At 28.0% G+C, this 72,089-nt stretch overlaps 2 protein-coding genes and 1 long non-coding RNA gene across 10 annotated transcripts; 2 read left to right on the top strand and 1 right to left on the bottom strand.

Annotated features, from left to right (window-relative positions):
• The first annotated feature begins 14,742 nt into the window (after positions 1 to 14,742).
• LOC122272322 (protein FAM200C-like) lies at positions 14,743 to 15,492 on the top strand. Its single transcript, XM_043055855.2, has one exon. It carries the CDS (start codon positions 14,743 to 14,745, stop codon positions 15,490 to 15,492), a length of 750 nt encoding a protein of 249 aa, XP_042911789.2.
• A 1,796-nt stretch (positions 15,493 to 17,288) lies between these two features.
• On the bottom strand, positions 17,289 to 51,707 carry LOC107454306 (uncharacterized). Of its 4 annotated transcripts, XM_087166052.1 has the most exons (5): positions 51,411 to 51,572; positions 48,549 to 48,596; positions 41,885 to 42,085; positions 38,859 to 39,050; positions 17,289 to 19,477 (listed from the first exon to the last, which is right to left on the bottom strand). In XM_087166052.1, the coding sequence occupies exons 2-5, from the start codon at positions 48,582 to 48,584 to the stop codon at positions 18,749 to 18,751; spliced, it is 1,158 nt and encodes a 385-aa protein (XP_087022178.1). In that variant the 5' UTR covers positions 48,585 to 48,596; positions 51,411 to 51,572; the 3' UTR covers positions 17,289 to 18,748. The 4 variants fall into 4 exon arrangements, with proteins under 4 accessions (XP_087022178.1, XP_087022180.1, XP_087022179.1 ...); XM_087166054.1 differs by lacking the exons at positions 48,549 to 48,596; positions 51,411 to 51,572 and adding an exon at positions 51,579 to 51,707; XM_087166053.1 differs by lacking the exons at positions 48,549 to 48,596; positions 51,411 to 51,572 and adding an exon at positions 45,453 to 45,588.
• On the top strand, positions 51,700 to 65,762 carry LOC147808128 (uncharacterized). 5 transcript variants are annotated; one of them, XR_015434737.1, is made up of 4 exons: positions 51,700 to 51,763; positions 54,146 to 54,247; positions 57,245 to 57,325; positions 65,291 to 65,762. It is a non-coding gene; the product is annotated as an uncharacterized LOC147808128 (long non-coding RNA). The 5 variants fall into 5 exon arrangements; XR_015434736.1 differs by having other exon boundaries at positions 51,753 to 51,876; XR_015434735.1 differs by lacking the exon at positions 51,700 to 51,763 and adding an exon at positions 51,764 to 51,897.
• The last annotated feature ends 6,327 nt before the right edge of the window (positions 65,763 to 72,089 follow it).

Here is a 72,089-nt window from a genome sequence, read left to right as displayed (position 1 = left end):
AATAACAAAGAGTAAATAATTTTACATACGCCGTTGGCGGTTTCCAGAAAAATTAGAGAATAATAATAATGGAAGTTGAAAATATTTTGGATAAAAAGACATCTGTAAGTAAAAGTGAAGTTGAATAAAGTTAGAAGATTGCAAAAATTCCGCCAATATCTAATTTCTTCTTGACAAATAGGGCTACTAAACCATTTGAACAATATTGCTTTGCTTTGTTTGTTTGAACAATATAATTGTTGTGCTTTCGAGAAACAGTTATTTAATAGAGAGATTTCACTCATTCCTGTACGTTCACTTTCGTGCAGGGACCGATCAAGACAAATTCGGGCCCAAGGGCCACCAAATTCTCCGGGCCCCTTACAAAATGTTTTGAAATTAAATTACTAAAGTTTACATAATATTTTGAGTAATTAGTCCTAACAATAGAAAGGAATCTATTGAACTGCGTGATTCCAGATAAGCATTCTAAGAAAATTTGAAAGCAGACAATTGAAGATTATTTTTCTAAGATAAAGTTTACGCATCCGTAAATTAAAGCAAAATATAAAACAACAAAACAACGTTATGTCAAAATGAAAATAGTTTGGTGACCACAAACAATTGGAATCAGTAATTTTTGCTAAAAGTCTCTGATTAGCTGAATTATTTTTTTTATTGTAAGCTGTAATTATTTTTTACTAGCCGCCTAAGGCGGCCAGCTGTCCGCCACGATAAAGGTTTCCACAAATAAAGCTTTTTGAAACATAGCAGGAAATCTGAAGATTAGTGGACAATTAAAGTGTTTCTGTCCTGCAATTTTGTCTTCATATCCAGTTCTGCTGCAGATGTGTTATAACTCTTGAGGATGTTTGAAGATGTAACTTTGCTATGGTAACCTAACCTATAATATAACTATCAGGTGGAGACTTGTTTTTTTTTTCTTAAAAAAAGGCCTCAGAAATTGTAAAAGCATACAAAAGTTGCTTTAAATACATGAAAAGAACACGAAAACGAATTAATTTTTTATGGTATCTATTTCTCTATAATTTTTTTATGGTATCAATTTCTATTTCTATATCGCTACAAAAATTAACGTCGGGTAGACTATATTTGAGGGTGCCCCTTGATTCTCGCCAAGTTGTGATCGCGGTTGAGCGCCAAGCTGGGCAATGTTGAAACCCAATCGTGATTCTCAACGGTTTAAATTTTAGCGTAATTAATGTTCAACGGTATACGTAATTTCAGAGGTCCATTAGTTCTTCGTTAGACACCGGCTGGTAAGGTTACTTTTACTTCTGGTCAATAAGATCGAAGGTATGTGGGCAGTCATAAAAAGGGACTTTATAAAAAAATGTCATCACCAGTTCGGTACCACAAACGCCATTTTCGATTCATATTTAGCCGAATTTATGTGACGATGGAGGTACACAGATTCTATTCACGATAAATTTAGACAGTATCTAACTGTTATTAGATAATTCTGTGCACCTAAATCTGAGTATATTCAAGCTTAATGAAGGAGTTGTTTTTTTTTCCTTTTCTTTCTGCACCTACTCCATTAATTTTTGTTTCGATTCAAAATCCTTTTTATTGGATTTATTAATTTTGCTTATATTGGGTTCATTGCAAGCTTTATCCGATGTTTTGTTGAAATTTTCCAATGTTTTTTGAAATATCATTATGTTTTGGCCGTTATTTCTGTTACCACGGTGTTCCGCGCAAACAGGAATAGCGCCAAACATAAGTGACCAATTTCGCCAAGGGGCATCCTCAAGTATAATTTTCCCTTATCGTCTTCGCTTAAGAAATAAGTTTTTCTTCTTCTTTCCACGCTCTTTTGAGCGTGGAAAGAAGAAGAAAAACTTATTATAACAATTATGAACAGCGATAAATATATCAAAGCGTAGCGTTCTATTTACGTATCTAATATGTTGCCACATTTTTAGTACAAAAGTTAAAGTTTTATCCACTTTGATAAATGTAAACTAATGCGAACCTTACAATTAAATTATTAATTCCTTCGTATATTATTGGTTTAAGTTGTCGAAAATTAATATTTCAATTGTAAGGTTCGCATTAGCATACATTTATAAGAGTGGAGAAAAGTATATGCATTTTTTAATAGTTTCTTGAATATGGCTCTTTGAAGACGAAAAAGCATAGATTTTCTTGCAAAATGACTGATAACTAAGAAACTAATCCAAATTTTTGAAAAAGAAAAAAAACACTTCTTCATTATGTCAAAACACAATTATGTGCCGAGTTTCGTGCCTGGGCGAGGCTTCTGGGGCGATATATTGTGATTACAGACACACACACACACACACAGCCGCGTTTATTATTATGTATAGATGTATAGATTTAGTACTTAAACCAACACAAAGCTATCCCAACTTTTTACTAATTTTTGAGGCCCCTCAGAAATTGGGAGGCCTAGGCCCATGCCTATTGGGCCCTAGCCGTAATCAGACCCTGCTATCTTGAGTTTATCGCAATAAAGTTACCATAGAAAAACCTCCTCTTCAGCGCTAGTGTAGAATCTGCATATGGATGGTGCTTAAAATGTATTAATAAAAATATTGTATTGTAAACAGGTATTTAGATGTATAAATGTAAACAACAACAATCTCGAGCGCTAGAACTGCTCGACTTGCAGGTAGAAAGTATACAGCTGATTACTACGGCTTATTCTACGAGGCGATATTTTCAAACAGGTAATTTTGTTTTTAATAGAACAAATAAATTATATAATTTCTGAGCTCAAATCTGATGTATTTTATAAGATATTAATTATTTAAGTAATTCTGGTGAGAAGTGAAAATTTGTTTTAGTTAATTAGAAATGTATTGTTAAAATAGGTGATGTGGTTGCTAGATTTAGAAAGAATTTGCTATTTGGCAGTTCTAGTTTGGCCTCTTTTGACTTGTTTATTACTGTTTGTTCTTCATGCAATCCGTGTACCATTATAAGTTAGTGTTAGCATATTGTTCCAGCAGCAAGATTAAATTCATTTTACATATTATGATTTAGGTTCAAATTTCGAAATTCAATACTTTTGTTTTGTACAACTTGGTAAACCTCTGACAGTAATATTTAATGTTCCTTCAAACATAAAAAAGTTCTACATAAAATTTTAGTAAAGTTGCGGCCCGCCATTTGATTTGTGTTTTTAATTGTGGCCCCCGGCCTCATGTAAGTTGGAAACCCCTGCTTTAGACATAGAACCACATTTTCTATCCATCTTTTAGCATATCAGAGAGCTGCAACCACGAATGTCTTTCAATATTGACTGTGTCGATATAGATTATTTGTAGAGGTAATATAGTTAACTCTTTAAAGACCCAAGCAGAAGAAAATTTACCACTGTAAACATCCTTAGTTTTTCATTCGCAAATGAACTCACCCATTTTGTTGGGGGCTATCTTTGGTCATTTGCTTCACAGCTGGCAAGAGTATCCCCCACGTCACTAATAAATCAAAGGCGTGCTCATCTTGACAGTGGAACTTCCTGGCATTCAAACTAACAATCGGCTTGTGAAGATCGCTTATTTTTCCCCCCATTGAACAATTTTCTCGTTAACTATTTTAAAGCGGGAATAAAGAGATTTTTATATATTTTTCCCAAATCTCCTTTTTAATTATTATTTATTTATTTTTCTTCATTTTTTTAAAAAAAGAGGCCTTACCTTAAAAAAGAGGATTTTCACAAAAAATCACTTTTTTATTTTATTGCTTTATAATAATGCCCAATTTTTCTAGTTTTAAAAACTGTTTTGTTTTTGAATGCACGTCAAGCAGAACTTTAGTTATAGCTATTTTAGTAACAGATGACAGCTGTCCAACTTACCGGAAATTACAAAAATGAAGCCGGTAGTAGGTAATAGTTTCGGATCCATTTCTATTTGTGTCTTTATTTTTCTTAGATATTTAATTTTTAAAAGCTCTTAAACTCACGGCTAATAATCTGAATTATATTTTAATTAGATTTTACGTTTCGTGGTTACTGTTTGTGGGTAACATGAAAAGTTAGCATATTTTCTGATAGTTTGTTTACATTTGAAGCGTACTTTCTATATCTTGATTTTGATTTGTTTTGAAGAAATTTATTGATTTCTTTCAAAAAAATTTGTTATTTATTTTGATGAATTTATTGAAATGGGTAAAGGACGTACTTCTCGATCTAAGAAACGTAAATATTACGGTAATCAACATGCCACCAAAAGCGATGATTTGAGTAAAGTTGATTATACCATTTATTCAAAATTGTGTAAAGCAGATGAATCTATTACTTCAAGCTCTTCAAAATTATCGATTTCTATGGATGTCAATAAAGAACTGATGCTTTTGGATAAAAACAATCTGTGTGGCAATCGAATAATTGATATTGAGATCCTAATGGTGATATTAGCTTCATTATGTTGTCCGGTTTGCTATGATAACAAATTGCATTTAGAAGAAAATTCTAGATTTGAGCTATTATAAATATTATAAAAAATATTTTTTACTTCTAATTATTAATAAAAACTATAGTTAGACATATATATTAAAGTGTGAAAATACAGTAAGATGGTTGTTTAATAAAAAATTGTTCCTGTGTTAAATGCTTTATAAGTAGTAGACTTTTGATGTTATTCACTAAATACTTTAAAATATCGCTAAATAATACGTTAAAATATCGCTACGTTAAATAAAACTAAGAAAATGTGTGAAGGAATGTGCCCCCTATAAAATATAATAACTTCCTACTGACAAACATTCATAGTTTTTAAAAAAAATGTAATTATAAACTTTAATTGTGTTTTTCTCAAAATGACAATTTTGCTGTTTTTTGTCTACGGAAAACAAGATAACTATACTAATTACAATAAATTTGTCTTCAAACTTTCAGAGATTGTTTCTTGTATTGGTGGTTATGTAACAGACCTCCAGAATTCAGATAACTGTATTATTTTTTGTTTTATGAGATATTTTGCAGTAGATAATGTGAAGAAAATGTGAAAAAAAAATGGAAAAATATGCTTAACACTCCATAAATTTTTTTAATTTCATGCTATCATCTAAGTTGAGGTTCATAACACTTCAGAGGGCTATACGAAACGGCTCAAAAAGTTTGATAGCTGCATGTACAATAGTTTTTTGTGTAGAGTGTTTTCCGCTAATGAGTTATTTTCATTAAAATTATCTAAAAAATACTCTTTAAACAAAAAATTTCCTGTACATTAAAATTTTCTCTATTAAATATGTTTATTTAAATTATTATACAATATAAATTGCAATAATGTTGTGAAAAATATTTATTTTTCAAAAGTTTTGTCCCGAAGGTAGTCTGATACTTTAAGTTTCTGTTTATTTTTTCTTAAAACTGATTATTTTGAATGGATATATCATACAAAAAAAAAGTTTTATTTTTAAAATGTGTTGAAAGATCAGCTTTCTAAAAGTAACAAAAACATTTACATTTTTTTTTTATGAGTTAATATTAACTGAACTAGCGTTCTTTTCAGTTTTAAGAATCAAATAAAGCTTCGATTATATTGAAGTTCGTTAATAGAAATGTTTTTGTAAAATATTTATTTGAACTATTTTCCTGATTTGAATACGTGGAAGAATAACAGAAATAACTTTCCAAATGCGTAGATATTTAGGTATAACTGTAGCAAGAGACGCTGAAACTGGAAATTACTGTTTATTAATTACTGTAAAAAGCCGATGACTACCCATAATATGAAAGTATGATTATCCATTACTGGAATTCGAACCTGGTTCCCCTCAGCGAAAGGCGGATGTTCTATAGCCTGAGCCGCAACGGCTTTACATCACATTTTTAGAACTAATGATATTATAACTACAATTTTGAGTAAGGAATATCATAACGAAAAACCAAGTTTTTTGCAGTAATTGGATTTTTTACCGCTTGTTAGTAAAGATTTAGAAATCAACTGAAAAAAGGAAATTGTAATACTTCTTTTTAATATTAATTATAGAATTTAAAAAAAAAAAAGCATTTAGCATTTTTTACAGAGTTCGTACTATTTTAAACGAAATATTTTTATTCATTGATCTATCAAATTAATCCTGCCGCCGAAACAAATAAAATTGTTTAACAAATAAAATTTACTTAAAATAATATCTTTTCTTACGTAATGTAATATAAGCTTTTTAAATAATAAATAATGAGTTCCTTCATTTATATTAATTTAGAAGTTTTTCCGTTTCGCGTAACGAAAATGGGTGCATGTCAGCTATTTCTCTTTTATGTCTATATATATATATATATATATATATATATATATATATATATATATATATATATATATATATATATATATATATATATATATATATATATATATATATATATATATATATTTCTTTCTTCTTTTTTTCTTAAAAGAAAATAATAAGGAAACCTAAATTTCTTGTAGGTGGTATCTTTGGTATTATTTATTAGTATATCTAAATAATGTTTTTTGAAATGCATATAAATGAAATATATGAATCAATCTGAATTATTTTGATTGATGTCTGGTTTTATCCATAACTATGCTACCTACACCTTTAAAGCCATATTTTACTCAACATAAAATATCTGAAATATCTTGAAACATGAAAATAGTTTACTTATACCGCTCTTTAAATTGTTAAATTCATTTATGGTGACAAAAAAATTATTTTCATAAACAAATAAATATCGGATAATTCAGCAATAATACTGTTTTTAGAATAATAACAAATCAGAGAAAAAAATTAACGATTAAATAAGGTATGGTACTTTTTAGCTGGTGGTTTTTTTTTTATTTTCTGAGATTAGAGATTATCTTTTAAAATTGCTATTAAATTAAATTATTTATTTATTTGAATGAACCATTGACTGGGTGAAATTTATCATTGCAAATGAGTGTATTGTCAATTCTATTTAACTACCTGCACTCAATTACACACTTTACCTACTAATCACATGAGAGTACTACCGGATGGTTGCAAATAATAGCGGCGTATAGTGCTTGGAAATAGATTCCTAGTATTTTTCAAACAAGATGAGTTGCTATTGTCAATGCCTATCTATTTACTTCACTTTTCGGCTTAGTCACAAAGGAACACAAATATGCCATCCTTTCGCCGTTCAGTGACCAAGGAAAATCGCTTTCTGCACTTCTCCTGACTGATGGTTTTTCTTTTCGAAATCTTCTATTTGTTGCATTCAAACTCGTTTTTAACAGCTAATGATTTAAGAGGCTCACTATCACCTAATTCTTTTTTCTAATAAATCAGTTAATTTTGAAATTTTCCATATATATATATATATATATATATATATATATATATATATATATATATATATATATATATATATATATATATATATATATATATATATATATATATATATATATATATATATATATATATATATATATATATATATATATATATATATATATATATTGAAATAATTTTGTTAAATTTGTTCAATTTTTAAGTCAACTAATGTATCTAGCAATTTGACTTAAGTAATCAAAAGAGTGACTAACAATTAAAATTACACCATTCAGAAAACTCCAGATAATAGATTATGTATCGTGATTTGAAGATAATTTTTTTACCTGGATGCTTTTTGCTGCTATCTGATCCAGGACTCAAATTTATTATATACAAAATTTATTTATTTATTACATAACTTACTATAAGATTATTCAATTAAATTAAATTCTTATCAGCAATGTCGATAAACAAAGCAATAAACTTATTTTTAAGCTGATTTGGAAATTGTAATTTGTAGTAAAAAAGTAAATTATAATTAACAGGCTCTGGTTTACAATTAGAATATATAACTTGTTTCCTAAAGAAAATGTATTCGAATTTAATAAGCTATTTTAATAACAATTAAATATTTACAAACATTACAGGTGAAATCTGAAAAACCATTTCATTCAGGAAGATCTACGATATTGTTTGACCATACCTAGTGAATTACTGATATACAATAACTGCATTATCAAAAATGCTTACATAAAAGTGAGATAACATTTAAAAAATTCCCTTACATGAAAGTAATTTCCTGTAAACAATAATTTTATATAATTTATTATCCTTAATAAATAATTCATCTTATTTTAAAGCATTTTAAGTATAAAATCACTGAAATTTAAGACTCGAAAGTAATAGGAAATCAATACCAAAAAGAACGAAATTACTACAACACAACGATGCAAATATAATAGAATAAAACGAAATTGAAAAAAAAAAAAGAAAAAATTATTATTTTTTTTAAATATTTGTATAGTATTTAAAATTATATAAAAAGGCATTTTAATGTATGCATTATATTACGTTAATCATAAATTTAGATAGAATTGAATTCAGTTTTCCTTAATTGAGCATTAAATGGAAATTTTTATAGGAATTTTAAGATTTAAAATTTTTTTCGCTGCAGTAAAACAAAGTCTAAAACAACTTTCCTCGTTCAAGTTTAAAAGATACATTATTAATATAATGTATTTTAAATTATTTTATCTATTCTCTAAAATTCACTAATAAAAAGCACACTGTAATAAAATTGATTACTGAGAAACACCAAACAGCATAATAGAGAACAAAACGGAAATAAATAAAATATTTAAAAAGAAAAACCTAAAGTTTATTAAATGATAGAAATATTAATCTTTTTTTTTTTTTTTTATTCAAGAATCAAAATTTCTATGAACTAATGATAACATTATCATTAAAATATCAGTGATTAACAGAAAGCATTATACAACGTTGGCTTTATCCAAATTTTTTTCAGTAATTTCGGTATTTATGATGGTGCACTTTTAATTACATAACAAATTTGCGTTTGGTAGTCAACAGTTAACACATTGCAATTTTATTAAAAAGATATTTGTTTTAGTGGACGCGGGGATTTCAAAAATAAATTCCCAAAAGCCCGCCATTCCCGAATTTTTAATAAATAAATGAAAAGGTCCATCTCAACAAATCTGTTACAAATTAAGAGGATTTTGTGTTTCTCTAAAACCACAGGAGGAAATGTTTCTAAATAAAGCGTGAAGTTCGCACACCTCTTTCCTTTTGACTGTCAATGAGTTCCTATGCATCACTGTCAAGCAGCTCACCCCCTCCCAATCACTACTACCCATTCACCCTTCAGAGTTCCCCACTTACCTCAGACGGTCGTTAAGTAGTCCGGACTTCTTCAGGCCACTTGGTCTTTAAAGAGTTAAAGAAAATAATTAGGCGTGATTTTGATATTTCAATAACTTTTTCATTTTAGACTGCCTCCCATTTTAATTATTCTCGTGTATGGATGGTAGTAGATGAGAAATGAGAGTTCTACGCCAGGGATCCGAGGAATCTGTAGGGGGCGTGGTCGAATGCGGGATCCGAAAGGGCTCGGTGGGGGGAGGGGAGAAGTCGCATACTTGGAACGGGGGTACAATTTTAAAAACGGAAGTTGCTCATTTCTGCCCGCCTACAACCGGATGCGGCTTATTTCTGCCCGACTATAAACCGGAAGTTCGTCTGCAACGTCATGGAGAGCTTATTTCTTTTTTTTCTTAAGCCTAATATATTTCTAGTTTCGGTTTCTGTTTTAAATTTCGTTTCGTTTTTAAATATTATTTTCATTTATTAGTTTTTTGAGGGTGGCAACACTTATTATTTTTAATATTAGTTTTTAAGGATGGCAACACTTAGAAACTTTGTTATTTGGGGAGATATTGTATATAATGAAGTTATGACGTCATCTCTTATTACATAATAAATAAATGATATCATACTTTTACTCTAGTGGTGCCATCTATGTGAGAATTTTAGAAATAAAATAACTTTAAATCTATTTTAATATTTAAATCTGTTTTAATATTATTTATTAAATATAATTAAGGCTGAGGATCGAACTCACGCCAATCAAAAAGCCTTCGTGGGTCAGTAGTTGGATATCATAACCACTGACCCACGAATGCTTGGTTAGATATGTGTAAATAAGTTAACTTTGGTATTTTGAACACGTGTATAAACAAAAAGGATTTGATTTCGATATCATCCTACGAAGTTGTTGTTAATTTACGTCGCACTAGAGCTGCACAATGGGCTATTGGCGACGGTCTGGGAAACATCCCGGAGGTTGATCCGAAGACATGCCATCACAACTTTGATCCTCTGTGGAGGGGATGGCACCCCCGCTTCGGTAGCTCGACGACCTACGCGCGAAGTCGAGCACTTTACGGTAGCACAGTTTAACGAGGACCAATACCGCACACCCTCGGTCCCTACGCAAACTGATCCAAGTGGACACCCACCCGCACACTGACCGCAGCCAGTGATGCTTGACTTCGGTGATCTGCTGGGTACCGTGTCTTAACGATCAGTCCACTGCGGGACCGATATCATCCTGCAGTTTCATCGATATATTTTCACTAAATCTTTGACAGTTATTAAATAATTATTTCTGCCCCTCTTAAGGATATTATAACTTTCTCTGGATGGCAACGGTACTGACCAGCACGTTTTAATTATTACATAATAAACATAACATTATTATAACATTAATTATATAATAAACATTATTACATAATGATATCATGCACACGATTTTTATTCTAATGGCTCCATCTACACTTAAATATTAAAACGAAAATATATTAATAACTCTTAATTTTAGCTATTTTTAATATAAATATAGTTGATATAATAGACTTTAATTATTATTAACCTAATCAATATTAATTAATACATTTTAAATAAATTGATTCAATATTAAAATAAAAATTATATTTATTAAGTACTGTAAATATTAAAAGTATTAGACTTAAAGACATATTAATTTTAAATCAATGAATATTATTTTATAAGATTAGATATTTAACAATTGTAGATTTGATTTTATCACCACGTACGGGATTTACGGTTATTAATGCAGTCTTGTCATTTTTGAACCCAGAAAACAAGGGAACTCCTAGATCTTGAGACAATGCATGTCTTCGAAGTGGACTTTGTGAGTACTCTTGCCATATGAAGAGGAAAACCTCCTACGCTTAGTCCGACGACAAGAAGTGGGCTTGGTTTCGTTAACCAGTATCCTGTGAATGTACAGAGGAAAAACTTAAGGTTTTAATAAAATAAATGTTATCATTTTATATATATTCTAATGGTGTCATCTATACTTAAAATGTTAGAAGTTTAGTTATTTTTTGATATATGTATAGTTGATATAAGTAACTGTAATTATTATAAAAAGACAAAATTTTTCGTAAAAACATGAATATTTTCTGATAAAATAGAAAATTTTGTTAAAAAGTTTGAAATATTTTTATAAAACTAGCAAATTTTTAACAAGAAGTTAAAATATTTTCTTAAAAGAGAAAATTTTTTGTAAGAAACATAAATATTTTATTAAAGGATAGAAAATTTTGTTAAAAAGTTAGAAATATTTTTATAAAGATTGCAAATTTTTAACAAAAAGTTAAAATATTTCCTTAAAAGAGAAAATTTTTTGCAAAAAACATACATATTTTCTGAAAAAAAATATAAAATTTTGTTAAAAAGAAATAAAAATGCTACATTATTTCTTAGCTCGTTAAGATTTTAACATGATTACTTTAGATTACGTTAGATCAATAAATATTTTCTATAAAATCATTTAAACATTAATTTTAAATCATAAAGGCAGGAGAATCCGTTGGTTCAATGAACTATTCAGAGTGCGGGACAAGGACCCATATTTAAATACTACTTTCTACAAAATTCATCCAGACTCCCACTTCTATGAATTAGCCGAAAAAACTTTTCAAAAAACTTGAGATATGTGGCTCTCGATTACAACTTCATAGTTTCCTAATTCTCGTTGTCTCTTTCTTAAACACTTCCAATGCATTTTCACACTATTTCTTCATCTTTTTATTGTTATTTGTGGAATGATCTTTCTTTTTTTTTCTTGAACAAGACGGTGTGTGAATGGATCGGACATGATTGAGTAAATCAGATTTTGATTTAAAAAATTCACTACACAAATTAAACTTATGCGAAACTAAATGAGTCAGTAAGTGCCTCTTTAAATTATCATTTCGAAAAAGGTCTTTTTACATTCTTCACATTCAAAAGTTTCTCGATTTTTCATGAGTTTTTAAATGTATACTCAAATTACACTTTCGATTAAACCCCTTATCACATAAACGATATTTAAAGTCTTTTTCATTTGAGTGAATTTACAAATGTTGAATCATATTCTTTTTATGCGTGTCTATTTTTCCACATATTTCACATATCTACAAAGTAAAATAAACGCTATTTGAATATCATACTACATTAACTCAATGAATTATTAAAAAAAGTTAAAGTATTCTACAGAAAAGGATTATTTTTTAAAATTGTTAAGTTCTTAAAGTTAATATCGTTTTTTTTTCTTTCGAAAATCAATTTTGTATCGCAAACAGTAACAATTTTAACTATATATGCACATTGAGATCATCATAAGTTTCGAAACGTAAATATTAAACAAGTAAATTAAAGTTATACAAAAATATTTTTATAAAACCGGAGTAATGTAAGTGTGATTCAAGTAAATATTAGAAAATAATGTTATAAATAACAGAAACAACTCACATTAGTTTTGTTATTCGTTTTAGAATTCGTATAGTTTTCCGAAACAAGCCAAGCAGAGGACTGATCGTTAAGACACGGTTCCCAGCAGATCAACGAAGTCAAGCATCAGTGGCTGTGTGCGGGTGGGTGACCACTTGGATCAGTCTACGTAGAGACCGAGAGTGTGCGGTATTGGTCCTTGTTAAACTGTTTTACCCTAAAGTGCTCGACTTCGCGCGCAGGTCATCGGGCTACCGAAGCGGGGGTGCCATCCCCTCTGCAGAAGATCAAAATTATGATGGCATGTCTTCAGATCATCCTCAAGGGTGTTTCCCAGACCGTTGCCAATAAACCATTGTGCAGCTCTATTGTGACGTAAGTAAAAATACCTACCTAAACAATGAAAACAAATTCTCAATTCAAACTTAATATAAAATTACTTAATATTTTATGAAATACAGCAGATTTGAGCTTAGAAATTAGATAATTTATTTCTTTGATTAAAAAAAATTATCAGTTTGAAAATATCTCAGAATAAGCTGTAGTAAGCAGATGTATACTTTCTAACAGGAAGTGAAGCAAGTCAAGAGTTCGAGATTGTTGTTACTAACATTTACACTGAAAACACCATTCATAATCAATATGTATCGGAATGAAATATATTCTTGCGCGGAAAAATCTGACTAATCAACGAAGCTTTCTCATTGCAATCATCACAATAATTTTTACCATTCTATTACCAACAACATAACTTCGGATTTCATGATCACTTGCTGTTACAGATGTGCATATTACGGTAAAATAGTTTTTTATCGTTTTTTTCTGCTTTTAAGCTGCATATTCAAATTCATATCGAGATCTTACAATTATAAAATTTTGATGTGTGGTATGTTATCTAAAAGTAATGAAGAGATAATCTATGCATATATTATTTGAAAATAAAATTTTCAAGAGAAGAACATTTCATTTGGAATTCTGCGGATTTATAAAACAGGTGAGTGTTATGATTTTTATAATAAAAAATTTGCTTGTAAATATTTTTTTTCTTATTTGTTGATAGTTTTCTACAGAATGGTTTTTTACGTCTGATTAAGAACTATAAGAATAAAAAAAGAAACAATATGAAAGTTTTTATTTCAATATAAAGAATTTTTAAAATCGTTTCTTTTTTCCCTGAGAATTTTTTATTTTACATTTTTTAGTTAATAATTTTTTGATAAAAATTGCTGTCAAAATACTTTTTTTGAAAAATTAAATGGTATAACATTATGTGTTTATGTATACTTCTTGTCTAAAGCAGAAAGCTCTGGAATCTAATGGACATTGCTACATTTGCCCACGTAATAACTGCATGCGTAACATATGAAAAATTTTTGTGCAAAGAAAACACACTTAGTATATGTCAAAACTTCAGGAATAAAGAATAGATAAGAGAAGGAAGACAGTATAGAGCAGTCTTTCTCAAAGTGGGCGATAACGCCCCCTTGGGGGCGTTTGAAACCTAGAGGGGGGCGTTAAGAGGCCCAGAAAAAATGGGGGGCGTCGATGTGGGTTAGGGGGGCGATGTCTAATTTGTAATTTCATTTACTTTATATGGTATTTTAAATTTCACTAAAGTTAAAACCCACCTACTACACAATAACGAATAATTAGTTTATATTTCTACCCTGTATGATGTTATAAAAACTTAAAATACTTAACATAGATTTCGTAGGATAGCCCGCACACCGTACGCAATCAAGTTGTAACAAGTTTCTGCGGATAGATAAAGGAACATGATCGATGATAGTTAAAAAATTAGAGCAATTTTACCTTAATTACATTGCACCAGAACGAAGCGATGAAGCCTTCAAGACTTCAAGATCATTTGAATAAAATGCATCCGGATAAGAATGACAAAAATGTAGCCTATTTTCAAGATCTGGAAAAGAAGCATAATGCTCAGCCAAGTGTATCGAAACTTCTTTCGATGGCTGCTAAGCAAGACGATGACGGACTTCGAGCTTCATACAGTATCTCTCTGTTAATTGCTCAAACAGGTAAACCACACACCATCGGAGAAACGTTAATTTTGCCGGCGATAAAAGAAGTTATACTTATACTGTGCTCCATAAACCGGCGGCAGATATAATTCGAAAAATTCCTTTGAGCAATAGTTCTGTCCAAAGACGAATTGATGAAATGGCTGAAAACATTGAAAAGTCATTGTGCAATCATCTGAAGACTAGTAAATTTTCAATTCAGTTGGATGAGTCCACTTTACCAACTAATAAAGCATTGTTGTTGTCTTACGTGAGATTTATTAAAGATGAAAAAATATGTCAAGAACTTTTATTTGCTAGAAATTTAGAGACAGACACGAAAGGAGAAACCGTATTTAAAACACTGGAAAAGTTTTGTGATGAAAAAGGAATTCTGTTGAAGAATAATATATCAGCTGTTACAGATGGTGCTTCAGCTATGACGGGGTGTCAAAAAGGCTTCATATCGTACTTAAAAAAGAAAATTCCTGATGTGCTTGCTGTACATTGCGTTATACATCGACAGCATTTAGTTTCTAGAAATTTAAGTGAACGACTATTTCAATCATTGCAACATGTCATCAGAGCAGTCAATAAAATCCGAAACAACTCCTTAAATGACAGATTATTTAATCAGCTTTGTGTTGATAATGATGAAGATTTCAACAGATTAATCTTTCACACAGAAGTGCGTTGGCTATCAAAAGGAAATTATCTGACTCGTTTTTACAATCTGTTTGACTCTGTCATAGAGTTCTTGGAAAACAAAGATGCAGAATTGCGCGAAAACCTCATCACATCAAAGAATGATATCGCATACCTGCCAGACCTTTATACATTGCTTAAGGATATGAATCACCAAATTCAAGGCGATGACTTGAACTTAATAAAAACAAAAAATGTTTCGTAGCCAAGCTGCTCCTACACAAAAAGAATATCGGCAGACGTGAGTTCCATAATTTTCCCAATTTATCAGTATCCTGCAACAACGACGACTTGCTCGTCTACTGCAAAACATTTGGAAAATCTTCACAGTGATTTCATTGAAATATTGCAGGACATTTTGAAATTGGAAATACCAGACTGGATGCTAGATCCTTTTTCAAATGTCAACATAGCAATATCACCCCAGTTGGAAGAAGAACTTATAGAACTGACAACGAACGAGGAAATAAAAATCAAATACAAAAATGGCTACCAACAATTTTGGCTACAAAAGTCAATTCCGCAGTTGTACCCTGGAGTGTGGTCTATCGTTGAACGATTTTTGATAGCATTCCCATCGTCATATTTGCGTGAACGTGGATTTAGCGCTGTGACAACGCTGCTTACTAAAAAGAGAAATCTTTTGCAAGTTATCAAACGCGGCAACTTACGACTGTTTTTGAGTAAAATCGAACCTGATATCAACAAACTTATTAAATATCATCAAATTCATCCATCTCATTAGATTAGTATAAAAACGAAAACTGATTACATATTTATATTGTTTCTTTCAATTTGATTAAAATATGTCATTAATATTATAAAGTTGGGTGTTTTATTTGCTCTCACTGGTAACAATTTCTAGCTCAGAATGCAAGTTTAAACATCAGAACCGACTAATACAGTGCAGAACCTCTTATCCGGAAATCAGAAAACCATGTAACCGGAATGAAATTTGGAACTGGAAATTAATTTTCTTCCATTAAAAAAAAATTTTTTTTCCTGCAAGATTTTGAGCCCATTTTGTTATTTAGAGCTTACGGCGTATCGAGTTGACGAAAGAACTGATTTAGAGGACGGATCAAAAGCCGTTTGTAGACGAATCTCACATAAGTACAAATAGCTTATATATGTTATTAATGTTAATAATAACATTAATAACATATATAAGCCTGTATATAATTTTTATTTCATAATTTCTTTCCTTATTTAAACTTAAGAGTATTATTGTTCATCATTTTTTATTATTTCTAAAACTATTTCAAAAAAATTTTTTAGTTTCGTTTTATAAACAATCTAAAAACGGCATTTTGTTGCGATTCAGAAAACCGGAAAAATCAGTTATCCGGAATCGCGATGGTCCCGATCGTTCCGGGTAATCGGTTCTCTACTGTGTAACTAAATTAATTAAAGTAATGAAATTGTGGTTTTTAAGTTTTAGGGGTGTATAAAAAAGGGGGGGGGCGCTGAAAAATAATTGATTTTCAAAGGGGGCGGTAAAAGAAATAAGTTTGATAATCACTGGTATAGAGTATTACGTCGAATAAATATGCTATTTTCTTGGATTATTGTGAGTATTTTAAAGATATCGTGTGTTACTAATTTTTGAAAAACTTAAATTTAATTATTATTATCATATTGTTGTCAAATATTACAGTGAAAAAAGCTTTAACCATAATTTAGGCTAGTGGGGTCCATAAGGACCCACGCGCGCTTTCGTGTAAGTAAGGGAGGCACGCGTCCTGGCGGGTTAATATATAGTTAGTTCTGAAAACTAAAAAAACCTTTTTTAAAAATTAAAATATGCCATAAAACGTTAAAATGAAATAGAGAAAACTAGCACTAATGCAACAATTTGTTCACAAACATTGCTGTTCAGCGACTGTAAAGAAATGTGTGATTGGTTAATTTGTCGAGAAAAAATAATTTACAGATTTTTTTGAATGGAAGTACAAAAGCTTTCAGAAAAAGAGTGCAATATATTATTAAATTATAACCAACTAATTTTTGGAGAATTTTATTAAGATTAAAATACAAAAACATTTTGACAAAATAGAAAAAAATTACCACCAAAGCATCGAAACAAACTCGAGCCATTAATGGATTCAGCCCATTGACAGAATTTTAATACAGAAGCAAATATCCTAATCCCTTCTTCCAAGTCTAGCACAATCTTGTCTAGCACAATCTTTGCCTTTCCTAAATTGTACAGTCCCATAGATGAAAGGTTTCTACATTTGTTCAGCAACCATGAGAGAATTTTATATGGCATTCTAGTTTAACAGGTTATAATGTAGCAAATTTTGATGCAAGCAAAGTATAGCTAAGTTGCTGACATTTTAACTGTTTGGAGATACATTTCCGTCCAAAAAATGCGGGTATAATGGATGAAATAATTTAAATTAAGAAAATTAGTAAATAATATAAATTAGTGAAATTGAAAAAATATCTAATGAAAAATTTCCAGTTTTTTTTTAAAATTCCCTGATAATTCCAGTGGGTATATACACGTTCGTTGATTTAAATCAGCTTGATTTAAATCATGATTAAACACAAAAAACTTCTTTAAAAAAACAATGATTTAAATCAACTGATATATATATATATATATTATATTGATTTTAAAAGTTAAAAAACAGTGCTTTAAATTATTGATACTTTTATTATTTTCTTTTCTTAGTTTCAAAATTTATTTTAAATAAATTGCTGCATTAATTAATTTTAGTAAACGAAATTACTTTCTTTCTTGGTGTGTGTTAAACACATTTGAAATTACAGGTTAAAAAATTTTTTGATTCTTAACATTGAAAGTACAGATTAAAGTAAATATTTAATGCTGTCTTAATAGACTTGCATAGCTGTAGAAATTAAATAAACCTGATTTTTTTTCAAAAAGAAAAAAAGCAAATGTTAATTAAAATTCTACCTTTTGATTAAAAAAGCATGGAATTCGAATCTACATTATAGTTTATAGATGGAAATTTCTATATTTCTAAAGCTTGAGGTTATATAAAAAAGAAATTACCTTAATATGCCAAAAATAGAAAGGAAAAAAAAAAAAAAAAAAAAAAAAAAGGCTGTGTTCAGATATAGTGTCATTCTTCCCTTTCAAAGTAGTATTCTTTAAATTATCTATTTTATCTTGTCTTTTAATTTCAATCATGCCTTTGTATCAAAATGGTTGCTATGCATTATAATGAAAAATTATTTTAGTGAGTTAGAGCTTCTAAAATATTGTTATAATATAGTTTTAATATTAATTTAATTTTGATTAAACATTTATGAAGTTTTTTTAATAATAAATTAAAGTTCTTATAGTGAATTTGAATAAAAAAAAATCTGATTTAAATAAAAAAAAAATCCGATTTAAATAAAAAAAAAATCAGATTTAAATCAAAATAATCTGATGTTTTTGATTTAAAAAAAAAAAAAAAAAAAAAAAAAAAATCATGAACTATAACTTATTTGGTCCACCATGAATGACTGCGTGGCATTAGAGTTGAACCTGCTTCTTCCAAGTCGGTATCTGAATCTTCTGATGATAAATCACGATACTCTTCGATTAGGTTATCTAGTATTTCAATGGATTCTTTTAGGCTTACTTTCTCCAAATCGTTTGCTAAAATTTTTCCATCTAGAGGAAACCGAGAGTATTCCTCAGCTATAAATTGTAAAGCCGACCTTCTTTGCCGAATATAGCAGTCGAGTCTTGTTCTTGGTGTTCTATAAATTGATTCAATGCATACTTTTAACGGTTGAAGGCAGGGAACAATTAAGGCAGCAATTTCTCTTTTTTCTTCCAATGTGTAGTCTCTGCAATTTTGCCCTATTAAAAAAATTTTATCTAGAATATATCCAACCTTGGCTGTATATGAAGGAAATTTCTTAAATTCTTCATATTCTTCGATTAGTTCCTTTAAAGGTTTAACAAATTCAGAAAGATCATTAGATTTAATGTAATTGAATAATTTTTTCCATTGTTCTATTTTACTAGAATGTATAACATCACGGATGCTTCTTAGCTTTATCAGGTGTTCTAAATCAGGTAAGCCTTTAGAGGCGTAACCGTTGCTATTCATAAAGATTTTCATTTGATGATACAAATCCAAGAGAACTTGCTGGTAGTAAAAGTCTCTTTTTACAGTTTTAAGGAATTTCAGTAACTTTTGCATTTCCACATTATAACAGATCTGTAAGAAAAATAAAATATAATTAAAATTTTAAAGTGATATAGAGTCGGGATAAAACGTTAATTTATTACATTGAAGCAAATTAATAACTTTTTATTATTAATAATTAATTTTGCTTGGTGATTAAAATGTAATAGAGTAAAATATTAAAAGGAGTGATAAGTAAATATTTTTGGTGAATGCCTTTAAATAAGAGAATAAATAAGCAAAACTATAATGCACAAAAAGATAAGCCTAGTATCTTTTCCGGATACATATAGATATAAGACATATCATTTAAGAAACTTATCAATATTAAATACAGAAGCTGAAAGGTATTATTCCAAGAAACTGGAGCAGTTAGATATTAAGATTCAAAATATACAAAAGATAAATAACAGTCTACATGTCTCTCAAAAATAGTTACCGAAATAAAGTTGAAAAAACCATTTCCAAAATTAGAAAAACCACAGTAACCGAAAGAGTGGAAAAAAATGAAAAACAGTAAAGGAAAACCTACAATTGCCAAGCGAGATATTAGGGTAGAGAGAGCCAGTCTATTGTTTGGGCTCTGAAAGCTTGTTCAAAGATGGCAGTTACCTCTTTGGCAAAAAATTCATAGCGTGTGGAAATGCATTTTACCCTGCTTCAGTGGTGCAATTGGGAAAACATGGTTTTGGAGCAGCAAAACAAATAATTGGAGCATATTTAATAAGAAAAATTAAATAAAGAGTTTAATAACAAGAATTTTTAATTTTGTTCATTAATAACATTTTTTTTTTAAATTCCTTTTGAAGGTCCCTGCATTAACAAATTAAGTTTCTTTTAGGTATCTTCCAATGCTGTTAAATATTCTGTACTCAACTTGCCTCAGATCTGTCCGTTTTCTATAATCGACATGTCTTTATTATCCATCTTACCCATCTTTAATATTTTTTTCAGCTGTGGCCAAGAGATCTTGAGAAGCCTTCAATTTTTTTTTTTTTTTTTTTTTTTGAAAATCAATTTCAGCAGCTTTCAATCTGTTTTCCTCAGTTTCAGTGTTTTCACAATCTTCATGCTTTCTTTTTTCTCAACCTCTAATCAAGCAGAATAATTTTTAAATGCTGCACGAGCCACTTTAATCATAAACTTTAAAGTTATTTAAGCCCCCCATTTTGTTGATATGTGACACAACTTGTCTCAAACCATTAACACCATGTGAATTTAAACTCGCCCTACTGTGAAGTAGCTTTTTGTTTACACTAAAACCTCTTTCAACATCAGCATTCACGTGTCGTATGCACTAAAAAGCTTTGACAAAAGAAGATATTTGATATTTCCCAAATTATGTGTCCTCACAAAATAGTTTTTCCAAAACACATCAATTAGTGCATATTCATTTGAGTCAGAAGAACAACCTTCTGGTTCCTCACATAACCTCGTCCATTAATCTAGTAACAAAAATGCCTCTTCAGGTTTTAAAATGGATTCGGTTACCGTTGCCACATATCTTTTTGACTTAATAGAAGTGTCTTCGATTCTCATTATAGGATGCAACACTTTAAGATGGTGCAGTAACCTATTTTCAACAGGCAATTCTTTTAATAACTTTTTTGCACATGCTAAGTAAAAAGACCTAGCACTTAAATACATATATTTTTTTTTCTAAAGATAAGGATGTCATTGCCTTTGTGGCATCTAGTTCAATATCTATTAAATTTGAATTTTGGAAAATTTCTGTGTTTTCTACATCTAATGATTTTTAGTCCTTTCCTGGCAAACTAAGAAAAGCACAACTCTTTAAAAAACGCCTTACCAATGCCTTAACTAGAGACACAATTTCATCAAACAGCAAGTGAATCAATGGTCTCTCAGTTTGGAAAAAGACCTAAAAAATTATTTAATCATTAATAGCTTTTAATTTTTCCTGTTTCTCTCCACACTAAAATATGTTTTGATTTATTCAGTCTTGCTTACCTCACGAGATTTCTATAATGTTTTATACTTGCTAGATTAAGAAGCCTCAATGGAAATAGGTTATACGTCGAAAAAGGGCCATTTTTAAACTTGTAAACCATGCGATTATAAATCTCGATGATTAATTTTAGAATTGTATGAATGCATGAATATGAATCACATGCATGATTTTAAATTAAGAGAATATGAATCCCGATATAAGGCTTTTAAATCACGAGACTATGAAATTCAATATCGAATTTAAAAAATGTGAAAACACTAATCATGACGCATAATTTTTACATCACGTAAATACGAATCACGGTTGCATGATTTTTAAATCGCATGAATACAAATCCCAAAGTCTAATTTTTAAAACACGTATAAATACAAGAATTGCTGTTTGATATTACAACCGCAAAAACGAATCACGACATTGGATTTTAAGCTCACGTGAATATGAATCGCCACATAGGCTTCTAAAAGTGCGTAAATACAAATCGCGATATTGGATTTTCAAATATCGTAAATAAGAATCATAATGTACAATATTTAAATCACGTAAATAAGAATCGCAATGCGCATCTTTTAAATCTGACAGCCGAAATTCTCTCAGAATATCATATCTGTATATCAACAACTCAACAAAAAAAGAGAAACGAAGTTTCTAAAGAAATGAGTTTATTTAAAAACATTAGTAATAAAGAATGTCACACACAGAGTGACGAAAAGAAAAAATACCCCAAATTATTTGCTTCAACAGAAGCTTAAATACAGATAACGGGTGACGTCATGATCCTCGCAAGAACGACCAACAGCAAATGCAAATAAACTAGCAGATCTCCGCAGACCATGAAGTCACCGATGCTAGTTGAATGCATGAGATCGACGACCGAAGATCGAACCTCATACCTTTTAACCTCTATTTGTCTAACAAAATCAGGTAAATACGAAAATCGATGTTTGATAATAAAATCGCGATTTTCAAAAATGCATAAATACTATAGGCGATACTGGATTTTTAAATCCTGTAAATATGAATCAAAATAAGCAACTTTTAAATCTTGTAAATATAAAAAAATCTATGATTGATATTAAAATCGTGTGAATAAGAATCGAGATATTTGCAAAGTTTGGACTTGGAATTTCTACAAGGCTTGTTTGTATTGTTTTTGTTCAGACATAATAAATAAAATTTCCCGGATTAATTGAATGAGCAAATAAATATTTTCACCGATAATCCACCTCTATATTTTTCGTTTGCTTCCATGCCAGAAAAGAGGAAGCAGCAGCGCCTGAATTACGAAAATACAACCTACCCGGCGGACGGATAAAAATCTGGAAAATCTTATTTTCTGTGGGTAAAATCGGAGAAAATAGCTAAAAATGCAGACGGGTTAGCAGTTAGGACGTTGAATTTCCTGTTTATCTTTGAAAATCGTAAAGAAATATTTTATCTCAAATACTGAATTTTCAATATATATATATATATATATATATATATATATATATATATATATATATATATATATATATATATATATATATATATATATATATATATATATATATATATTATATTATATTTATACATATATATATATACATATATAAATATAATATATATATATAAATATATACAGGGTCTTTATAATTAAAGTTCCACTTTGAAATGGCTATAAAAATATAACTACCCGACCAAATGTCATCAAACTTGGTAAATGTCTAAGAGGTTATGGGATTTTAGTTTCCGCAAAAAAAAAATTGTTCAAAATTCACCACCAGCGGAGAATGGCGCTGTATGCAATAGTGTTAAACAAATGCGAAATATGCAAATTTGTTTTATACGTCATGTGACTTTGCAGTTATAAAAGTGAGGCGCCTTGTCTGAGCTGTCAGTGTTCTAAGTCGACAATGTCTGTTACCATGCAAGACCGTGCTTTACTCGTGAAATGTTACTATGAATGCGACAGCAATGAACGGAGGGCGTTACAAAAGTTCCGTACTGTAAGAGGAAAACGCCGAGGTCCAATGACACAGCAAGGTTTACGGAAAATGACGGCAAAATTTCAAGCCACAGGCTTGTTATCTGTTGGACCAGTCATTTCGTTTAACCTTATTGCATACAGCGCCATTCACCGCTGGTGAATTTTTGAACCTTTTTTTTTTTTGCGGGAACTAAAATTCTATAACCTCTTATAGACATTGACCAAGTTTGATGACATTTGGTCGGGTAGTTTTATTTTTATAGCCATTTCAAAGTGGAACTTTAATTATAAAGACCCTGTATATACATAATATATATATATATATATATATATATATATATATATATATATATATATATATATATATATATATATATATATATATATATATATATATATATATATATATATATATATATATAAACAAAAAAACTTTTAGAGAATTGGAGTTATTCATAAAAAGGCTGAAATTCAAGAGACAAAAGCAAAACAATCTTATCCCTGTATAAACGTCAACTTGTCTTATCCCGAGAAAATGATTTTTAGAGGAGCTTCAGAGAGATGAATGAGGACTTCAGTACTTTCACTCCATGGAAAATTAAATTCCCCATAAAATACTATAACTTATGCACACAAAAAAATTCTGCAGAAATTAGTTGGAAAAATGGTAAAATCTGAAAAAGTGGAAATCAGCGAATCCGTGGAAGAATCACATCCCTGAAAAATGCAAATCTTGTAGATCAAATATGTAAGCGTGCACGTGTCTATAGGCAGAGCCAATAAAGAAACTGGCTTTATAAGTGCGCTTAAGTTAAGCATTTCATTCACTAGCACACCTCCGCAAACTTCTGGGTTTTATTTTGCAGCAATAGGTTACATTCAAATTGTAACAGTAAAAATAAGTAACCTTCGTTTAGATGATTCAATGAGGTAGTCAATTGTGGAGATACATATATATCCTGCTCAAAAATTTATTCAATTAATGAGAGCTGACCAAGTACGCCTATAGTAGGGGTGCACAATCTTTTTGAGTGAAGGGCCACTTGCACAGCAGATTGACTAACGAAGGGCCGCATGCATATTAGTTATGATGGTGGCAAATATGATAATTTTTATCTCAAAATTGGTGTTCTGAACAATAAATATTTTAATCAGTAAACTTAATAACATATTTTTCTAAAATTAAATACTTTAATTATTAAAATTCATTCAATAAAAAAAAATAATTTTTTTATTCTGCCTTTTTATTAAGATTATATATATATATATATAATTATATATATATAATTTTTATTAAGATTATATATATTATATATATATATATATATATATATATATATATATATATATATATATATATATATATATATAAGCAGGGGTCTGCCCAGGCATTTTGTGAAAGGTCCATTTTTCCTGAAATTGTGAAAAAATTATTCTCATTCTTTCAACCAGGGTCCGTTTTTATGAATTTGTGCAAATAGGGTCCGTTATTGCAAAAAAAAAAAAACCTTTTTCATGGAGTTTTTAAATTGTAAAGACATACAAGATTATGCTCAACACTGTAAAATTATAATTAAAAAAATTAAATGCTAAAAAAATAAACAATAATTGCTGCTTCTAAACTAGAGATGCAACATACAAATATTTGGTATTAAGCCTATACTGCTGAACGCAGAATATTCCTTTCGGACGAATAATGGAAGAATCGTCTGCCGAAGACAAAACTTAATTCGTTAACATCCATCTTTCTTGTTTTCTGCACTGGAAAGGGTTTATTCGATTAACAAAATAATAATGAAGATAAACAAATTTGTTAATGGTCCGATTAAAAGAAAAATCATTTTGTGAAGGGTCCGTTTTTAAGTTAAAATATTTTATGAAGGGTCCGTTTTTATGAAAAGATATTTTGTGAAGGGTCCGTTAACGGACCCAAATTTCTTCTAAACAGACCCCTGATATATATTATATATACATGGAAAGAGATACTATAAACTCTAACCAAAAAAAAAGTATAATGCCCTTAGAATAAATGCGTAAAAAAAACTGCATACACACTTATTTTAATGAGTAATATAAATTTAAACTAAATATTTTAAAGAAAATTTGTAAGGTTTAAGCAAAAATTAAAACTTAACAATTATAGTACATATTATGATTTAATATTTTATGAAGAGAAATGAAAAAGATTCTAAATTTTTACTATAAAAAGAAAAAAATTCTTGTGTTCAGGAGCTCTCGCGGGCCGCACATCAACAGTCAGTTGGCCGCATGTGGCCCTCGGGTGGCAGGTTGTGCACCCCTAGCCTATAGTGATTTATTCTCTCAGGGTTGCCACTCAAAACTGGAAATTAAATTCCCTGAGTTTTCCCTGTATATTTACGCAGTATATAAGGAGTAACACGCAACCACGATGTTAACAGATTGCTCTTAAAACAACAATAATTCCTTAGTTTATATCAATGGAAAAACAAAAACAAGGGGCAGTAGCAATTCAACAATATTTGAAATAAAATATGGTAACAGATTGGCCTTTATATTTAGATACTGAAATTTTTTTTAATAAATTATACGTAGAATAAGGCTAAGCCTGAAAATACACAACATAAGTTAAGAGAGAATGAAAATATTATTAACTTACTTCCAAAGTACTAAAAAAATTCAAGATAATCTGGTGAAATACAATAAAGAGCTACAATTTTTTTATCAAAATAAAAATTTGATGTAAAAAATTCATTTCAAAGCAAAATTAACAATTCTTTCATGATACCTTGCACGAGCCAATTTTACAAACTAGAAGAAATTTTTTGACATAGAATTCTTTAAAACTCCACCATAAATTTTAAAGGCATCATACACAGTTCTGAGATCAACTAAGGAATCTTCTTTGAGATTTAACAAGCATGTTCTTATTAACTCTAAAACTACTTTCTACAGCATCATTGCCATGGGATAATACAAAAATGATCTGGACAACTTTCCACAAAAAGGAAGATTCCTTGCATTTCAGTGCATCAAAATAAAAAGCATCCAAATGAACATCATCATGAAATGAATTGTTTCCTTGCATTCGCACTTAACTTTTTCTAAAAAAATTTTAAACACAATTTTAGCTTGCTCAGAACATGATAGTGAAATTTTTCCTTTACTAAAAAGCAATATGAGCAAATTAGCCATTCTTTGTTCGCACAACACTGCATTGTTTTATTTATTTATATATTTTTTTAGTTTTTTTTTTAAAAAAACAAATATGGATGTAAACAAGATGCAGCTTTCAGAACTGCAAAATTTTTTGACATTCAGTCAAATATTGTTTTTATTGTATTCTTTTCTAAGCAGGGTAAACAATGCGCAGCACCCTGCTGCCTTTTTAGTCAGAAGAATCCAACCTGTTGCCCCTTAAAGTAAATTAGTGCCCTGATGTAATAGACTCCATACCCTTTTTGCCTTTTCTATCCTCAACTCTTCTTTATTTTTTCCCCAAACTTTACAATGGATTTCTTAAACTTTTGCTATTTTCAACTCTTTTTATTTAGTTTGTCATTGCTGTCAATACAATAGATTTATATCGGAAAGGAAAAATAGCTATCACACCCCCCTGTTGCACTTGTCTTTGAAAGTTTGCAGTTACTTCCACTATCATTAAATCATAACTACAAACACTTAAAAACAAGCATTTATTATTTTATTAATGTATGCATGCATTTTAAATAAATTACTATGCTAATTAGCTCATTAACTCGATATATATATATGTTAATTTATTAATAAAAATTAGTAATTAATATGATTGCTTTGCTACTTTTAGTAAAGTAAAACAAAAATTTTCTTATACTAATTGACAATGTTTTTTAATAGATGTTGGCAAGGTTTAAGACAGAATGGATTATTCCACAGTTTAAACTGCCCTGTTCAAAACTCTTTTACTCAAATTATGTCACAATTTTATCTGAACAATATTTAAAAGGTAAAATCATAGAACTGATAACATATTGATAATTAAATCTACTAGAGAATATTTGTTTTTAAAAGTATAGTGTTTTATTAATATTGCTCGACTCTTCAATTTAAACATTAAACAAAGGAAGATTAATCAGTAATCAAGTTCAATTGGTCCTCTCATTCAATATTACATAACTGAAGTTTGATCTTGCCATACAGGTTAAGCTAATAGGGACTAAGTGCTTAGTCAGTCATAAACAGGTTTATTTATCTATAGTACTATTCAAGAATACTTTTATTTCATTTGATTCATTTAGCATAATGGTGATACCAGTGTCAGTAACTAAGACTGATGTTATGCCCTTACTGTTAATACATTACTGTTAACTTAATACATTTTCAGTTATTTTGCATTTCCAATTTAAACTATTATATTTATATTTAATAAAAAAAAGTTTTTAAATAGATGTCGTTTTTATCATCCTGTAATGCAGAAATTATAACATTTTTTTAAAAAAACATTGTGAAAAATAAAAGGTTAGTTTTTAAACAAATTTAGTATGTTTTTAAAAAGAATTATTATTTTTTAATATTGCATTATTTATCCTTATGTGAAAACATTATTTATCAGTATTAAAAGCATATTTATATTTAAAGGAATAGGTATTCGCTTATTATTTATTAATTATTTGTAAAATGGTTACACCTATAGAATTTTTACCTTTTACCAAAGTTCAAGGTTTGGGACACTTTAAGACAGTTTTATCCAGTTTAGGACAGTAAAACCCCAACCCTGATAGATTTTCTGCTTAGAATAAGCACTGCTATACGAACAGAAAGAAAACACTCAGCTAAAATGTGCGGAAGGCAGTCTTGAAAAAAATGGAGCTAAACCATAACAAATTACGTAAGACATTATAGTACATCCAAATGTACATTTCTTTGCAATATCACTGTCTGGAAACATTTGGGAAAAGATTTCTGCTACATCATTCAAGGGGCTAAAAGATAAATGCAATTCAACACGATTTAATGCCCACAAGACTTCAGCCTTTGTAGGTAGACTGCTCTCGGAGTAAAAAGTTCGAAATAAGATCATTTTCAGGCATTATTTCCGACTTTGATGCATTTCCTCCAGTGTTTTTTTTTTTTTTTTTTTTTTTTTTTTGCGAAGCCGCACGTCTTTGGCTGCATCTTTCTCTGGCAGCATAGCTGGCAAGCGCCTGTCTTCCCATGTTACTTAGGCTTATGACTAGGACTGAGCTATAAATCAATGTATCGGGACACATCGATTTAACGCATATATCGGCAAGACGGCACAGCGACTTACATTCCAGGCGATGCATCAGAAATCTGATTTAAGCAGTCGAGTGCAAAAGGATATAGCGATACAACGACCGCAAAACGATATAGCGATATAAGACTCTTCTCTTACGTTCCGATGTCCACTCGCTCTCTAGAAGACGATGTTCGTTTCGTTATGTTGAAATGGCCTTGATTGGTGAGCTGTAGAATCAGAGTTTTGAGAACGTCTATCGTAATCTCGCATCTTCGTTTTCGTACCTCTTAGTTTTTTTTTTCTTTCTTTGTCGCGATTTGATATCGTTTCTTGTAGAATATTTTCAGTGGCACTAACTTCATGATCGCCGATGTTACCTTGTACTGAAGGCAATCTATTATTGAAAAGAATGTATAAAGAAGAGGTTCTTTATTAATTACATAAGTTTTTTTTAACTAAACTTTTTTTTATTTTTAAATATGAAAATTATCGGAAATCAAATTTAAGGAGCCCATAAAGAATTAAATTTGTTAGGTTATTTTTTTACTTTCTTTTAATTTATTAAAAACTTCTAATAATTTAATGGATTTTTATTACTGATTTTAAATTGTCTAAATCTTGTTGTTTTTATTTTTAGAAATCAAGTTAAAACAAAACTTATTTTTTGTCATTTGGATTTGGACATAAGTCAATCAACTTTGTTTATTCAAAAAAATATGAAAGGTTTGCATATTTTATTCATTTTTTTAAATCATTTAGCACTTATTAGGGAGTATAATAATTTTTTTTAAAAATATTCTTTTCATATTATTTGTTAATTAGCTAAATATATTATCGAATATCACAATTCTTTTGTTTTTATTTTTAAGAAATTAAACCTTACTTTGTTTTTCGCTCATAATTTGGTCATTATTCAATTTAATTTAATTATTTATCTGAAATAATAATAATAAAAAAATAGTGTTTTAAAAGAGTTTTTTTCCTTTCTAAAATTTATTTAGCACTTTGTTTTAAACATACAAATAACTTTTAACGAACGTATTTTTTAAATTTTCCTTCCATACTGTTAGGTAAATAAATTAATAAATTTCAATTTTATTAATTTTTTTATTATTTATTTTTAAATTAAGAAATCTTTTGTTTATTTGCGTGATCATTTTTAGAAAATGTAACAAAACTTGCATTTATTTTTTCATTTAGAAATTGAACATTACGATTGAACTTAATAATTATGTAATTATTTATGCATAATTGTACAAGAAAATATTAATTTGTAAAAAACGCTTTATAAAAAAGTTTTTAACACTTTGTTTCAAGCGTATTATAAATTTCTAAACAAACATTTCAATTAATATTTTAAGTAAGATTTTTACATTGTAGTCAATTTATTTAATATCTTTCTTAAGCAAAACATATATATCTTCAAATTTATAAATTGATTTAAATCAATCTGAGTATGGAGTTTTGATAGAAATCTGACTTTCTGTGCCTTACAAGTAAATGATTTTAAAAAATACTATATCTCTATGCAAAACTGACGATGAATCACGATATTTAATTTCTAATATCGCCCAGTCCTACTTATGGCTCTTTTGCAAAATGTGCAATACGGGGCAAATAGGTACTAATTTAATTTGCTCCTAAAATACCAATGACACAGATTCAGAGTAATACTGTCGAATGCAGCAGGCTTATCAAAGTGGAGCCTCAAATTTCTCAATTTATGAAGGTCAAAAACAATGTGTAAAGGCAAGGAAATGAATTCACTTAAGTGAACCAGCTAGTCATCTCAGGTGCTTAGTATTTTAAATATAAACTAAATGATATTTTTATTTGAAATACTTTTCTTCATAAAAATTACAGAGAAGAAATGCATTTGATAATTTTTTCATTAAAATTAATAACATTTCCAATTTTAATAATCATTAAAAATCACACCATAAATAAGGACTAGGGACATAAATGCACCGAACAGATAATGGAAATATAATCAATAATAATATTGATATGTTTGATGGAAATATCTGTGAAGTTAGCAATACTTCATGTTAAAGAATAAAAGTTATTAAGTGAAAATAAATTCTGAATTGGAACAAAAGAACAAAGATTTCACACTTAAAAATTAAAATTCAAGAATAAATAAATAAAATAAAGTCCTTTAACAAATGTAAAATCTAAGTGATAAAATAAAAAAATTTATGATCTACAACAAGAGACAATATGGTTGACCTAAGAGTTAAGTGTATTATTGTTAATTAAGAATAAAAACATTTGATAGGCTCAGGGATGAGATTAGCCAAAAGGTAAAAAAGATGAATTGCCACGATAGTAAATTTTACGCAAGCGCAACCCTTAAATAATAAATTCTAGACAGTTTAAGGTAATAAATAATGTGTTGACATACAATTGTGTACTAATCTATTATTATATAAATGATTACATTGATACTTAACATTTAGTAAAAATAAAAATTACCAATTGAAAAAAAAAAAGCTGGAAATTATATTTTTCCTCAGTTTACATAAGAGACTATTATTACTTGAAAAACTACCTGGTTTAGCAAATTAAAACTACTGAGAATATACATTAATATTTCATTTCTTTTAATACTGTTATGTGATTTATAGCAAAAATATCAGTAATATTACTTTTTAAATTATATTGGAAAAAAAAACTTTAACAATGGGCCGAATCATTATGTTCATATTATAGTCTAATCTAACTAGAGCCCTCTGAAACATATCAATAACAGTGAAGTAGAAATATATAGTAACTCCTTAACATACAAAAATTGCTATTTTAGTTTGAAAAATTAAATAACAATCAGCAACTGTTTAGATAATTGTTTTTTATTTGATAAGAATTTTTTATTTTATAGCATAAATAACATCGATTATAAATAAAATTTTGAAGATGAGTTAATTAACTCTGTTTCCAAAAAAAAAAAAAAAAAAAATATTAAATCCCTTTTTAAGTGATTGCTTTTGTTTGCTACATTTAGTCGTTAGTCCATCTTCATACATCTTGCGACAAATCCTATTTTTTCTTCTTTGCAAGCACAGAATGTAAGTTTTGAATATATTCCCTTCCAGTTTCTCTGATGTTATAACACATACTAATAATCATTAGAAAAACAGTCACCTTTATAGTAACTAATCAAAAAAATTTTTTACTTCTTACAAGAATCGCAATAGTTGATCTTAAAATTGCGTGAATATGAATAACAATTATGGATTTTTAAATCACATGAATATGAAACTAGACATACGATTTTGAAGATGAGAAAAAACAAACTATGATATCGAATTTTTAAAATGCGTAAATACAAATCATGATTCATAATTTTTAGATTGCGTAAATACAAATCATGATGCGCAATTTTTAGATTGCATAAATAAGAATTATGATGCATAATTTTCAGAATGTGTGAATGCGAATCCCAATGCCTTATTTTAAAATCACGTATAAATACGAAAATCAATGTCTGATATTATAAACTTGTGTGAATACGTAACGCTACATAGGTTTTTAAAAAGGCGTAAATACGCATCACAATATCGGATCTCGTAAATAAGAATTGCAACATACAATATTCAAATCGTGTTAATAAGAATCGTAACACGCAAATATGAAAAGCTATGTTTGATATTAAAATCGTGTGAATAAGAATCGAGATATTAGCAGATTCCAGGCTTGGGACCTCTAAAAGTCTTGTCAGAAGCAGCGTTGTTTGAACTACGAAAATCGGATCTATCTGGTAGGCGGGTAAAAAATTTGGAAAATGCTATCTGCTGCGTGTAAAAGGGGAGAAAATAGCTAAAATAAGTAAAAATGAGAAAGGATTGGTAGCTATGTAGTTTGAATTTTCTGTTTCTCTTTGAAAATCGGTGAATTTTCTGAAAAAGTAAAACTTTTAGAAAATCTGAATTTTTGATTTAAAAAAAAAAAGCTGAAATTCAAGAGATAAAAGAGAAAAAAGGGGAAAAATCTTATTCCTGTAGGCTGATGTCGAAAAAAAAACAACACATTCTTTAGTAAATTTTAACATCTTTCAAAAGTGTAAGTAAGAGCGGAGCAGTACTGAATTCTAAGTACAAAAACGATTTATGCAATGCTGCTTTCTTTTTAAAAAAAATTTTAAAAAATCATGTAACGAATGCAAATGAAAGCCATAGTGAAAATATGATAACTTACTTAAAGAAGAATAAACAAGATTAATATTTTTAAAAACGTAGTTACTGATTTGCTAATAGATATTTGCAATGAGGACTAACAGTCAATAAAGGAGAACTTCATAACCAAAGAGATTAAGGATGTCATCACATTTAATAGAGCTGACTAAGAAAAGCAAAGTTTTTATCAGTGGAGTTACCTCGAATGTATGGAATCATTGTCTGACTGCCCATAAAATGTATTTATGGGCAATGTATCTGTTTCTGCCCATAAAATGTATTTTAATATCTCCCCTTATCTCAAGGTTTAATTTATTTTAATATTGAAATAATAAAATAAAATTTTTTTTTAATAGATGGAATATAATTTTTATATTTATTATGCAGAATTCTTCTATGTAGTTGTATTAATATTCATTCTATAACCTGGGCTTTCAAATTTTTTTTTGTGTGTGCATTAATTTTCTATGATTTTAATCATAAAACGTCTAAAATTGTGTCACAATCCCTATAAAACAACGAAGATATATCGTTACTGTATCAGTGTAAATATATTACAATTTTATTGTCAGTATTTAAATTTTAACATTTATGGCATTGTAATCTGTAAGTAAAGTATAAAAGTATTAACTTTAAATGTGTTTTCTTTTTAAAGATATGCTACTATCCGTATAAAAAACAAAGCCTATAAAATATAAAAATTTTTATAAAATACAGAAACAGAAATTTTTATAAGAAAAAATACTGTATCCTTTTTCTAGAAAATATTTAGAAAGATTTATATCAGAAATTTATATATAGAATTAAAAAAATATTAATCTTACTTTCATGAACTAATTAACTTACTCAGTGTTTTCACTACAGCGCGAGAATGCGAGAATGTCGCATATTTTTTTCTTTTCTCGCATTAAAAAATTATTACAGCGAGAAATTCGCGCATATTCTATAAACCAATTTCAAAATTCGCGAATTTCTCACATTTTGAAAATAAGTTCTCATTGAGCCATTCAGAATAAAATCCGTTTCACTTTTCTTCCTGTATCTTTCATTATTTTCAACATCTGCCCCATTATCTAGCTTCCCTATTTACCAGTATTGTTCAGAACCTTTAAGGACAACAGAACACCATCCCTCCGAACCTCTTTCAGAACGCATTTTGCTGCAACCACATGTTTACCGTAGGTAAGGTTTCTTTATGACAGCCAAGATTCTCTCAGAATATCATATCTGTATATCAACAACTCAACAAAAGAAGAGAAACGAAGTTTCTGAATATATGAGTTTATTTAAAAAAACATTAGTAATAGAGAATGTCACACACATAGTGACAAAAAGAAAGAAAACTCCAAATGATTTGCTTCAACAGAAGCTTAAATACAGATAATGGGTGACGTCATGATCCTCGCAAGAACGACTAACAGCAAATGCAAATAAACTGGTCTATCTCCGCGGACCATGCCGTCACCGATGCAAGTTGAATGCATGAGATTGACGACCGAAAATCGAGCCTCATACCTTTTAGCCCTTTAGTCGTCTAACATTTCATGTAAGACGTTCAAATTTTTTGCGCATTAATGTAAGATGGTCAAATACCTTGTAAAGGCAATATCTTCTACTACGAAACGGATAAATGAAAATGAAACAAATGTAGATATGAAACGATCAAAACGAAACAAATACGCATTTGAGCAACCTAATGAGAATAGCTGATGTAGAACATTTTCCATATGATGATGCAGCAAAAATATTCAATGCTTTAAAAATTAGAAGATGTTAAAAATGTATTATAATTAAAGAAGTGACTTTTTTTTTCCAAGTCTCTTTGTGCTTTTTTTTTTTTTTTTTTTTTTTTAATTTTTAGAAATCTCACCCTCTTTTTGAGAAAGGGTGAGAAATTCTCACCCATTTTTTTTCTGCGATGAAAACATTGTTACTATTATCGATTATTTAAAGAGAAATTAAAAAGCATTTAATTGCATTTTCTATGTTAGAATATTAGTGTTTAGTGAATTGCAAGAGTGCAAGATATAAAAATAAATATTAGAGATATCCTCCCTGCTTAACTCCTTAAGCAGAGAGAGTTCCTTCAGTTTCAAAATTTCTATCTATATAGAACATTTACTAAATTAATAAAACTAATTGTAATTAATTTTAACTGAATTTTTTAACAGTTAACTGAAAGTGAAATAGCATACTATGTGTTACAAGCGTACAATAAAGATTGTTTTAAATAACTCTTTTAACAATTTTGGTCAAAAAATGTCTAAAAAAAGCAGATTGAAAATTAGTACTTAAACATGGCATAGTGACATGGTAATAGTGAGCCCAAGTCAAAATTCCGAAAATTTTCTAAAGTTAAAAAAAAAAAAAGAAGTTTAAGTTGAAAAATTTGAAAAGAATTTAAACAAGAGTTGTTTTTCTTCCTTTTTCTTAATATTTCTTAGTTTACTTAAAATATATTTAAAATTTATGATGACCTGGAGAAGTAATTAAAATTTACAAATATGTCTTTCTTTCTTGAGATTATGATCATAACAACTATTTACTGACAAAAAATGAATATTAATCATGAATATAAGCTTATAAAGTATCTCTATGGCTCTCCCTTACAAACAAATAAAAGAAACTGAGTTTTTAAGTTCCACCTTTGAAAATTTGATTTCCGGAAACCTCTGTGATCAATGATTTTTTAAACGTCTGGACCTTCGATCTCCGGATCACTGTTAGCGAAAAATCCGGAAACCCTTTAAATATATACAAAATTTAAAGAAAAAGGAAATTTTTTGTTATCTAATAAGATTGAAATATATATTTACGATATTAAGTGTGTTGAAAAATGATTACTGGAATATTTTTTTTTCAAGATTTCTATGACATAATACATATTAAAAATTAATTTGATTTAATTGGAGCAAACTAAGAAAGGGGGATAAATATATCAAATTGATTAAATAATTCTTCTGTTTCAGATCAGAATTAAATAAAACTGCTACTCATTAAAATACAAATATATATATATATATATATATATATATATATATATATATATATATATATATATATATATATATATATATATATATATATATATATATATATATATATATATATATATATACATATATATATATTTCCGTTAATCAGGGATGAGAGTAGTCAGAAAATAAAAAAGAGGAAATCCAAGAATATATATATATAAAACAAAAAAGTGCAATTTTTAAACTTGTAAACCAAGTAATTATAAATCCCGATATGAGGCTATTAAATCATGTGAATATGAAACTCTACATCGAATTTAAAAAATGTGAAAAAACAAATAATGATGCATAATTTTTGGATCACGATGCATAACTTTTAAATCGCGCGATATTACAACCGCAAAAACGAAACACGACTTTGGATTTTAAGCTCGCATGAATACGAATTGCTACATAGCGTAAAAGCTTGTAAATACAAATCGCGATATTAGATTTTTAAATCTCATAAATAAGAATCGCAATGTACGATATTTAAATAGCGTAAATAAGAATCGTAATGCGCAACTTTTAAATCAGGTAAATACGAAAATCAATGATTGATATTAAAATCGTGTGAATAAGAATCGAAATATTTGCAGAGTCTGGACTTGGGATTTCTAAAAGGCTGAAACCTGAGAAAATAGCTAATATAAGTAAAAATGCGGAAGGATTAGCAGCTAGAACGTAGTTCGAATTTTCTGTTTATCTTTGAAAATCGTAAATAAATATAATTATCTTACTTCAGCGACAGAATTTTTTTTAAAAAAAAAAGCGGGATATTTATTTTTAAAAAAAAACTAAACTTTTAGAGAATCAGAGGATTTGATAAAAAGGTTGAAATTCGAGAGACAAAAGCGAAAAAAATCTCATCCCTGTGTAAAGGTCAACCAGTTATATCCCAAAGAAATGATTTTTAGAGAAACTTCAGAGGGAGGAATGAGGACTTAAATAATTTCGCTCCGCGGAAAATTAAAATCCTCATAAAATATTTCAACTTGTGCAAAAAATTTTTTAGCAGAAATTAGCGGAAAAATCTGAAAAAAAGCGGAAATCGGCGAATCCGCGGAAGAATCTCATCCCTGGTTAATAAATCTAATGTAACTATGTTTTATTTATAGATCAAAAATAAGAAAATGTGTTATTTATTGAAGGGGTAAATCATGTGTTATTTTCTGAATATAAATTCATGTATCTAGTTTCAAAAGTTTAATTTAAAATTTTTAAATCATGTAATTATTAAATCATGTAAAATTTCTCATTCCATCAAAATTATATTATTGATAATCACCACAATTTCCCATTAGAAAATATATATTTTGTCTGAATTTTTTTGTGTGTTTGCCATTTTGCTATAAAAATTGCGACTAATAAAAAAATTTATAACAGTACATATTTTTACTTTCAGAAGAAAATAATATTTACTATTTATTGAAATAAAAAAATTGTATGTCGCTAATAACCTGGAACTTGTAAAAATCGTAGAATCACTTTATTCCAAATAACGCTTCATATAACTTTTCCTCTGAATTCCTGTTCTTAATGTATGGGCAAATGTATATTTTGTAAACTCTATTTAAATAAAATTTGAGAGTAAAACAGAAAATTTCACAGTTAATGTTTTTAAATTTTTTAACAAATAACTCAAATATAATGTATTAAAAGCTTTTGAAAATTTTCCGATTTGTCGATTACTATATTTTAATGAAAGAAATACAGAATCATTTATTCAGGGGGAGGAGGGTTGATTATGAGACTGAAAAGCTGCCTAGTTCACTATCGAAGCTCGGTGTGGGGTAAATAATAATAATAAAGTATAATGTGTTTCTATTTGTATAAAACCAAATTTCAATGCATGCACATAATATTAATTCTTATCTTTCATTCCTGAACTTTTAGAATCGAAAGAAAGATCAAAGACGTATAGAGTTTTCCAAAATAAAATTCGCAAAACATTAAGAAAAAACTACAAGTGAAGAAAATTACTTATTCTACCATTAAGAAGAGGCTAAATTTTGTCTACTTTCTTTCGAAGGAACTGTCATTCCTTGAACCAATTAATGACCAGTTCTTTTTGAGGGGACTAAGGGCTTGCTTTTTTTCCACTTCGCATAATTAGGTAAATAGACGCCTTCATTGCAGGTGGCAGCACAAAGCTGTCTCAAATCTAATAACTAGCCAGCAACTAAAAAAACAACTGCCATCTTTTAATTTAAAACCTCATCCAAAAAATAGGTTATTGCCTATATTAAAAAGATGTGTTTTTTCACTCAAAAAAATTTTACGTACTTTCAAGCATATACATTTATTTAAACAAATCATAATTACAGAATATACACATACAGTCAAACCCGGCTAGATTGAACCTTCAAGGAACCGAAATTTCAGTTTACTATATCCGTACTGCAAACAATTTTAACTAATTTTTCCACACTGCTCAATTTTTTATACACATTATTTAAATAAATTAAATAGAAAGAAATTAAAAAAATGATTAAAAAACAATATGTAGAAAAAAAATGTGTTAACTTTTATTTATTATTAATCTTTGTCGTGCATACAAAAATATCAGTGATGGCCTTTAATTAGGGATGGGAAACTGATATAGAAGAAGCAAACAAGAAAAAATGCTTATGGTTACATTCCACTCAATAGATGGTTTTAAAAATAGGTATATGTATTTTATGTAGAAAGTTCCAAAAAATGAAGAAAAAAATCAGTTGAAGACACAAAAAAGTTCATAATATTAAATTTCCTCTCTTCTTTTGGTTAACAAAATCAAAACAAAATATTATTTTATATTTATAGTAAGCCATGGGAGTGAACCTCAAAATTCACTCAATCCGGTACTTCACTATAAACCATGTTCAACTCATGCAAACTCTGTGTGTATATATATACATTATGGTAAATATATCCTATATATTATGGTTAAATTATTTGAACTTATTCTAAAAAATTTCAAAATTATTTCACTCGCCTTTAAAAAAAAACAATATCTGGCATATTAAAAAAAAGCAACAATCAAAAACACTAACTACATTAATTATCAAAATAGGTTTTTAAACTCACTTTTTTACCAGCAGACAGAGCATTTTTACACACTCCCTGCATGCACACATGCCTCTCAGATTCCTTCTCAAAGTTGGCCGAGTTTAGAAGTGCAGTGGTTGCGGCAAGCTCAACATGATCATTACGTTCATCTTTTCTAATCCCATGAAAAGTCAGGATATCATTTGACAGTGAAACAAGAACATTTGGTTCCTACATTAAAATATCAAGATATATTTGATAAAGAATTTTTATTGAATATACTTTTCATACTTCTTTCATTATGTTGTATTCTTTACAGTCAAAATAAGTGAAATATATTATACTATGTACTATGCGTGACTTTATAGTTTTTTCTCCTTTTTAAAACTATTTCTAAAGAATATTTTTTAAGCCAGGTTTGAAAAACAATAAAAAAAAGCTGTTTTGTAGCGAACCAGAAAAATCAATTATCCGAAATCAAGATGGTCCTGATTGTTCCGCATAATCGGTTCTCTAATGTACTTAGCAATTCAATAAATTATGGTTATGAATTACAGCATGAAACACCAGTGTTTTTCTGAGTTAAGGGTAAAATCTTGTGAACTCAGCTTGAACAATAATTCTTCTAATTTGCAATTATTTGCTGTAATTTAAAACTTAGAGAAACAGTTATTCATCATTAATAAAATTTATAGATTTTGTAAATTACTTTAATTTACAAAATCAATTTATAATTTCTTGCATATGAATGAGAAAGAAAAAAAAAATTTTTAACTACTTTTTCAGCATTTTATATTTTAGTACATAAAGACAATTCTGATGATAATCGAAGATTTTTTATAATTAAAAAAAAACTAAAATGTATTTTTGCTCATAAATATAGAGTCAGAAATATAGATAAAAGACAATCTACAATTATAGACAATATAATAGTAATTGTCAAAAGAGCTAGTAAACTGAAACTTAACAAATATGAAATTAGGTACACGTAACGAAGCAACTTCTAGACATGTGATTACTGGAAGAAATTATCTGAAATTTTTTTTCTTAATTTTATTTAGTACTATTTTTTCTTCTTCTCTTTAACATAAAAGATATCATTTTTGCGCACAAAAAAATATGTATACAAAATTTAAAGAAAAATGAAATATTTTGTTATCAAATAAGATTGAAATACATATTTACGATATTAAGTGTGTTGAAAAATTACTGAAATAAGTGATTCAAGATTTCTATGACATAATACATATTAAAAATTAATTTGAGTTAATTGTAGCAAACTAAGAAAGGGGGAGAAATATATCAAATTGATTAAATAATTCTTCTGCTTCAGATCAGAACTAAATAAAATTGCTACTCATTAAAATACAAATATATATAAAAAAAGAGAAAACACCATGTTTCCGTTAATAAATCTAATGTAACTATGTTTTATTTATGGATCAAAAATAAGAAAATGTATTATTTATTAAAGGGGTAAATCATGTGCTATTTTCTGAATATAAATTCATGTATCTAGTTTCCAAAAGTTTTATTTAAAATTATTAAATCATGTAATTTTTCATTTCATCGAAATTAGATTATTCCATTAAATAATCAGCACAATTCCCTATTAGAAAATGTATACTTTTTCTGTGTGTTTGCCGTTTTGCTATAAAAATTGCGAATAATAAAAAAATTAATAACAGCAGACATGCCAACTTTTCAAACTGCTTGCCAGGAGCAGTCACAAGGAAATAATCGAAATAGCGCAACAAATCGTGCTTAATACTAGCTGTGAAATACAGTTTATAAATAGTGAAACTTAAACATAAAACTATTACTTTATACAATACAAAAATAAAATATTAAAAAATTAATTAATTATTCATTGAAAGATAATAAAATATCCAACTTGGTTAAAAAATATAAAAAAAACTCCTTTATAAACAAGACTAATATGTTCTATGAAAATTTTCTCTGATTAATAGTTTTTCAGACAATGAAATTTAACATAAATTGTTATTTTACACAAGAAAAAAGAAAATATACCTTAATAATAAAATTCAAATACAAAAAATTAAATATTTGTTTACTGAAAGATAATAAATCAGATATCAAATAAATATCAAATTGATTAAATAATTCTTCTGTGTCAGATCAGAATTGAATAAAATTGCTACTTATTAAAATACAAGTAAAAAAAATAAAACATCATTTTCTTGTTAATAAATCAGTTCAACTAATTAGTATTTAATCAATTCATCAAAGTTATTATGAAATCTGAAGATACCCTTTTGCTCGAACAAATCCGCGTAAGAAAAAAATAGTTATTGCGTGTGCATGAGAACTTAAAAAATATGGTGCTGGTAAGGTTGGAATAGTTAACTAGATTTTGCCGCTATAGCAAAAATTAAATTTCAGATTAGCAAAACTGTGATAAAATTTTGATTTGCGGAAGTCTGTGAATCAACTATCTTCACAGAATTCTGCAAAACAGAAGAAATACATGACTTAATTTATGTTAAAAATTGAACTTTGTTTTAAAATATAAAAATAGTAGAGGACCAGAGATTCAAAGGACTGTGGTATGAAAAAAATAGAAGAAATGAGTTTTTTTTTCTTTCACCAATAGTTTTAATCTATTGCTAAACCCTTACAAACGTAATATACTTTATAGAAGACTCAATTTTTAAAGACAATATTTTCACTCTACTCAAAATAGTAATTAAGTTTTTAGAACCCCAATCAAATATTTGAAATAAGTAACCATAGTTGCAAATAGTTTAACACTATGCTAAAACATTAAAAATTTAGTATTTTTATAGAAAACAATTTTCCCCGCCTGAAACTGTAATAGGTTTTTGAAACCCCCACTATTAAATAATTTAACCTTATTTAAGAAAATTGATTTTTCACTTAAGCCAAAAAATTTAAAAAGTTTTTGAAGCCTAGTCAAAAAGAACTGTAATGAAAATAGAACAAATTTGGAGAAAACAAGCAAAAATGACTTCTTGGTTGGTTAGTGTACAAACATTTTTATACCTTTATAACACATACATAAATAATACAATAGGTAAGCTTACTATATCCTGACAGATGTATTCTATTGCTTCTAGTGTGGCCTCTTTGGTCATTTCAGTAGAGTTTATGTTAGTCATATTCTGGGTAAGTAATAAAATGAGATCTGGCCACTCCCCACGAGGTAACTCAACAACAGCAATATAAGCTACACACAGTGCAGCAGAACTAGGTCTGAGAGTTTCTGTTCCTAAAGCAGACAACACCTATAAAAAAAAATAAAACAAAAATAATTATTTACACTGAGGGATAAATAAATTGTGAAAATATTTTTAACATGTGAAAAGGATTTGGCAATTAAAATTATGTAGACCAGTTACAGTTGATCTCCAAAAAAAAAACTAAAACAAAAAAAAATACTTTTAATTTTCTTTCTTCTATTTTAATAATAATTTTTCAATTATAACAGCAAAGATTAGCCCTGATAAGAGAAGATCATTGCCAAATTCCAAATGATAAAGAACAAAGCTTAAAGGATACGGTCTAAAACATAAGGCAATGCAAAAGTTTGCTGCAACTGAATTGCAAATTACTTGATTTTCTGCTGAGTTGCATAATTTATAAGGCCCTATTCATTAGTACTGGGAGATGCATCTGAAATTTACCGATATGTGCAATGTTTCTCTATGCAACAACAGATGCGATGTTAAGCACTATATCTTATAGTATAGGGTTGCACAACCTTTTTGAGTGAAGGGCCACATGCACAGGAAATTGACCAATGAAGGGACGCATACCAAAGTATTTAGACCGCAAATGTAGGTAGTAATTGTTATATAAACATCATTGTTTAAGCAACTAAATTATTTTTTTCAGTGAACCTTGTAATATCTTTGCTTAAAATTTTACTTTTAAATGTTTAAAATTAGAAACTTCAAAACTCATTACTAAAAAAAAAATTTAAGAAAAAAATAGAATATGAAAATCAATCAGAATCAATTTATCAAAATTTTTTTTTAAATAAATTTAAATGATTTAAAAAACTATGGGAAAATTCATGTTCTTTTTATCAGATTACATAATACAAAAGTCCATTTAACAGGGATGAGATTAGCCAAAAGACAAAAAAGCTGAATTTCCACGAAAGTAAATTTTACGCAAGCGCAACCCTTTAATAATAAATTCTAGACAGTTTAGGGTAATAAATAATGTGTTGACATACAATTGTGTACAGTAGGGAACCGATTAACCGGAACGATCGGGACCATCGCTATTCCGGATAACTGATTTTTCCGGTTTTCTGAATCGCTACATAAAGCCATTTTTTTTATTTTTAAACCCAACTGAAAAAAAAAATTATTTGGAAATAATCTTAAAAAAAAGAAGAAAAAACGATGAAGTAATACACTAATGATTATTTCCAAAATGATGGTAAAGTAAACATCTTTCAAAAGAGAAAGAAAAATCCTAAAATCTTATGAGGAAAAAAACATTTTTTTAAAAAAATGGCGAGAAAATTTATCGAATTTCACTCCGGTTTTTTGGTTTTCCGGTATTCTGATTTCCGGATAACGGGTTCTGTACTGTACTAATCTATTATTATATAAATGATTACATTGATACTTAACATTTAGTGAAAATAAAAATTACCAATTGAAAAAATAAAGCTGGAAATTATATTTTTCCTCAGTTCACATAAGAGAGAACTATTAATTGAAAAACTACCTGGTTTAGCAAATTAAAACTACTGAGAATATACATTAATATTTCATTTCTTTTAATAAATACTGTCATGTGATTTATAGCAAATATATCAGTAATATTACTTTTTAGATTACATTGGAAAAAAAATTTAACAATGGACCGAATCATTATGTTCATATTATTGTTTAATCTAACTAGAGCCCCCTGAAACATATCAATAACAGTGAAGTAGAAATATATAGTAACTCCTTAACATACAAAAATTGATATTTTAGTTTGAAAAATTACATGACAATCAGCAACTGTTTAGATAATTGTTCTTTATTTGATAAGAATTTTGCATTTTATAGCATAAATAACAGTAATTATAAATAAAATTTTGATAATGAGTTAATTAACTCTTTTTCCAAAAAAAAAAAAATTTAATTAAATCTCTTTTTGTGATTGCTTTTGTCTGCTATATCTTTTATGTTTGCTATATTTAGTCGTTAGTCCATCTTCAAACATCGTGTGACAAATCTTATTTTTTCTTCTTTGCAAGCACAGAATGTAAGTTTTGAATATATTCCCTTCCAGTTTCTCTGATGTTGTAACACTTACATATATTAATAATCGTCGTTAGAAAAACAGTCACCTTTATAGTAACTAATTTTTTAAAAAAATTTACTTTATCTGAATTACAAGGATCGCGATAGTTGATTTAAAATTGCGTGAATATGAATAAAAATTATGGATTTTGAAATCACATGAATATGAAACTAGATATACGATTTTGAAGATGAGATAATACAAACTGGGATATAGAATTTTTAAAACGCGTAAATACAAATCACAATTCATAATTTTTAGATCGTGTACATACGAATCCGGATGCGTAATTTTTAGATTGCATAAATAAGAATTATGATGCATAATTTTTAGAATGCGAATACCAATGCCTTATTTTAAAATCATGTATAAATACGAAAATCAATGTTTGATATTATAAACCGCATGAGCAAATCAAGACAGTGAATTTTAAACTTGCGTGAATACGAATAGCTACATAGGTTTCTAAAAAAGCGTAAATACGAATCACAATATCGGATTTTTAAATCTCGTAAATAAGAATCGCAACGTACAATATTCAAATTGCGTGAATAAGAATCGCAACACGCAAATATGAAAAGCTTTGTTTGATATGAAAATGTGTGAATAAGAATCGAGATATTCCAGTCTTGGGACCTCTAAAAGGCTTGTCAGAAGCAGCAAAATGAGAAAGGATTGGTAGCTATGTAGTTTGAATTTTCTTGAAAATCTTTGAAAATCGGTGAATTATCTGAAAAAGCGGAATACTTATAAAAAAAAGTGAAATTTTTAGAAAATCTGAATTTTTGATTTAAAAAAAAAAGCTGAAATTCAAGACATAAAAGTGAAGAAAGCGGAAAAATCTCATCCCTGCTTAAGTGCTAAATAAATTGCTTATCTTGTTATCTGATGATGGAGTTTTTACTTTGAGACAATTTTACTTTGAGAAACTATAAATTACAATATTCTTATTTTAAAATAGGCTGTTAAACCTTATTTTACTCAATTAATTCATAAGTTTTTCCTATCGCCCAAGTTTCATAATAAATAATTTTAACTATTTGCACATGTCACACACGTCACAATTGAAGTCACAAGCATTTTTATTTTTTAATTAAATATGCATGACTTGAAATAATAAAATAGTGATTGATAGAAATTGTTTGAAGCATCTATTACCCATTTAAATTAAAATAAATATTATTTATCAATATAAATCACAGAAAAAATTTAATTTACAGATCAACCTGAAAATTTTTCTTACAAAATAGTCACACACGTCACATGACTTTAAAGTCATTTTCTATTTAAAGCAAAAACTAAAACTAAATGCTTTTTACACTAAAACGTCTTGTCACTCACGCATTACGAAACCATATTAATAAGCTTTTCCCATCAATTTCAGGAGAGTGTATTTTCATTGTAAAACATTGTAAAGTGAATCCATATGTCACACACGTCACTATGGAATGGGCCATAACAAAATTCATCAAATCCTCTGCCAAAGGAACAAAAATTTTAGAAGACATCATCAAAACAAATTTGCCGAATGAAAATTTTTTTAAAAAAATATATCTTTTTGCGAAACAAGATAGATAGAAAACAGGGTTGGGTTTTTGCCGTCAAAAACTGGTTTTTGACATGACAGTGGTAAAAACCGTGTTTTTACCGGTAAAAACTGTCAAAAACCTACTGTTTTTTTTAATTAATGGCATATAGCGGACAATATATTATTTTCACATAATTGCCTTTATAAATGAATGTTGTAAATGATTGCTATTGATTTTGCAACTATATACATGTATTCTTATAGAAGGAGATACATTCATACAGTAATATTGAAATATACTTATTGAAAATAGTGATACTTACTTTTATCATTATATAGCTTGATTTGCAAATGATTCAAAATTTTGCACTTCTTAATTGTTAGAAATAAACAAATAAACAAACAAAAAAGCTTGGAACTACTAATAAATTCAGGAACTAAAAAGAAGAATTTAAAATTTGGCATTTCTTAAATATTAGAAATCAGCTAAAATAAACTTTCAAAACTTGTAACTACTAACAAACTCTAAGTCAAGAATTACTGCTATTTTGTCAAGTTAAAAGCTTTTATTCAGTTGAAAAAGCACATTAAGCAAAACTTAATTACAAACAAAATTACATGTTCAGTAGTCGGGGTCACTGTGCCGTAGCATACAATAGCAAGTGACTAATTTTGCACATTTTTCATTGCCCACTAAATTTCTGAGTTTAGTATGGATGAGTCCAAAATTCGAGAAGATTCTTTCAATGGAAGCCTGTCATTGAGGATAATGATAACAAAAGGTTATTACAATGTTGCAAGGAAACTCTAAAGAGATTTCTCAGGCTTTTTCATGTCTCATTTATGTGTAAAATATTGAAAACAAAAATGATAAGAAAAGTTTATTTTATGAGGCTTTCTTTTTATGTGTACATGTGTTTCTCAAAGCTAGATTTTATGAATGAAAGTAATCAATCTTGACATTCTTCGGTAGTGTAATATGCCAAACAAAGTGATGCTTGGAAATGTAGAAAATTTTGTTTAGTATCCTAATATTTTACTTCAAATAGTATTATTTGACATAAACATGTTGGGAAAATGCAAGAATCTGTTCTTAAATATCTTTTAACAACTTTTTTTCTAATTTTATTGCTCAAAAATTAATTAATTTTAAATTATAAGCAGTTAAACTCAAATAAAAATACAGTTTTGCCAAAACTATGGGTTTTTGACAGATGGGTTTTTGACATGACGGTAAAAACCATGGTAATAACCGGTAAAAACCGTCATGTGTCAAAAACTTGCCAACCCTGATAGAAAAGCATGATGCAATCATTAAAGAACTGTATCCAGAAATAATTCAACTTCTCGAAGAATGAAGGCTTCCGGAAACTGTGATGCTTCCTCTAAAGAGGACAATCTTATTTCTACTATCACTAAAAGTGAGTTTTACATTACTTTACTTGTTTGTAGACATATTTTTTCTGTGTCTCTCCCACTGAGCAAAGCACTCCATCCAACAAATTCATTTAGATTTGAATGGAGCTCAAAAAAGAAAGAAAAACCCTGGAAAATAAAAAAGAATTTTAAAAAAATGGCGGGAAGATCTATCGAATTTCGTTCCAGTTTTTTTGTTTTCTGATTTCCAGATAACGGGTTCTGTACTGTATATACATTCCTTTTATAGATTAGTTCGCTACCCAACTGATTGATTGATTTTTGAAGCACAAAGATACTCTTGCATCTCTCAATAAAGTGTTACCTAAGTATTGTGTGAACGTGGATACTAATTTATGTAATTTTCGAATCTATGCAGATTTTATTGACATCGAAAACCTCATGGGTGAAATGGAAGTATGGGCATCAAAGTGGAACCTGTATGAATCCCCTAGTAGACCAGATTCAGTAATGAAAGAATGTGACAGTATCTTTTTCTCAACATTCAATGCTTGTAATCAATATTGGCAACGCTGCCAATCACCACAGCAACTGCAGAAAGAACTTTTTCTACTCTTAAACGAGTAAAAACAGCAACAAGAAATGCTACTAAAGAAGAAAGACTAACAGGGCTAACTTTATTAAGCATATTTCGGTTTGTCCTAAAAAAGTAATCGAAAAATTTTCTTCAAATCCCCGTCGCATGTCTTTTTTTGTAAACATTTGTTATAAATTGATTATAAATTATAATTATTATGTAATATTAATTGAAAAATAATTATTATGTAATATTTTTTAATTACTAGTTTAACTTTTGCAAACAACAGAATAACCAATATTTGTGACAATGTTTTTCCCCTACTTTGCATGTCTGAAACTATCCTTGCTTTTTACCATATCCCCCCCTTCCCGAAAAAATATCCTGGCTACGGCCTTGATACTGAGTACAGTTCTCTAGGAGTATCAAATGACGTCAAATTATTACTTGGAGCTGATGTGGCCGGCATGCTTTTCACAGGCAATGTAAAATGTGATTGTGGTTTTCTTAATTATTTGATTCGAAGTCCTTTGAGATTTATTTGAGGTCAAGATTAATTTTGTATTTTTTGACAACAGTGAAGCAATTTCTTATGAATACTTTTAATTATGTTATTAGTTAAGATAGAAAATAATATTGCGATTGTTGACTAACAAACAAAATTAAGAAATATATACTTAAACAATTTAAAAAGGAAAAGATAAAGCGTTTTTTCCTTAAAATAAATGTAGGATAATACTTTTAAAACTTAATACGTTCATAATACACAACAAATAAAAAATAAGATCCGCAGATATATGAGGACTTATTTCTTCAATTATTTAGTATCACACAATTATCAACACATCAGATGAATAATAGGCACCAATTGTTCCAAAAAAATTAATAGTTCACTTTTCAAACCGTTTTTACATAACTGATGATAAACAGATTCCATACAAAACTAAAAACTTACTATAAAATCAAAAAAATGGAAAACATATTTCTTCATGGAGTCCCGACAGCGACTTTACACATTGTCGACTCCCGGGCACTTCTTTGGCACCGTATTTTGAAATTCGCCAATGTTACATTCGCCAAGTCGGATTTCAAATTTTCTCGCGAAAATCTTCGAATATTAATTAATTTGCGCATGTTTCACTTGCGACATACGATTTAAAAAACGCGTGAGTGAACATGAGGTGTGAATAAATTTAGCTGCTTTAAAAGTTTTTGTGTATTATCATTATCTTTTTATTCGGACTTCCTGAAACACATATTTATTTCTTACTTTTTTATATCCTTTTTAGGATAAAGTTTTGTTGTGGGTGTAGGATGTATGAGTAGAATATAGCTTTATAATTATTTTTATAAATTTATTGCAAATAATTTATGGTGTCTTTATCAAGCATGTGGACGTAATATTCAATAATGCAGCAGGGTTTTGTACCTTATTGTTTAGTTTTTAAAACCTTTAATTTAAGTAACTACACAATTTATGAGTTTTAAGCATTTTCATTTTATATACGTGTAATGATGAGGAGATTGTTGCTGTCAGCTTTATACATGAATTTATTCTTTTTTACTTTTCTGACATTGATATCTATGATTAAATTTGATGTAATGATTCCCATTTGCAGTGCGAATAATATTTGCTTCCAAACAATTGTACTTAGATTTGACACTTTTTTGTAAATGTTATGTCCCAAACGATGAATTCCTTCATACGTATTAGCCAACTCCACAGCTTTGGTAGCCAGGACTTAAAAATTTGTAGCAGTTAAAGTATATTTATGAGGTGAACACAATTTTGATTAAAGAAAACTTTTTATGATTTGTAAAATAAAAATATAATGTAAACAGTAAGCATCAACTTTGACATTCTCATATCATAACTCATATCATATAAGGACAATCTGTTTATTTATTTCTGATTCATTAAAGACAAGATATTGAGTCAAATAAGAGAATCTTAAAAATTTTTAAATTTAATAATTTACTTTAAATAAAGAAAGTAGTTTTAAAGCAATATGGTTGAAAGGCTTACACTTTTCTCAAAAAAATTAATCGATGTTATGATAATAAAACAAAACTCTTGCGATCTCAGCAAAAGTAAGATTTTTATTACCAAATAAGAAACAATTATTACCATTCTGCGAGGAACAAATAAAATAAAATAGGTCATACAGTTTTCAGACACAAAGACTGCATGACAATCTAAGAATAAATGTTTGAACTTTTAAAGCAAATTACATACAATAAAAGCTATAGTGTGAAAAAAAATTAAAAAACAAGTTGTTACAAATGAGACTACTATATGATTCCAGCAACTTAAAAATTCTTTTGGAATTTTAAAGACTAATGAATACTATTAAATAATAACAGAAAAGTTTTCTGTGTATCTTTTGTCTCATTTTTGTAGCAAAATATAAATTAAAATACACATTTCACTTTTACTGATCCTGCTTTTCTCTGAATCGTTCTTATTAAAATAGATGAATCGTGTTAAATTACGTTACATTAAGTTAGTAAATGTGTTTTCGCACTCAGGAGGAAAAAAAGGCCTAATTTTAGATTGACAATAAATGTAATAATTTTCATAGCATTTTTTCCATATCTTATTTAGAAGCCCAAAAATTGAGTACAGAAATTATAAAATATATAGACCAATTGTTGAGTTATAGAATCTAATAAGCTATAGTTGTTATAAAATTATGAATAAAAAGTTACAAGATGGATAAGTTATGAAATTAATGAAGCATAGAATGAAAGGATAAATATATATAGCAAATTATATGATAAAATTAATTAGGAAACAATTAAAACGAAGGTGAGTAATTTCAGATATATACAAATAATAGTGATAGAAGCAAGAAAAATGGAATATATCGGAATTTTCCCTGACAAATTTAAGAAACATTAAAAAAAGTTGAGCAGCCACAACTTTAAGTTTTAATAAATATGATTTGATGTTATAAAAAATAAATTAACTATACGAAAATAGTAGTGAATATGTCATAGATTTGTTTCTTTATGTCATGGCTTTACTAAAAATATTTTTTCTCCTTGTTTTCATAATAGCACGCATTTTACAGAAAATATTTGAACAAATTTAATGAAAATATTTTCAAATTTTTTTAAGGACTCTCTTATGAAGAAAATATTGTCAATCAAAAGTTGTTCAGTATAAAATATATGCAATTTTTTTAAGATATTGTAAGCATTTTGAAGAATACATATTTTTTCCAAAATAGAAACAATTGAAAAAAACCTGGTAAAAATGAAGGAAATAAATGTAATTATTTTTCAAACTGCGTAAATTTTTTTTAATACTTTTATCTTCAAAAATATGTACACTTAATAATATGATGATTTATATGGGGGATTATTTTTTTGAACTTTGTTTATTAATTAAGATATTCAAAAGAAATTGATTATTCTGAAGATATAAATATTTTATTACTCCAGATTTTTATTTAATTTACAAGAATAGTTTCTATTTGAAATTTTTTTTAACCGAAATATGTATGTAATTAACTGAAATAATTGTGTGTATGTAACTTTTTCTTTACAGAAGGACGAAGTATTTTGTTCTCGATATTTGAATTTTTCTAGTCTTAAACGAGGATAAAATTTTAACTTAATTCAACAAGCAACTTTTAAAAATATCCACGAGCGCGAAGATTCGTTTATGACTTTTGCGAGTGCTGTATTGCGGCGAGCGTAGGGTTGCCTCTGAGTGAGGGTTACTAGATAAGGCGGTGAAACAGTTGACAAATAAAACCGCGGCGAGTGGAGGTGCCCGGGAGTCGACAATGTGTAAAGTCGCGTCCCGACATTAGAAAGTAAAAGGCATAATTGATATTACTGTAAAAGTTTATGTAATGACAAACAGCGATTAAAATCTTGTTTTAAATAATACAGTACTTGCTAAGCCTAACGGATTTACAATGGCGTTTTCATTGCAAGAAACACGAAGGAAAATACTATTTTATTCTTAACTTACCAGGTGAAACGGAAGAAAATAACACTTGCGTGGAAGAATTTTTTCACGCTTGTAGCTTACTTGTTTGCAAAGTCTATTTTAGTTTTTTGAAATTCAAATTTTATAGAGAGTTAGATGAAAACATGAAAGAAGTGCTTAGTAACTAATTTCAAAAAAGGCAGAAATGGGAGTAAACAAATACTTGAGTATGAAAAGCTAATTTTATATCATTACATTCAATCATTTTTTTTTTTTTTTTAAGTTGCGACGAAGTTCTTTATTTTATGGTTTTAGTCACCTTTTACAGACATGAAAAAATGTATTACTTATTACCTTAAAGGTTTAAAAAATTATGTTTAATTATTACAAATCAAATTTATTACACATGACATCTTCGCTGCGCAAGCGTGAGCTCATAACGATTGGAGCAGTTTTTCTGAGGATTCTGTCTCGTGAAGCTAGTCGAAATAGTGCTATTGCCTGAATTTTAGCAATCTTTCTGTTGTTTATGTTTAAGTCATGTTATTAATTTAAAAAAACATACCATTATTTAAATAATACAGATTTGAAAAAAATATTTTAATCTTTAAAAATCTTTATCTTCTTTCTAATGGATGGTGTTTTCAATAGAAATGTAAACAATCTCGAGCTCGGCACCTACTCTAGTTAAAAAGTTTGCAGCTACTTACTACATGTTATTCTGATAGGCGATGTTTTCAAACGGATAATATTGTTTTCAATAAAAGAAATAAACTAGATAATTTCTGAGCTCAAATCTGCCGTATTTCATAAGATATTAATGTTATTATGTAATTCTGGGGAGTTTGGAGTGAAAATTTGTTTTAGTTATTTTGTTATTTATTATTAAAAAATGTGACATGGCTGCTAGATTTTGAATAACTCGCTTTTTTGGCAGTCTTGATTTGGCCTCTTTCCATTTGTTTATTACTGTTTGTTCGTGTTGCAAGCTGTGCACCATCTTACGTTAGTGTTACCACTTTTAGTATTGTAAACACAAGTATTGTTAGCATTGTAAACATAAGTAATAAGTATTCAAATGCATTGTTTGCAAGAATCTCAAAACACAATAATGCTAAATGGCTTTAAAATACAACTGAAACAGTAACCCGGAAATTTAGGCAGTCCCGAGTTTGCAGCGCACCCTAGTGTAGAAAACACCATCCATATGCAAGTGCAAATTTTTTTTTAATAATATCATATATTCGAGTTGAACTGTAATAAAATGTATTGACAGTTTCAGTAGTAACTCTATTTAATGTATAAAAATATAGTTTTTATTTTTGATATTAACAAATTAGTATATAAAGTTGTTTATATCGATTCTTTGATTCAATTGCCCAATTATTCGTAACAAAAGTGTACATATTATTGGAAACTTTAATTTTGCTTGCTCAATTAGCTACTTCTTACCTTAAAATAGAAAGAGCGTTGCTATTTCTTTTAATTTTCTGTTATTACCCTGCTCTTTACATGTAATCCTGATTATTGAATTTTTAAGCATGTTCCACAATTCAATAAGCAGTACATTTTTCTATGAAATTGATTATAACTCTTATACCAAAAGATATATTAATATTAAAAAGAGGCACTGATAAACTCTGTTTTCACAATTTTTGTAAAATTTAGGAAGTAGACAATGAATTTTTTTTATATGAATTACTAGTGTGCAATAAATTGTTCTGCATGAAATTTCTAGCAGTTATATTGGATAACTATTAAATGTGCTCCTGAACTGGTTGTCTGAGTTAACGTTCTTTATGGCTGTACTCAAGGGGTGGGAAGTTAGGGTCCAATCAATATTTCTCCTGAAAAGTGTTTTTGTTAATTAGTTTTTTGAAAAAAAATTTGGGTAACTATTTATTTTCATAGTTTGAACTTTCCTTTTTACAATCAATTGAAATAACCATTGATGATATGAAACATAACTTTCAAGACTTATAAAAAGGTATAGTAACAACTTGAAACACATAGGTGTACTTATTTATTGCAGATAATGAATAAAAAGTGTATTTAAAATTATTTTACTTTAATAAGGCAACTTAAATCTCTTCCATTTTTCATTAATCATGAAATGCTAAAAAAATTTGTAGACTTTCAATCTTACCATATAATATAGAATCTGTTACAAGAATTATGTTTTAACTATATTAAAGCACTGGCAATATATGTAAAAAAGTAAGTTTTGACTCTTGCCTAATTATAGTGTTTTGTAACATTTAAATTCAAGGTTAACACAGATCATTATCCTAAAAAAATAATAACAAGTAGATTTGTTGAGTTATGTACGCTTAGTCAATAAAGATCTAAGTCTGTGTCAAGGCTTTTCAAATGAAGGTATTTTTATTTTTTTAAATAATATGGCTTGTAATTTTCTTGCCATTCTTTCTATTCATTTTTACTTTAAGATGATATTTCAATTAAAAAAAATTTGCACAATCAAGAAATATTTATGCTCCTTACATAAGCTTTCTTTCTTGTACATTGTACAGTTTTGTACATTTTTTAGAAAGTAATCATTCATGCATCATTTAAAAGTATGTTTAACACTTAAAATTTTTCGATTTCAGTTTTGAGCTGCTCCTCTTAATAATACTATTTCTGATGCCATAAAATTGACTCTCCTTTTTATACTCCAAGCATTCTCTGATGTTCAAGTTGGTAGAGCAGAAGTAAATTTTTATATATATTTGTTTAAAATAGGGAAAATGTTTAATATTGTTTTGCCTTGTATTGTGATTTATCTTAAACTAAAAATATAAAAGGATATTTTATTGTAAATACGAGTTTTTTACCAATATATTAGTTTTCTTTTAATTATCTTTTGTAATTTTATATTTATCATTTCTATGTAATTTGCAAATGATATTTTATTTTGTTATTAAAATAGTCTTGCTCTGCTAATAATCTGTTTCAAAATGAAAAAAAAGAGAGTTTTTTAAGCTTTTTTTTGTTTATAATTTTCTTCTTTTGTTTATAATTTTCTTCTTTTGCTTATAATTTTCTTCTTTTGTTTATAATTTTCTTCTTTTGTTTATAATTCTTTCTATTTTATTGAGATTTTATTTACATTGATTGACTATTTTCATGAAGATCTAACCTGGTTTTAAATTAATATGTTAAGTGTACTAAAATGAAACAACTATTAAAAATTAATACAAAATAACATTTTTAAATGTTTAAAGTTTCTGTAATTATGATTGGAATTTTATAATATTGTTTCATAATGGAAATTAGTATTCCTATTATATTGGCAAAAATTTAGCTGTAAATTATTTATTTTTTAATATGAAGCTCATTAATTAATTTTTCCTTATTTGAGTATGGATCATATTCCTAATATTATTGTCCTCATTATTCAAATTCAAAACATGAAAAGTAGCTGTTGTAGTTTTTTATGATATTTCTACGTAATGTAACAAAATATTTATATTTGTTCATTATTCCTAATTTCTTCTTATACTGGCATAATATTTATACACGATTAATGAAATTATGTAATGTGTATAATATACTATTTATACATAATTTTTTTCTAGTGATATTCAATAATAAGCTTTTACAGGGTTAATAGTTGCGTAACTTTTCTTAAAAGTATATTTTACTGTAATATAATATGAATATAACACTATTTAGCCCATAATAAATCAAATTATAGATTATTGTTGATATATATTAATGTTTTAAGTTTACAATTCATTCATTGCATGGGCAAATATGGTTATCAATTAAGTTGTTATTAAATATAGTCAAACCTAGATCCATCATTTCTGCATCTTTCCTTTCCTCACATATATTGTATTGTTTTAACAGTTCCATCACAAATTCTATTCGTATAATATGTAAGGTACCCGTTCAAATGATTTTTGAAACTAGCAAATTCCTTCGTTTATTGTTCAAAATTTCTGCCAACATTTAACCATAATGTTGAAATTAATTTGTTTTGAGAAGCAGAACAGTATCTCTTGAATGGTGATGCTAATAATGAAAAAAGTGGATTATGTTACAGTTTGAGTAAAACACCTCAAACTACAGGTTTGATGTTTATGCATCAGTTGATAAATATATTGAAACTTGTGATATAGTTGAATCAAAAAGTAGTCGTAGAAGTGCAATATAATACCAATGAAGAGTGAACACAAACAATTGGAGCAAATATTTGCAGAAGGCCTGAAAATCTTTAAACCAATCAGGAGCTTTTTGTATTCACAGGAATTTTCAGACATGTGTAACAGCTGTTGAATATTTATTGTTTTCCCCAAGAAACAAGAAAACCAAAATTTCCAAATATTCTAAATATGTTAATGCATTTATCTATCCTTTACTTTGCACCGTAAATATTTTTGCATAAATATTTTGAATAATTTTTTCAATTAAATGTTTTAAATGTATTACAAATGTATTAATTTTCATACATTTCCAAAATATTTTAGGTTAACTCTCATTCGTCGTTTTCCTGCACCTATGATTTGTAATGAATAGTCCCTTATAAAAAGGATTAAATTGTAGATCGTTTGAATTGTAGCTTATAAAAACAAACTATAATAAATAAATTAAAAAATTTTCCTTTAAAATTATAACTTAATAACCGAGGTTTCTAAAAACGTTTAGCTGCTACCTCACTGTGTATTTTAAGAGAAACTTGATTCTATTTTATTCTTAAAACTAGGGGTGCACAATGATTTTTATCTAAACATTAGTGTTCTAAGCACTAGATATTTTCACAAGTAAACTTAATAACATATTAGCAGAAAATTAAATACTTTTAATTATTTAAATTTATTTAAAACTAGAAACACTGATATATTTTTTTAAAAAACTTTTTCCATTTTTCACAATAATTAATTTATTAATATATATATATATACATATATATAATATATATATATATATATATATATATATATATATATATATATATATATATATATATATATATATATATATATATATATATATATATATATATATATATATATATATATATAAATATTGCGAGACGTGATATATATTCTAACCAAAAGGAAGCTTGCAGAATGAAAGTGCAAAAACAAAAAGAAAAAAATACATATTTTATAGAGTAATATAAATTTAAATTAAATAATTTAATAAAAGAAATTTTTACTGCGATTAGAAGTTCCCACGAGCCGCATGTGGCCAGCAGGACATAGGTTGGGCACCCCTACTTAAAACTCTTATCTTGACTAATACTTTTTAATATGTAAACCATGTTTAAGGGGGGAAACACTAAAATCAAAACAAACAAACTTTAAGGATTCTGCTTATAGGTTTTTATTGTTTTTACACTTTTACCTAAATCATGATTGTAATAAAAGTTTTCCTATACTTGTTACTCTATAATATATAAAATGTAGAACAGAAATTTTTCTGAAAGAGGTTTAAATTTCATTATTTTAATGTTAATTCACTAGTTAGTTTTTCTACAGATAGCTTAATATATCAACAAGTTATATAAAAACCTTTTAACCTAATTTCTTTTCTATCAAAAGTTTTTTTTCCTTGTAACCATTTTTTTCTGTTAAGAAATTGTCTCCGTGCATTTTTTTATGTAGTTTTTAGTTCATAGTAATTGTAGTTCATAGTTATCAGAAATAGAATGCTAATTTTGTGTATTTTTCACTGTCCTTAATTGTTTTCTTTTCATTTAGTGACAGAAACGTAAGGAGTGGAACCCACAGCTGCTGCTCCATCATCATTTTTGCATACTTGCTGTTTCAGCTATGTGAAAAGTAATTTTTTTTTTTCTTCTGCTAAAGGAAATATGTTGTCAGTAATGAAAAAGTTTCTTTGTATTTCTTTTAACCTTTAATCAACATTATTATTTTTATACAAAAAATAGTATTGAAAATGTTATATTCAATCTTTTGTTTCTGAAATGGAAAGTATGACTGATTCATGAGAAAGTTTCACATTTATTAGCAATACATATGAATTATGAATTTTTTTTTAAATGGAAAATATTGTGTTAAAATTAATTTTGATTTTCGTGAAATACTCTTTGACACACTCTTTAAATTTGTTTGATAAAATAACTAGTTTTTTTCTTAAATCAGACCAGAAAAAATTTCACTGTTCCCTTCTGTATTTTTTATTATTTGTTAGATAAATTCTTTCAAAATAAATTTTGACCATGCTGAAATGTTTATTAGTGGACCCTTTTAAAGATTAATATCTGTATAATTTTAAATAATATTCATTTTGATTAACTGTATTACTTATTAACTAAATTTTATTTTACCTGTTGAAAAAATTTGCATATTTCACTTTAATTATTTTTTCTAAGGAAAATTATTGATTTATTATTTCTAACCTTTTTTAACATTTTAAAAATAGGACTATAAAAAAAAACAGTTCTTTCTTTTTCAGCATTTTTACAGCCTCTTGCAGGCCAAGACTCTCTCCTTAAGTTTCTTTCATTGGGAATGATCTACTGTTACAGTTTTTCAATGGTTGATCCCAATTTTATGTGACATTTTCTCAACTATATCAAGCCACCTCATGATTGGTCTACTTGTTTGCCATTTTTTTCTTTGGGTTTAAATCATTGTATCTGTAGATATGTTCGAGTCATCGTAATTGATATACCTTTTTAGTTTTCACAATATTTGGTTATTATACTCCAGACATTATTTTTTGACAGCACCAAATATTTTTCATTCAAATATTTTCTTTTCTCTTAGAACCTGTTTTCCTTTGTTTTGTTCATGGTCCAGAATGCGCTTTCACACATAATTATTTGGTTTACTGAAGTTTTATATTGATAAGTCGTTAATTTATTCTTAAGTGTTTTAATTCAAAGTGATTTCTTAATTCATATTAACATTTGTTTGCTATATTTAATCAATTATTCTAATATTTAAACTGTTATACTGAGTCTTTAATAACTTTTTCCAATGACATGGAATCTCACTCTTATAGATATTTGTATAGGTTTTACTTTCATAGTTTTCCTTTGCATTTAACTCTATTAAGAGTCATCTTTGAAAGATTTCTCAAGTTTCATGGATATTTCTAAATCAAGTTGTGCGCAATATAATTTTGTTCTTTCTATGCCATCATATGCTGTCTTAAAGTCAAAAAATTTATGGTATGTATAAATATTAATTTCTTTTGTTTTTTCCCCAGATTTGTATGATTGTGTGGATCTGGTCTTGATCTTTCTCTTTTTAATCCACATTGATAATTTTCGATGGCTTTTGCAATATATGGTAATAACCTTTTGCATTAAAATGTTTGGTAGGATTTAAAATGCTTTGTTTAAAGGGGTGATTGCTCTGCAGTTGTTACACTCTTAATTTTATCTCTTTTTTTATGTCTTGGACGCATGGCCCCATACTCCCGTTCAATGGGCATTTGTTTCAATGTCTTGACACAGAATTTAATTGTTTATGTTCTATAAACAAACATAATTTTTAGTTTTTTGCTCTCCAATGATAATGGAAGAGCAGTAACTGTTATGATACCGGAATGACATATGAAAGTAAAAACCGCTTAAATATTAAATTTATCTTTTTATTTTAAAGCAATTTATTTGCAAAGACAATTTAAAAAATTTTTATGGAACACTTGCATCACATTCGTTATTTCAAATGTGTCATATATCATGTCCTAGATTTAATTTGAAGTGTTCACCATGGTCGTGCAACAAATTTTGCATAAACTTATATTTTTAAGAAATTCGTGTTTGTCTCACTCTTAATGAGGATAAAATATTCCTACCAGATCTAGTATTAAAGCTGGCTTATTGTTTCTCATCATTATTTCTGGATAATAAATCCTGGCTATCAGAGATTATCATATATCATAGCATCTCATGATGCAACTTTCATTACATTAGTATTAAAATAAGTAGAAAGAATTTTATGGGTTTCCTTTGTTGTAAATTGAATTGTTTGTTCATGGAAATGCATTGTTCTGTTATAGCATATGGAAAACAATTCAGATACCTGAGCACATTCATATATAATCTACATAGATCTTTCTCTTTTGTTACACTAAATTCCTTCTTTTACTATCCAAGTTTATAGCAACTATTGTTATATCAAAGAATTTTTTAAACCATATATAAAAACTAGTGCTTTAAAGTGACTTTTAAATTACATTTACAGTTTTCTAATGAAATAAAATCATTATAATTTATTCTGTTAGTCTTTACATTATGTATAACAACTATTCTTTTACTCAAAAGAAGAAGAAAAATGATTGAGAATAACATAAAAATTTATTTAAAAAGATTTACTTTACAAGAACTGAACAATAAAAATATATATATATTTATTTCTTTTAAAAATAATTTTGATTTTATTCCAATTTCATTGCAAATAATATCATGTTAGTTCTAAGCAAAGAATTATATTTAGCTGTTTTTATTAATTTGCTTATTGTTATTGTGCTCAACTTAAAATTTTATAATGAATATCTTTCATCTTTACTTTGATTTGTTACCTACTTGAAAGATGTTATTATTTATATACTTTTTGCTGTAATTGTTTAAAAATAAGTTATAATTTTTTTTAAAAATTGGATTTTAAAAGCTGCAAACATCCTCTTTGCTATATTCTATGAATTCAAAGTTTGGGCATGGTAAAAAATCTGATGCACATTTCTTAAAAACCACTAAGGTCTATTTGAAATTTTTGTTTATAAATTATTGACTAATTGAAATAAAATGATATAACTAAAATGTGTATATGCCTTAGACATAATGTTCTGACTGGGCACACAATCCATAAAGGCCAGTAAAGGTTTATTTAAAATTTGGTCGATAAATTATTGAATTAAATTTGAAATATTATATTACCACAACACCAGACCATATAGTGACTGGGTTCCCACGGTCCTTAAAAGTCCTTAAAAACTGTTTAATTTTTATTTTAGAAAATAAGGGACCTTAAAAGTATTTAATTTTGGTACTAGGTTTTTAAAAGTCCTTAATTTTTTAGCATCACTATAGTTGATTGGAACAATTTTTCAGTTCAATTTTTTAAAATAAAATGTCCTTCTTTTATCACTTAGAATTGGATCATGCATTGAGGGTAAAGCATTTTAGAAAGACAAAAATTAATGGGGGGGGCTGCAGTCAAGGGGAAGAAAGAATGTCCTTTTAATGATTGGTTCTGTCATTAATATATTCTGCTTTTGCCTAGAATGATACTCTATGAGAAGAGTAAAGCATTCTAAAAGAAAATAATAGTATGGGATACTGCACATGGAAAAGATAGTGCTTTTTTGGGAGGGGGGAGGGCAATTTTAAGGTACCTAAGTAGAAAACCCAAAACAACCTTCAAAACTGACAGAATTCAAGAAATTTAGTTCTACTGGTAATACGTCTGCTTATAGGAATTAAGTAAAACGTTAAGAAAAGAAGTATCAGAAAAAAATTTTGAACTAGAATCCATAACGAAAACTATTTCCTAAAATCTTGAAGAATTCAATAATTTTGTATAATATTTCAATGTGTAATAAGTAACTAAATTTATAGAAAGCATAATATTTTTAGAATTCATGATTATGCTGAAAATTAAATAGATCTGTATGAAACAGGGTTTGAAAAATCCCAGTGTACCTAGGTTTTTCATCAAAAACTTTAGGGTTTTGTTGAAAACCAATTTTTTTTTTCAAAAAAACTTTACATTTTTTTCCTGAGTACTAAATAAAGCATGATTTGCTACTAACAAGAGAGTTAAATATTTGGTAACTATTTATAATTTGTTTTCTTGCATTGTAAAATTATTTTAAAGTTTTAGATTGTTACACTATTATTTTTATTTCTTAAGGATAGGCAAATTGTTTCATAAAAATTTAAATCTAATCAACTAAAAGGTCCTTAGATTTTTATAATCATTTTATTCAGTTAACATTGCTACTTAATATACTGTTTTTAATTTTTGTTCAATTTTTGGTTGCTTTAAAATTAGTTCATGTGTTTTGCCAGAATGTTTAGTAACATTATATAAAGTTAATTCCTAATAACAGGTTTAGCTGGAAATAATAATTTCGTTAAAGTTGATCATAAAAGTAAATATAGAACATTTGCTTGTCTAGTAGCGAAATATAAAAACTTGTTGAAACAATTTTTTCAATGTTTTTGTCAAATTTCTTTATTCACTCTTTTTTTTTTTAATAAAATGAAAAAATTGCAAATCTTAATTTCTGCACTTAATTTTACAATTCAATTTCTATGAAATCATTAAAAATGGAGTACAGATTAGTTTCATACGTTAATTTTTATAATCTGAATGATGTTAACTTTTAACAATCTGGAAACGTTTTTTGAAAAACCCAACCCAGGTTTGCAAAAATTGCATGGTACTTCTTTGGCAGCCTCTGTTAATTAATACGATTATATCAGTGCTTACATTATAATTAAATTGTTTTTTTTTATTATTTCTTTTATTTATTGAATTTTTTAGAAAGATGTAATTGGCACTGTCACTATATCAAATATAAACAATCATAATATATAAACAATCATACTGTTTTTAAAGTCCATAATTTTTCATAGAAGTACTTAATTTTTTCAAGAAAAAGTCCTTAAAAGTGCTTAATTTTTGCTTTGTTAAAATAGAAAAAAGCCTGAGTGAGGAACAGCAAAATGACAAGTTCCTTATGAGAACCAAACTGGTGACCAATGCTAATTACAGATATTTCTGATACATTGATTTTAGTGTTTTGATTATTTGTATTAAGTAAATAATTTACCAATTTTTTTAAATGTGACTTCTCAAAGTTTATTTTTCTTTAAAATTATTTTCTTTTTAAAAAAAAATCAGAAAAATCATTTATTTGTGACAATAAACTTGTAACACTCTAATAGTCACCCTATCATTAAAAGAAAGAATTAATGGCACAGTAGTGACAGGTATGTAAGTTACAGGACATGGAAATAAACTTGTAACACTCTAATAGTCTCAGTTTTCACCCTATCATTAAATGAAAGAATTAATGGCACAGTAGTGACAGGTATGTAAGTTACAAGACATGGAAAAATAATATTTTGAGTTTATGTTTTAGAACCATATGATGTGTTTTTTTCCCTTTAAGATATATTATTAAAAGGTTTATCAATGATAAAATAAACAATTATTTATGTCATAACTATTAAATAAAAGCAAGATGGGAACAGTAGTGATGTGATGTGCAATACAAGTTTTCTTACTTTTAAGCTGATTTGGGTTCAAAATTCTGGAATCTATAGTCAAAAATTTACAATGTTTCACTTGTACAGAAAAAATAAGGAATCATACAATCATTCATTCCTATGTGATTTAATATGTGGGTTTTTAATGTTCAATCTGATAATATTAATTGTAACAGACGATAACAGAAAATAAACTAGAGGAGCGCTTTTCTAATGACTTTCACAAATGTGAACAAATATTAAAAACTGCAATAAACATTTCTAACAAATTAGACATTTAGCAACCAAAGTTTTCACAATACATAATTAGCATGTTTAGTGCTTAGTTGGAAATTTACTTTAAGTATCTGACTTTAAGTTTGGGGGATGGGAAACAGAAGTGAAACTTTACTCAATGAAATATTATACCTTTTAAATGTGCAATTGTAAGAGAAAAAATTGAAACTTTTTTATGAAGAAAAGAGATTAAATAAAATCAAAAGGCACCAATTAAAACACTTTGAAAAGGTGTGAATGAAAAAGCCCATTTTCCCCATAAAAATTCACATATTAAAATAAAATTAAGAAATTCACGTGCTTTTACATTCTTACAATAAATTCTTTGTTATATGGTCTATAAGTGAAAAACATTAATGTATGACCCCTCCTAAATACAAATTACATAATTATGAAAACAAAATTTTTCATTTAATGAAGAGAATTTTTCTTTCATATTACTTAGAAAATTCCTTGTGTTAACTTATCACAACTGAATCCTTAATAAGATATTGAGTATATATAAAATTATTAAATCTAAGTTTAGAAAGTGTGCAACTCTTTTAACTGAATTTTGTATAGTGTCTTGACTTCAGATAGCCTTAAAAAATTGAAAAATAGCTTTGAAAAGTTTCTCAAAAGGCCTCTAAAATGTAGCCTAAAAATATAAATTCTGTAATTCAAGAAATGTTACAAATATGTAGAAAATGTAATACTTATAATTTTAATTTTATTTACTATGAATTATTATTTTATTTCTATAAAATCTATTTTTATTTTTAAACTAAAAGGGGCATTTAAGTAACTCCTCTCACAAAATTGTATTTGCTTATTTTTCAGCAATTATAAGAAACTTTTAAAATTGTTATTATATGTTATTATATCTAAGTTTTAATTTCAATAAAATACTGTGTGAATGAATAACCTCTTTTTTTTAAAAATTATTTTATTTGCTAGCTATATTAAAATAGAGTTATGACCTTAATCATGTCTAACATTCTTTACTGTCACTATTTGTGATATTTACTTAATGTCATATATATATATATATATATATATATATATATATATATATATATATATATATATATATATATATATATATATATATATATATATATATATATATATATATATATATATATATATATATATAAAATCAGCGATGTTAACATTTTCATTATTGTTATTGTATTTTTTTTTAAAAATCTGGCTTAAGTTGGATTAAAATATTAATCACAACTTAAGGTTTATTTCTATGATAATAAATTAAATTGTTTTAAATTTTATTAACTGTAAATATGAATTTTATATACTTTTTTGCATTATTTGTATCATTTTGCCTTCTCTAACTAACAGTTACAAATTTGTTACGATTGTATAACATTATCATTCATGTTAATATTGTATAACGCAAAGTGATGCAGAACAAAATTTTTTCCATAATATTATGCTAAAAATTTTTACACTAGCTTTATATCTTCTGACAGAGTGGCAGATTTTATTTATAGCATTGTGATTTTTCCCTATTTTTGAGTATGTAATAGTGATTAAGTTTGGCTCAGTATAACCAATTCTGATTATTATGCATTAAATTTCATCACAAACCAAGCATCAAGTGGTTTTGGTGACTATCTTGTTTAAAACAGCATTGTTAACTGTTTTCAATTCCCCATTTCAATTTATCATCATTTTTGTGATCAGTATTGCAGTTTTAAAAAATTAACCTGTAAAATAACTATGTATTTTAGTTAATCTTTCACATAATATTTTTACAATTTGTTTTAATTTGTACAAATTCATTAGGATGACATTTTTAATGAAACATAATAATTTTTTTAAGCTTCTTGATAAAATCCATCTGTCTTAATATGTATTATCTGAAATTTACAACAATGTCTGAGTGATCAAACAAACTGAGGTATAATTATGAAGGATGGTGACAAGCCCACACACAGTTGCTGATTGATGGTTAAAAGCTTGTATGGGATTGAAAGGCAAAAATTGTGTGTAATGCTTACCACACTGAAACCATTATGCTGTTGGTCACAAAATTAAGGGACCTCCACCACCCATTGACCCACAATGAGTTGTTGCAGAAATGCTTTGATTTAACAATAAAGTGAAGGACATTTATTGTTGAATTTTGAAGTATTATTTTAACTTTTGATTTCTTCCTTAATTTGACATATCTGTTTATCTTAATTTCAATCATTGATTCTACAAGAGGAAAAAAAAAAATTTTTATTATCATTCAAAAATATTTTAAAGCTCATATAATTTTTTTTTTCATTTTCAGTACTGTTATAAAGGCTCATTGGGGTGGAACTGTAAGGAAACTGTTATATAAGATTGAAAAAATGTCATAAGGAGTTTTGAAATTTAAGTTTTCAAAGAAAAGTTTTTAAAATAAAGGTTACATTTACAGTATGATACGTATACTTTTTATATGTTTGTGTTTTAAATAAACTGTGTGTGTGATATAATGTAATAAAAATAAAATGTGAAATTAATTACTTTTCAAGTTTATTTTTTTTACAATGTTTGAAAACATATTAAAAAAATGTTTTTTTTCCCTTTGCATGTGGATATTTAATATGGTATTCTGGTTTTATAATACTTTATAATTTTATAATGCTGTGTTAACTTTTATGTTAACCTTTGTATATTGGTATAAACTCTGTACGTTAAATTATAATTTATAAGATATACGTGTTCATATCTGAAATTGCGTGTGCATGTGATTTATAAATAAAAAATTTTCTTCCTTCCTTATATTGCTATTTTTTCCCATATCTGTTTTCATAATTTTTCTTCTCAGAATTTCTACCCCACACTAGCACTTTTTTCTCACGCATTTTTTGTTGCATTAATTAATTAATGGGTAGTAAAACTAATAACAAAAAAAAATTCTTTATCAAACAATTTGAATTCGATTTGTAGAATTCAAATATTAAATTATACTGGCACTTATATATCTCACTTATCATAGCATCATGCAAAACTATTAATATAGATAATATTTTATTAATGTCTAAGCTTCATTTTTTGACATTAAGAGTGCCATTATGTCAAAATAAATGGGAGTTTGTAAGAATAAAATTGAATTAGTTAGCAAAGTTTTGAGATGGTCACCCTCCCAAAAATTGACCACCCTCAATGATACATCAGTTCAGTTATCTGCTTTTTTCATTATATTTAATATTTTTATCATTTTTTTGTAAATTGCTCTATACATCAAATTAAAACATCCTTTTTTAAATAAGCATATTTTTAAATATGCGTATTTATAATTTAATGCTTTATTTTTTATGGCTTTAATCGTTTATTTTTGAAACAGATATGTGATTATTTTTCAGTAATTTTTAGCAGTCTTCAATTTTGTGTAATTGTGCATTTCAAATTATGCTGACAAACACACATATTTTTCCCAAATCATTATTTTTCATTCTAATTGTGTTACATGTCTGTAAAAATTTAATGTCTGTTTGCAATACATGCACAAAGGTTTCCTTTAGGATTACATTAAGATCTTTAAATGAACAGTCTGATGCATTATATATAATTTGTGTATGTTCCAAATTGTGCTTAAAACTGATTGTTAACACTAAACAAACCGGTCAAATGACACTTGAACTTTTGCATCGAAAATGCGCTTATTATCTTATCGTTTTTGCACATTTGACTTCATCACTTTTTCTAACAATTGTGTACAGTTAATATTCTATTATTATTTTTGCATTTTGTTTGTTTCGAATAATCCTTTTAGTATACGTATTTCTGCCACAGCCGGCCAATTCTCCCATATCGTGAATAATTTTCATGTTCCACAGAGATTTTAAAATTTTTATGACAAAAAGTTTTATTTTAACATAAGGGGTTCGAGTTTATTTAGCTCTAGTATAAAACTGGAAAAATCACTCAACCATAATTTAAATAACAGTTTAAAACAGTATCTTAATAAAGCTTACAGTATTTAAGTTTCTAACACATGAGAAAATACTCCCAAGAAGTTTTTAGCAATATTTTACCACAATTTCAAAATTAGCGAAGTTTCTCGGTTATGTTAACAATAAAAAATAAATAATTTAATAGTTTTTAAAGTGACGACAAAATTATATTCCCTTAACATCTTAAGTAACTTTAAAATTTTTACTATACGAACAGTTTTCGTAATTCGTTTCGTTGATTTTTTTTTTAAATTATCAGTTTAACTTGACATTATTTTCATGAATGTCTAAATTTCAGATGAAGCGAAGCACGTTATTCGCTTCCTTACTTTAATTTCAGAGGAAAATAAAGTTTTCTATTTAAAAAATCGCTTCCAAAGTTGGAAACAAAGTTTTTTTTTTCTCTATTTCTAATTTTAGAAGGGGCGAAATACATCATTAGCCCTTTAATTAAGTTTCAAAAGAAAATAAAGTTTTTATTTTTTTTTTGAAAATAACTTCAAAATTAAAAAGAAGAGCAGTTTTTATTTTCTAAAATTACCAATTTCACGTGCCTTTATTTTAGCAACAAATGTTCAAATTTCAGGAGGGGCAAAACATCGCCCCCTCACTTGAATTTCTGAGAGTGCGCCTATTCCCCCAGCCCCTTGTAGGAAGTGGAGGTTATAGCAGACAAGTATTCTCCTTGTAATAATGATGCAGAGCGCATGCAGAGTGGTTCACAAATTGGGGGCGACTTTTACTCTCAATGAGTCGATGATAAGGAAATAAATTAAAATTATGATAAAAAAGCAAACGAATATTGAAATAGAAAATTTATACGAAACCAGTCGCTCGGATGAAGAATTATGAATTAAAAAAAGTTAATTAAAATTTCTAAACTTTCTCGTCATAATTTGGGTTAGACAAAAATCTGTCTGCCAGATCCCCTCAGAACTAAGAAATAGGTTGAATATTTTCTTGAAAGCGGAAATCTGACGAAAATTCATGATTTATCTGAAAGTTAAAAGAATTCATTGTAATGATAAACAATAGAGTTTTCAAATTTTAATTGTCAGCGCATCAAATTAAAAAAAAATATGTATTTCTTTCAAAAAAATACCTTATTATATATATATATATATATATATATATATATATATATATATATATATATATATATATATATATATTTCCTTATTCAGGGTGCGTAGCGCTTTTAAAAAATGCTTAAAGGTGTTTATTTTTGTTTGTTAAGGTGTATTAATACAGATGGGAGGGATTTTTATCATAGTGGAAAATGGAAATGCTCTGTGTCGACATTTCTCGTTCAGGAAATACCTTTATCAGAAAGTAGTTTTTATCAAATGTTAATTATTTTTATTACTTAAAAATTTGAGCAAAATGGGTCTAATATTTTCCAAAATATCAAATTTTGGAAAAATTCGTATTTTTAAAATTAAAATAATTATTCGATACATTTCGTTCAAAAAGATTCCAACTTTCAGACTGCCCTCCTGACCAATATATTCTGACCATAATTCCTAGATTGCAGCTACTCCTTATATTTGAACGATATTTATCCGAATGCGAAAAAGTGTAATGTTTATTCGGAGAAAATATGTTTTCTTGTCTAATTTCGTAACTTAAGAAAATTGCTAACAGTCTATTAATATTATAAGAAAAGACTTTTTATTCGGCTTTTCATCACGGAAACCGCGGTTTTTTAAAGGGTATATGGAGCCCAATTAAAATTCCAAAGATAAATTTAAAAATATATATACATATAGAATAAACAAAAACTTTTTTGATAAAAAATTGGCATTATATTGAAGATTGAATTATATATATTTTTAATAGACGCTGCAGATGCCATAAAGGATATAAAATCATAAGAAAACAAATTTTCCCTAGAGCTGCGTTTCCCAATTTTTTCCGGCTACGGAACTTTTAAGTGATTGATGTGGCGGAACACCGATTTAAAAAACAAAAAAATAGTTTTGAAGTGAAGAATTGATTTTTGTTATCGTTCAAACAATAATAGTTTTAAAATTATGCAGAAACTAAAAGTGAATAAAATAAGCTGAATTTCAGGAAAAACCAAACAAATAATACAAACATTGAAAATGGCTATTAGAGAAACACTTTTCTTTACAATTAAAAATTATTTATTTTCTTTTTAGTGTTAAAAGTTTATTGGAAAATATTGTGTTTATTATTAAAAAAAAAGAAGAAAAAAAACGATTGCAGGAGACTGAGGTGGTATGATTATTATTTGATTGAAAAAACTTCATTGCTTTAAAATTATACTGATTTGAAATAACAGTAGACATGTTTCACTCACTCAAAATTGGCGCTCATTTTCAAGACTTGCCAGACGTAAATGATACGAAACAAAGGCGATTTGAATTATGAAACGTTATAGGTCTGACGTAAAATGGAAAAATAAAGGTGAGAAACAAAACTAAAAGCTATTTTTAATTTCGAGTTATTTTTTAAAACTGCAATTTTTTCATTGACAATTTGATTGAATAATTCAGTGGAAATAATAAAAATATTAAATAAATAATTATTCGATATAAATATAATATTAGGTTTCTAAAATTGTTACTACTTTAATTGAATTTTATTTTATAACCGTCGTTGAAAAGCCGACCTATTTGTACCTCACTTCTAATGTTCAACTCCGTAGCCTTGTAATTTTGAACCCAATCCAGAAGACAAGTGAACTCCTGGATCAGGTATTGGGAGAAATTTGCCTTCATAGAGGACTTTTCTATGGAACTAACCCCCATTTGCGTTACTTGGAGAGGAAAACCTCCCACAGTTAGCCTGACTACAAGGGGAGTCTAACCCATGATTCGTCTACCACAGAGGACCTTCTCTGTATTTTATTGTATTTTAAAGCAGTCGTAGAGCAGTTATCCCAATTTTTTTGGGTTCTTGACTACCAATGTGCTGTAATGTAATGTAACTAACTCAGTAGTTTTCTAATTTTTAATCAAATCCAGAAGAAAAGGGAACTCCTATGACTAGTATTGGGAGATATTTGTCACTTTTTAATGGAACTAACCCGCATTTGCGTTAGAGAGGAAAACCTCCGATGGTTAGCCTGACGCCAAGGGGACTCTTACCCAAGATTCGTCTACCACAAAGGACCTTCTCTGTATTTTATTGTATTTTAAAACAGTCGTAGAGCAGTTACCCCAATTTTTTTGTGTTCTTGACTACCAATGTGCTGTAATGTAATGTTACTAACTCAGTAGTTTTCTAATTTTTAATTAAATCCAGAAGACAAGGGAACTCCTATGACTAGTATTGGGAGATATTTGTCTTCATGGAGGACTTTTTAATGGAACTAACCCGCATTTGCATTAGAGAGGAAAACCACGAACACCTTCGATGGTTAGCCTGACGGCAAGGGGACTCTAACCCATCATTCGTCTACCACAGAGGACCTTCTCTGTATTTTATTGTATTTTAAAACAGTCGTAGAGCAGTTACACCAATTTTTTTGAGTTCTTGACTACCAATGTGCTGTAATGTAATGTAACTATCTCAGTAGTTTTCTAATTTTTAAACAAATCCAGAAGACAAGGGAACTCCTATGACTAGTATTGGGAGATATTTGTCTTCGTGGAGGACTTTTTAATGGAACTAACCCGCATTTGCATTAGAGAGGAAAACCACGAAAACCTCCGATGGTTAGCCTGACGGCAAGGGGACTCTAACCCATGATTCGTCTACCACAGAGGACCTTCTCTGTATTTTATTGTATTTTAAAACAGTCTTAGAGCAGTTACCCTAATTTTTTTGGGTTCTTGACTGCCAATGTGCTGCAATGTAATGTAACTAACTCAGTAGTTTTCTAATTTTTAATCAAATCCAGAAGACAAGGGAACTCCTATGACTAGTATTGAGAGATATTTGTCTTCGTGGAGGACTTTTTAATGGAACTATCCCGCATTTGCATTAGAGAGGAAAACCTCCGATGATTAACCTGACGGCAAGGGGACTCTAACCCATGATTCGTCTACCACAGAGGACCTTCTCTGTTTTTTATTGTATTTTAAAACAGTCGTAGAGCAGTTACCCCAATTTTTTTGTGTTCTTGACTACCAATGTGCTGTAATGTAATGTAACTTGCTCAGTAGTTTTCTAATTTTTAATCAAATCCAAAAGACAAGGTAAGTCCTATGACTAGTATTGGGAGATATTTGTCTTCGTGGAGGACTTTTTAATGGAACTAACCCGCATTTGCATTAGAGAGGAAAACCTCCGATGGTTAGCCTGACGCCAAGGGGACTCTTACCCAAGATTCGTCTACCACAGAGGACCTTCTCTGTTTTTTATTGTATTTTAAAACAGTCGTAGAGCAGTTACCCCAATTTTTTTGTGTTCTTGACTACCAATGTGCTGTAATGTAATGTTACTAACTCAGTAGTTTTCTAATTTTTAATTAAATCCAGAAGACAAGGGAACTCCTATGACTAGTATTGGGAGATATTTGTCTTCATGGAGGACTTTTTAATGGAACTAACCCGCATTTGCATTAGAGAGGAAAACCACAAAAACCTCCGATGGTTAGCCTGACGGCAAGGGGACTCTAATCCATGATTCGTCTACCACAGAGGACCTTCTCTGTATTTTATTGTATTTTAAAACAGTCGTAGTGCAGTTACCCCCATTTTTTTGGGTTCTTGACTACCAATGTGCTGTAATGTAATGTAACTAACTCAGTAGTTTTCTAATTTTTGATCAAATCCAGAAGACAAGGGAACTCCTATGACTAGTATTGGGAGATATTTGTCTTTGTGGAGGACTTTTTAATGGAACTAACCCGCATTTGCATTAGAGAGGAAGACCTCCGATGGTTAGCCTGACGGCAAGGGGACTCTTACCCAAGATTCGTCTACCACAAAGGACCTTCTCTGTATTTTATTGTATTTTAAAACAGTCGTAGAGCAGTTACCCCAATTTTTTTGGGTTCTTGACTACCAATGTGCTGTAATGTAATGTAACTAACTCAGTAGTTTTCTAATTTTTGATCAAATCCAGAAGACAAGGGAACTCCTATGACTAGTATTGGGAGATATTTGTCACTTTTTAATGGAACTAACCCGCATTTGCGTTAGAGAGGAAAACCTCCGATGGTTAGCCTGACGCCAA

The sequence above is a fragment of the Parasteatoda tepidariorum genome, chromosome 6, assembly GCF_982258835.1.
Source record: "Parasteatoda tepidariorum strain Cologne lab strain chromosome 6, Ptep-v5.0, whole genome shotgun sequence".
NCBI lineage: Eukaryota > Metazoa > Arthropoda > Arachnida > Araneae > Theridiidae > Parasteatoda > Parasteatoda tepidariorum.
The sequence above is the reverse complement of the archived record's forward strand: the minus strand, read 5'-3'. Positions and strand labels throughout refer to the sequence as shown.

Bases quoted from the DNA above. Each gene is read 5' to 3' on its own strand.
- LOC122272322 (XM_043055855.2), top strand. From the start codon at position 14,743: ATGGCTGAAAACATTGAAAAGTCATTGTGCAATCATCTGAAGACTAGT.
- LOC107454306 (XM_087166052.1), bottom strand. From the start codon at position 48,584: ATGAAGAAATATGTTTTCCATTTTTTTGATTTTATA. The intron at 39,051-41,884 runs GTAAGCTTACCT...ATTTTAATGTAG, and splicing joins AATACATCTGTCAGGATATA to GAACCAAATGTTCTTGTTTC. The intron at 19,478-38,858 runs GTGAGTTTAAAA...TTTTTCTTACAG, and splicing joins CTCTGTCTGCTGGTAAAAAA to ATCTGTTATAATGTGGAAAT.